The sequence below is a fragment of the Gadus macrocephalus genome, chromosome 9 (assembly GCF_031168955.1).
Source record: "Gadus macrocephalus chromosome 9, ASM3116895v1".
Taxonomy (NCBI): domain Eukaryota; kingdom Metazoa; phylum Chordata; class Actinopteri; order Gadiformes; family Gadidae; genus Gadus; species Gadus macrocephalus.
In genome coordinates, this window is record NC_082390.1 from 4,287,430 (window position 1) to 4,344,422 (window position 56,993).

Sequence of the window (56,993 nt, forward strand, 5' to 3'; positions counted from 1 at the left end):
TGAACCAAGGTCTTTGCTTTTTTAACCTTTACAAACATATCTGCCCTGTACAATTTTGATGCAGCAGCTTGTTTAGTCGATTTTACTCCATACATGGTATTTGACACTAAAAGGCTTCATATTTAACTGAACCAGATGAAGCCTGTTAAGATTTTTCATTTTCTGCAATTTAAAAGGCTGACTCAAACGATTGTTTTATTGAAAGTGACCATATGTCTAGTCTAAATGTAATCTAAATATAGATTTCTGATATTGCAGTGATACAGACCACACAATTGAAGATTCTCTCCACGTTGGAGAGCAATAAAACCGATATATTTTGAGCTGCATTACACATTGAATGCCATAAAAAACATCCAGTGACCTTTTGCAAGACAAGAATATCTAGCCAGTCTTTCCTAATTGAAATATCAACTTGAGCCTTTTTAAAATGACATTTTGAGAAGCCATATAAAAACACAATGCTGGGAGGTCAATGAAAACATTCATGAAGTTGTGTAATAATACACGAAACAAAATAAACGGATGCCTATTAAATGGCTATCATTATAGTGAAAACGTTGTGATTGTGTTTCCTCAGTATTCTTAATTCAAGAGGACAAGAACACACACACACGCATATATACTCTCTCTCTCTCTCTCTCTCTCTCTCTCTCTCTCTCTCTCTCTCTCTGTAGTCTTTACATTATCCCCCCTTGTATCTCCACGGGCGACCGTCGCGTAAGACAGCACCGCTCGATTAACATCACACGAGGCTTTGTAGCCCTGTGGTGGCCCGGGCTCAGCGTATCGCCATCAAGTGTAGAAGTTCCACTGCAGGGGTGTGACTTCTGCAGTCAGGGGAGCTGCGTCTCTCATGGAAATGCTACAAACAGCGTTTTCCACAGCCCACTAACGCAGGCGGACACATATTCTGGTTCACGTATAGAAGCCCTCACCGTTTATCCCCGTTTTGCCGTGTATCGCGCATGCACGCCGCGGGATAAGAACAGCACGGCTCGCCGTGGACGCGTCCCGCCGGATCGAGCAACATCAGCACCAGCATCAGCATCAGCACAAGCAGCACCTGTGCGTCCGTTGATGGGGACGAGAGACGCGTGAAGAAGGGAAGAGCGGTGGAGTGGGTTCCCCCCCTTCCCCATTGCACCAAAAGAAAACTCTGGGGTAAGGATGGCTTGTTCACTTTTGCTGTTGAATGAAAATACATTGGGAGTCCCAAGTCCCGTTTTGAATGCCGTTGGCCTAAATATGCCTTCACTGTGTAATTCCAGCACTACTATAAATGCATTAGGAGCGAGACAATTGGTGGACTTCACCTCTCACGGCCGTTGGCTTTTAGATGGACGTAAAAAAGAACACAGTTCAGCACAGAGCCATTCGCCTGGCCAGTAAAAGCCATGCATATTCTGGGGATAGAGATTTCGACGTAATGTCCTCTCTCACAGACCGTTAAGAAATAGAAGTGGATTTAAAGTAAGAATTTGGTTTTCCTAATCGGTGTGATGCGCGTCACTACTACGGTTAGACCATCCTATCGGAGGCGCTTTAGTTTTGAATGTGGGACATTGGGGAATAGTAGGCTATACGGTAACAAGTCAAGTGGTAGGAGCCGCTCCACCGTCGGCGTTGAGTGGCGACCCAAGCGTCCGAGGACCAGTGTTGCCAGATTGGGCGGGATATCTGGCCCAATCTAGCAACACTGCCGAAGACCTGTGGCCTTGCTACCGAGCATCTGGTTCCCCGGACGTAGGCACGGTGGGTTTATCATCATCCTATATACCTTTACCGCAAAAGAACCTCTTCATATGCCCAGACCCTTCAGAATAGCTCGTTGGCTGTGAAGAAGGCATAGGGTTGGGGTTCGGGGCTAACCCTTTTAATTATTACATTTGCATCACACTACTTTCTCGTTGAATGGGATAGAGCAGCCACATGGAGGATTATGCAACAGCCAGAGCACGTGTTGTTCCCGTCTGCTCCGGACGGTCACACTACACAACTAGGTCTGAGGGTCCCACTGCGTTCTGTCTGGAGACACCGCGTTTAGTTGCATCGTTGTTAAAATAAGATTTTTCCGATTTAGATGCAGTTATTTCTTCTGAGTTAATCTACTTGGCGGGTCACGACTCTGCTGATTTTAACGCTCTATTGACTGAACCCATCACACGCACAGACGGTCCAAGGGAAGCCCAGAGCAACGACAACACGAAAGTCCGTCGTTTCAAATGAATTACAATGCCAACGTATAGGCAATGAGGCCTCTCCCTGATACATTACACTCTGCTGCCTTTCCATTTTTGCGCCAGCTAAGTAGTAGCCTACTCCTCCATCTAGTCTACACTCTGGGTGTTATGTGGTATTATCTTGGTGATATAACTGATATATCTAGACGTATGCTTGTTTTGTCCAAGACCCTAACAGAATGAACTCTATATGTTGAAATATGATCTGCTTTGCGATTCAATTTCAACACGCGCAATCATCGAAGTCATCCCTCTCTCTCTCTCTCTCTCTCGCGCGCGCTCTCGCTCTCTCGCTCTCTGGGAATGCCCCCAGCTTCCCTGCAACCATATTATGTTGCAATGTAACTTCCAACACCAACGTAATTTGATAGTTTGGTAAAAGCCATGGGATTCTGGCCTATAAGTGTGTGATTACTGTAATGCTGCATGGACGTGTATAGACACTATACCGTTGTATTTATTGCAACAGTTTGCACTTCCACATCCTAATTTCTGTGTCGTTAGGTTAGAGACCAAAGAAAGATGGTCAGTCACTGTAAAAAGAGATGCAAGGCAACTGGGCTCCAGTGTAAAACCTACTTCAATAAGTGACAGTTGTAATAGATGATGCTTTCCTCCATCCGGCCCACATGGTGGAAACTTAAGTCCAGGGCGCGTCATGTTGCTTCAGCCCCTGAATGATGAAGATGGTTGGACTGCAAAGGGCTGGGTTCTCCACTCTGTGTTCGACCCACACGCAGCTCTCCGATGGCACATGCTCATCGACATCAATAGCCCTGACATGTTGCTTGATGAGTCGTCCCCCCCCCCCGTTCGACCAATGAGCCGAATCATAACCTGCTGCTTCAGCGGAAACATAGGAAATGGATGGTGCATGGACGGATAGTTGGATGGTTGGGCGAATGAACGTATGGAGAGTGGAGTGGACCGGTAGATGGATGAATTGTGAGTTGGATTGATGGATGAATGAATAGGTGGATGGATAGGTAAATCGATCAGAGAGAGAGAGAGAGAGAGAGAGAGAGAGAGGGGGAGGGGGAGAGAGAGGGAGGGAGGGACCTGTGCCATAGTGTGTCCCTGTGTTTTACAATCCGTGACAGCGTTGCAGTTTAATTTAATTGTGAGTCATTGGGTGGGATTAAAAGCGAACTTGATTTATCAGTCAGTCCAACATTTGAAGCCAAAGAGAGAGAGAGAGAAGGGCTGTCTGTGATCACACATCACCCCCCCCACCCCCTAACCCCTCGCTCCCTCCCACTCCCTGCCTGCCTGTCTGTCTCCTCTGCTCTTTCCTCCATTCCAATCTCCTTATTCTCCCGCTGTTTCTCCATCCACCCGCTCTGCCTCCAGCTCGGTTCAGCCCCTATACTCCATCCCCCCAGCCATCGGGGCTGTGGTCATAAATTCTGGTGGCCATTACTATTGATCAGAGCTGCTTGGGTGTACCGGAGCCATAAAGGAGCATCTCGTATGATCCTCGTTTTGATCTCACTGGCTAGCAGCCTTCCAAGAAATTGGTCTACTTTTCACTTCTTGGACTCTTTTTCTCACTTGTGCACACACACACACACACACACACACACACACACACACACACACACACACTATGTTTATACATCAAAATACTTTTACCAGAATTTATAGACATTTTTATGCATGAAAGTACAGCGCTCCTTTCACTAACACAACCATTGGGCCTATACATAGTTAATCTATTCTACAAAATAACGATAACATATTAATATTAATCGAATCAAATAGATTTTTCATGTAAACCAAGTAATCTAAGTAACATCTCCTTCACAATGTCAGCAAAGTAGGTTTAGTTCACGGACATGCTAGGCTAGCCTTATGCTGGATAAACCATAGACGATTAATCAAATTTAGAAAATGTGAGGGACCACTCACCTTGCGATAGATTTAGATACATTCAGTGTTGACACACACGCCACACTAACCATTCCCCAATAAACCAGTACAGATTCTCAACACCGGAAGTCTTTACAATCTCTCACGATCACTCTACAAGCCTTTCCTCCATATTGGAAGACCACCTCACTAAAGCTTTTACCGCCATGGCTTTTATTATGATCACTTGATGAATTCATGGTATTTCGTTAAGTCAGCATGGCTCCTGATTGGCTATCGTCTTTCCCAGGTGACAATCAATTGCCTGTGTACTTGGCTGTCGTCAGGGTTCCCCCCACACTAAAGGACATCGTCGTATTTAACTTGTTAAATATTTAATCTAACCACACCCCACACTACAGCACTTTGCTGACCAGAGTCGGAAGGGGAAAATCGGGCACAAACTCGGGCTAATTACCCCGCACGTTGTGTCGATACTCTCCCTGGTGGTTTTAAAGGATGTCAATGAAAAATAATCAATGTTTCCAGGCATGCATCGTTCAAGAGCCAAATACACTCCTGGAGAAGATCTCTGCCTCTACACTGCCAGCTATGAGCTGTTCTCTACATTCATCTGTCTTTCTACCAGAAAAGATTTTTTTTGAACAAAATTCTTAACAAATAGCAGTTGCAGTAATGGGGTTGCTAGAAAGATTAATAAATGTCGGTCTTGTATCTCTCTTTCGGTCTCTCGCTCTCGCCGTCTCTCTTTCTCTCTCTCTTTCTGGTTGTGGCCCGAGCTCTTTCTCTCTCTCTTTCTGGTTGTGGCCCGAGCTCTTTCTCTCTCTCTTTCTCTCGCTCGCTCGCTCTCCTCTCAAAGCTGGGCTCTCTTAATCGATATCTCTCCCTCTAACACATGAACTTGTTTTCTGTTGTCTTCTCCTATCGAAAGAAACACAGGCAGACACAATCTTTATCCTCCATCTTACACACTCACACGTACACACACTCCAGCTGTCGCTCCCCCCTCCACAGGCAGTGTGTAGACTGAGGCTGTGTCTCTGCAGGTGGTCTGGACCTAAGCAGACATATCCACAGTACCTCTCTGTGTCACCATGGAGAACGGGCGTGCTGCTAATTCCTTGGGAGGAAATTGAGGAAGAGGGAGGGAGAGAGAGAGAATGAGAGCGAGGATAGGTGACTGTTTGCCAACAGTTCAGTGCCAACCCAATACTTCTAAAATGCTGAATAAAGATCTTTAAATTGAGAAAGGCAAGTGGTCCCAGCAAGCTAAAATACATTTTCACTCATTTATTTTCACTCAATTTTTGCTTTTCATTAGCCTACAAGCATAAAAGTAGAAACAATGAGAGTTGAGATCTGAAATCTTACTTCATCTCCCATGGATTTGCTGGATAGGGGTAGGATAGTTGAGTTGTTACGTTGCCTATCTGCCTTCAATGGAAGTTATGGGTTTCAGTTCAACGAGAATGTAACACAGGAGTTGTACAGGCAAGAGAATAGAACCACACCATGGTGGTAAGAATAGGATAAAGTAAAACAATGAGGAGCTGACCCTAGACTTCTTCACTGGATCTCATGAATATACATTTGTAAACATTGTTTATATTTTCAAAATGTGAAAATAATTAATTATGCCAAAATGCGTCTCATAACAGTACTGCCTTGGCTCAATCAACATCAGTGTTTTTAGCTCTGCTTAAACCACTCTCTTAGTAAGTGTGTGTGCGTGATAACTGTTGGTTGTGTTGTGATGGCAAAGTCATCCCGGGATTATTGTCTGTAAATAGGATCTTTATTATGGCATCTCCTCCTCGGTTTTGCCTTCATGACTCAAACCATCTGGAAAATGAATAAATAAATGATAAACTGAGATGAACAAACATTTGGCTTGTCGATCTTTGTTCATCCCCACAGGCTTTCCTGGTTTTAAGGCTGTGGATATGAAGTGAGTGGACAACAGTATAACTCTTTAATGACGTGGTTAACAGTATACTTGTTAAGCCTTGTATAAGTACTGCTATTACCTTATATTAGTAGTGCGTCATCGTCCATGGCGGTGTATTACTGCATTTCGCTGTGCAGTGAGTCATATTTCAAACATGAGTCAGGCTGAGAGAACTTGTTGCATAACAATAACGCCAGAACGCCACTTGTGTTTGAATTTGCGTCTGTAGTGGGCACGGTTGACTTTATTGATCTAAAATGAGATGAGACGTACTTTATTCCTCCCAGATTAAATCTGAGTGACACGGCAGCATCATTAGTGCTGCTGCTCGCTGCCACCGTCTCCTACTCTACAATCACAAAAGGAATATTAAAACTTCTTTCAAACTATACTGAACCCTTAACCTTTCTATTATGTAGTAGGTTCACTCGTTACCCAATTATATCCAATGACGTTTCATCTTTTTGGGCCCCATAAATTCGACACAGCCATCAGAACGCAAAGATGTATGTGCTGTATCTTCTGTGCCGATATTGAGGTTAAAATATATAAAGATGAGTCCTGTGTTGATAGTTATTATAGTACACCTGTGAATTATTGTTTGTTTTGTGTTGTAGTTATATTCGGACAGTGTTAGTGTTTACTCATTCAGATCTTAACAACTATATGCATGAAGGGCCAAACTAGTCTTCTGGGTCCAGCAACCTTTCAAGTGTTCCTTGAGGTACCATGATGCACTTGTCATCAGTGCTACACTTTGCAGCAAAGTGATGTTATTTACTGTTCTTTTGCGATACATTCATTGCAGGCATACTTTATATAATTAAGGGGTACGCCTACATTCCACAGCCATGACGCAGATCGCTGGGTTTGAGATGATCGGAGGTGTTGTTTTTAATGCTTTGCAGTACTTTTCAGTGCCTCACGATGATGGCTGGCAGTGCATCGCAGAGCCTCTATTTCTACTCTATTTTCATCGAATCACTGGAAATGTGATGTCCATCTCAACTTTTTCCCTCTGTATTTTTGTGATATTTTGCAACATGTGCAAGAAAATGAAGCTCATGGGAACTTTCCATTAGTGGTAAGATCTGCACCTGACAACGCTGCGAAATCGATGCGCAGCTTCCAGAAGATTCACAGAAGGCGGTGGTTGGCCTGTTTTGCAAATCCGGACGATGTAATGGGGCCAAGCCCTGAGGAGGGGGAAAACGTTTCTTGAGTACATTTCCTGACGGAAGTGAGTTCTGCTGATCAAAACAAAAGTGTTATTGGCTGGGAGCTTTAGGGGAAGGGGGCTGGGGCTGAGCTGGACGTAGGTGAGGAGGTGAGGAATGCCCACCTTCCCTCCCTTCTCTTCCTCCCTCACTATCTCTCTCCCTTACCTCCTCCCTCCCTTCTCAACCCTCACTCCCTCTCTCCCTACCTCCTCCCTCCCTTCTCCTCTTCCCTCCCTCCCTCCCTCCCTCCCTTCTCCTCTTCCCTCCCTCCCTCCCTTCTCCTCTTCCCTCCCTCCCTCCCTCCCTCCCTTCTCCTCTTCCCTCCCTCCCTCCCTTCTCCTCTTCCCTCACTCCCTCTCTCCCTACCTCCTCCCTCTCCCTCCCTCCCTTCTCAACCCTCACTCCCTCTCTCCCTACCTCCTCCCTCCCTTCTCCTCTTCCCTCCCTCCCTCCCTCCCTCCCTTCTCCTCTTCCCTCCCTCCCTCCCTTCTCCTCTTCCCTCTCTCCCTACCTCCTCCCTCTCCCTCTCCCTCCCTCCCTTCTCAACCCTCACTCCCTCTCTCCCTACCTCCTCCCTCTCCCTCCCTCCCTTCTCCTCTTCCCTCACTCCCTCTCTCCCTACCTCCTCCCTCCCTTCTCCTCTTCCCTCCCTCCCTCTCTCCCTACCTCCTCCCTCTCCCTCCCTCCCTCCCTCCCTTCTCCTCTTCCCTCACTCCCTCTCTCCCTACCTCCTCCCTCCCCTCCCTCCCCCTCCTTCCCCCCCCCCCCCCCTTCTCCTCCTCCCTCAATCTCTCTGGGGAACCGGCATGCTCTCCTAACAGCACATCAGCAGCAGACCCTCCCCCACCACCACCCCCCCCCCCCCTCACCACCGCCACCATCACCCCCCCCCCCCTCACCCCCACCATCACCCCCTGCACTGCACCAGCTCTTTTAATTGGTCTAGGTCTCTGCAAAAGGGCTCAGCAGGATTGCAATACCCCCCCATCCACTCACCCCCCCCCCCCCAACCCCCCAGCCTCCACCACAGACCCCCCCCCCCCTCCTCCCCCCCTCCTCCCACCACCACCACCACCACCGCCGCCGCCACATCCATGGAGCCGTCCTCCTTCAGATCCATGGATGTGGCGAGGGAAAGGGGTGAACGTTACGCTCACGGCGAGGCCAGAACCTCTCGCCTCACCACATCCAAGCGCCACGGAAAGATTCCCGTCAGAACAAAGAGGGTTCGACTGGGGCGGTAGCGGGAGAGGAGGGGTTTGTGGGGAAGGTGGAGGGAAATGAGTCGCAGAAACTAATGCGGCGACGCTTCTCCGGAGGAGGGAGAAAGGGACGTCAGAAAGTGTTGTTTTTTCCGAAGCCCGCCGCTGCTATTTTTTAACGGACAGGGGTTTTTTTTTTTCTTCCTCTTCCTTCTCCCGTCTAACGTTGTCAGCCAAACAGACCATCAGTGGCTGTGTGGAGAGATGCTAGGATCACAGCGTCAGCCCTGGCTCCTCTGGCTCCTCTGGCTCGTGTGCGGCGGTGGACACCCCGCTGTTCGACCCCCGTAGAGCCGCTCTCTCCACCCACGGCCTCGTCTGATTTCTCTGTCCCGTCCATAAACAATAGCAAAAAAATACTTTTTTTTATTGTGCGGAAACAACTCCAGTGTTCAGGGTACATTCAGGCTGTGTGCGTGATCTGGAACATTATTGTATCAAGTGACTTCTACTAGTCAAAATAAAATAGGCTATTTATGGACGATTCGTGTAAAGTAAGTGTGAAAGGGATTGTGGTTTAATAACCACTGACTATATTTGGATTCATTGTGAAGAGGACGGCTTAATACTTCACACACAAGGCTGTTCTTACTAGAACTGCCCTCGTTGTGTTTTGTTCTGTGCGATTCACACTGCAGTCTTGGCCAGACAGATGCATATTTTGAATTTTGCCTCTCCGTTGCAACCCAATAATAAGCTGTAAATCTTTTAATTATCTCATGGAAATGTCCGTTTTTGATGAAACTCACCTTGATCTTGTCACCCTGTTACAACAACAACATTAAGCTATTAAAAAATATTTCTGCATACTTATACCTATACCTATTCAGACATTAAACGTGTGTGTGTGTGTGTGTGTGTGTGTGTGTGTGTGTGTGTGTGTGTGTGTGTGTGCGCTTCACAGGCCTGCTGCTGAACCATGTCCTCTGCTCAGAGTGAGAATTCTTCAGGGTACCGTCTGAGTGGTGAGTGAGGCTGACGTTGTCATGACGATGCCTGTCACTGGCTTTTGCTATACCTCATCACTGAACACGCATCTCAGCTGAACGCCCCAGTGCTGCAGCCTGTGTGTGTGTGTATTGAAAAGTGGAGTATCAAAGGGACAACATATATACCTTCCGGCATATATGTATACCAAAAAAGAAAACTAGCCCCCAAGATGGCTTTCCCTCAGGTCAAGGATGGGGCAGATGAACTCGCTCATTTATTACCCATGGCTTTAAGAAATACTTTAGGTACAGTATTACATTCCATCCTTGTAGCAAACTAATTGGAAGCATCTTTGTTTAATTCAAAAAGGGAATGAGGTTCCTGCTGAGACTGTGGTCTTTATGGCCATTAGGGAAAAATATGCATAATCATGATAATATGCCGTGACATGTTCCAGTATTTTCCATTTGATGTGACACTTCTATGTTGAATAACTGTAACTACATACCTCTTTGTTAATCTATCTCTATAGAACTATGCAATCAAAAAATAATGAATAACCCAGTGTGCTATGGTGTCCGTCATGGACTTCTGTTCCTCAAGCTTCAATGAACCCTCTTCTGCACGGACCCACTGCGTTGACCTCTTGGTCTGTGTGTGTGTTTGACCTCCAGTGGTGCGGAACCCCCCGGGATGGGAGGTGGGGCTTTACCTGGTGGGATTCCTGATCCTACTGGCCGTGGCGGGCCTGAACATCTGGAAGCTCTGGAAGTCGGGAACGTTTCCCACCCCTTCTCCCTTCCCCAACTTTGACTACCGGTACCTCCAGGAGAAATATGGAAACTCCTTCTCGGAAGTGCGGCAGAAGGTACCGTGAAGCGATCTCTTGATGATCCTTTTGCGATCGTCTCCGTCCAAAGCCCAAAGTGATTGGTCCAAAGGGCAACTGCTTTAGCAGCAGGTGTGATGCTGGTGGCTCATTAGAAGCTGTTTCAGAATCAATCCACTGGTCGATCCTATATCTGGGTGGGCAGGCAGTGCCACTTGCGATGTCACATGTGGATGGATTTTGAAACCGCTTGTACTAATGGCGGGGAAATAGGGCCCCTTTAAAATCATTCACTTACCTCGCCATGGGAAAATGCATCCCTCTAGTAATGCATTAGCTTGGCTCTCATTTCATCATTGATTACTATTGTTGAATGATTTCATAGGACACGGTTACAGCTTTGAAACTCTGATCCGTTTCGAGGGACTAATCACAGATTTTTTCCTTGTGTTGAATATAAAAATGTACCAAAGGTCAATATGATAGTTGGTAGGAAGGGGCTCAAAACCTATACGTTTTAAAATAATTTGGTTATTATTGTCGCTAAATTGAGGACTTAGACCTATGTTTATCTCGGATGCAGCAGTTTTTAAATGTTATAGCAAAACTTCTGGGAAGAGACGGCACAGAGCCTGGTACTAAACCAACAACTGTGAGGGCCGGAGTGAGGCCTTGTGAAGAAAACCAATTTGCGCAAGTGGATAAAGGGTTCAAAAGTGATTTTAAGAAGTGTATTTTCTACAGTGCCCAGTCCACACTGTTGGTTTGATTCCTATACAGACCCTTTCTTTACAGTTTACTTCTGCTAGCCAAGTATGCGTTTGCCAATAACGCACTTATAGATCCCCTCCTACAGCGACATGATTGGTCGACAGAAGTATGAAGCGAAATTAAGTGAAACAACCCATTAAATCAGAACCGAGCCATCAGGCTTTGATATGAATCTAAAGCCTGTTTTGCGAGACTAGGCCCATGTTAATCAATTAATTAATGTGTGGATTAAATATTGGGAAACTTTCAGTGGAGTGTTTACCTCCAAGATGACCGCTAGTCTCAGAGGGGGGATGCAGTCAAACAGATGAAATACTACAATTGGTCAGGATTCAGTCAATTCGTCTGTGAGGTAATTAGCTAATTAAATTGCAGCAAGTCTTGTTCCGGGCTGTCTGCACTCAGATGGGGAAAACAAGTCAATATCATTAATCATAACAACGGCTCTCCCTGCAGAGAGTGGCGGCCAACAACCACCGCCGCACCTCCACCGCCTCCAGCCGCAAGCCCAGCCTGGCCGCGGGCGAGGCCCTGGACGTCCTGCGGGAGCTTGGCCCCCTGGAGCTGGTGAGCCGGGAGCTGGACCCGGCGGGCGCGGCGGCCCCCCTCAACCGCTCGGCGTCCACCGACTCGCTGAGCTCCATCTCGTCCGTCGCCAACAACTTCGGCCACGACTACACGGTGGGGCAGCTGGAGGTGACGCTGGAGTTCGAGCCGTCGCGCCACCCCCACACCCACCTGGGCCACGGCACGGGGCTGCTGCACGTGGCCCTGCACCAGGGCAAGGACCTGCTGGAGCGGGAGGAGGGCGACTTCCCCGGCTGCTTCGTCAGGGTGTCCCTGGGAGCCGAGGAGTTCCACGTGGGCGTCACCAAGGTGATGGACTGTGTGTGTGTGTGTGTGTGTGTGTGCTTGACAAAGTGTGTGCGTGTGGGTGTTTGACAATGTGTGTGTGTCTGCTTGTCAAAGTGTGTGTGTGGGTGTTTGTCAAAGTGTGTGCGTGTGGGTGTTTGTCAAAGTGTGTGCGTGTGGGTGTGTGTTTGTCAAAGTGTGTGTGAGTGTGTGTGTGTGTGAGTGTGTGTGTGTTGGTCAAAGTTTGTGTGAGTGTGTTTGTCAAAGTGTGTGTGTCTGCTTGTCAAAGTGTGTGTGTGGGTGTTTGTCAAAGTGTGTGTGTGTGTTTGTCAAAGTGTGTGTGTGTGTGTTTGTGTGTATGTGTGTATTCAAAGAATGTATGCCTTGAAGAACTGAAAATACTAATATAATCAACTTGACCCACGTTGATCGTCTGCTAAAAGCCATGACGTTTAGTCGGATGTGTTTGTTATCTCACAACAGTTTGTAAGTGTGTTTGTGGACATTGAACACGATCGCATCCAGTCACTGCACCAATACCGCCCCAGTCCAAATGCAGTCTAAATGAGCTGTCGCACGGAGTGTTTAAACCATCACAGTGATGGCTGTCATTGTGGACCCAGGCCAGCTCAGCTCGATTTCATTGCAATTAAGGTATTAGTTGGGCACAAACACAAGGCCTTAGGACGCCTAGCTCGGTTACAGTGTGTGTGTGTGTGTGTGTGTGTGTGTGTGTGTGTGTGTGTGTGTGTGTGTGTGTGTGTCGGGGGGTGGAATCATTTAAGTTGTTCTAAGGCCACGTTCACATCTAGCGTTTTTTGTAATAGGGAAAAGTTGAGCCTACCGTTTTTTCAACAAAAAGAAAAGCTGGCAGCGTTTTTGGCCCTAAAAGCGCCGAGAGCGTTTTTTTCTATCGCCTAGCAACTAATCCATTCTAGACCCGACGTTACTCGCCTACTACCTATCCAGGCTAGAGCCCATTAGACATGTTGTAGATCTCGACATATTCTGTAATTAAAACTATTAATCGCTCCACCGGCACTTTCCCGAGTGATTCGTCTGCCATTGTTTCTTGTTTTGACAGTTGAGAGTTTCCTTCGTGACGAAGTGTCAATGTTCCGCTTGTGATTGGTCAGTTGCCCAAAAGACGCCTGACGTTGGCCGCTTTCTTCCTGAAAGTTGAACTTTTTTCAACTCTCCGTATGGCAGAAAAAAACGCTGGGAGAGGCGTTTAAAAAAGCGGCCGTGACTTTTCCCAGAAACGCTCTGCTCCAAAGGAATATAATGTAAAACAAGCGCTGGCAGATTAAAAAAAACGCTAGATGTGAACGCGGCCTTAAGTGATAGGGGCACTTAACTTGTTCCCATGCAGTGATAAATCACACCGATGAGGGCGTTGATCCTGTAGCTCCAGATGCTACCTCTCTGCTCCATTATATTCCAAAGGCTGAGTCGGCTTCTTCTACTTTCCTTCATTGTTTCCTCTCCGTTCAGCAGAACGGGGACGACCTCACATCCCCGAGCAGTAGTCAGCGAGCAGATTGGCTCACACAGTGTATAGCTATGCATGTTTTTGTAACCGATCGCTTGACGAAGGAGTACGCCATGAGCCTATATAGCGACTCAGGCTAGATTGCAAGCTACAGTATGCTCCATCTCATTCCTATTCTCTCTTTCAACTCCACTTCCCATGTGCGTCTCCACATTGTCCTGTCCAGCAAGGCACAAGGCCTATAAAAGCCCGTTCACCACACGCTAACCAGATTAGGGACTACAATTGGAGAGGGGGCCCAGGGACGAGACGAAGGGACACTGCGGTATCGGCTCCATCTGCCACGCTGGCTCCGTCCTCACCGCCTGCTGGACGCACTCAACCCCATGATCAGGCTTCGGGCTCACGCTCTCATTCCACTCACGCCCCGTGCGTGCCGCTCTCAGCCGGCCTTGCGCGGGGGCCTGCGCCACACCACACCACACCTCCGTGCTGTCCGGGTGTCAGGAGTGGAGTGTGTTCACGTTGTGTTGCTATTCCCGTTGTTGTGGTTATCGCGGCGCTGAAGCGGTGTGGTGTTAATAAAGGCGGGAGGCACCGCAGCGCAGGCGAGATTGGTTTTCCCGTGTGACGTGCAAACGGGGGGAGGGGGGGGGGGGGGGGGTTTGAGGGCGTGGAAGGCGGGAGGAATGGCTGACATCAGCTCCCCTGCGCAACACGCAACCAACAGGGAGCCAGCCGACGCACTGGCCCACGCTCGGGCCCTGCTTTCCCTGCGAGGGGCTCATCTTTTTCTCACTTTCTATCTCTCTCTCTCTCTCGTTCTCTCTCTGTGGCGTTCTCATTCTCTCGCTCATTCTCTCTCTCGTTCTCTCTCTGTGGCGTTCTCTCTCTCTCATTCTCTCTCGCTCATTCTCTCTCTCGTTCTGTCTCTCTGTCGTTCTCTCTCATTCTCTCTGTGTCGTTCTCTCTCCCTCATTCTCTCTCGCTCGTTTTCTCTCTTGTTCTGTCTCTCTGTGTCGTTTGCTCTCTGTGTCGTTCTCTCTCTCATTCTCTCTCTCTCATTTTCTCTCTCCTTCTGACTCTGTGTCGTTCTCTTTCTCATTCTCTCTATGTGTCGTTCTCTCTCTCATTCTCTCTCGTTCTGTCTGTGTGTGTCGTTCTCTCTCTCATTCTCTCTATGTGTCGTTCTCTCTCTCATTCTCTCTCGTTCTGTCTGTGTGTGTCGTTCTCTCTCTCATTCTCTCTATGTGTCGTTCTCTCTCTCATTCTCTCTCGTTCTGTCTGTGTGTGTCGTTCTCTCTCTCATTCTCTCTCGTTTTGTCTGTGTGTGTCGTTCTCTCTCTCATTCTCTCTATGTGTCGTTCTCTCTCGCTCATTCTCCCTCGCTCATTTTCTCTCTCGTTTTGTCTCTCTGTGTCGTTCTATGCCTCTCGTTCTCTCTCTGGTATTATATCTCCCTCTTGTTCTGTGTTTCTGTCTCTCTTTCTTGTTCGCTTTCGCTTTCTCTCTCTCTTACTCTCTTACTCTCACGCACTCTCTTGATTTATTAGTCTTATTGTCTTTCTTGCTCGATCCGTTTTGCCTTCTTTCTCTACCCATTTCTCTCTTGCTCTCTTGCTCCATCTCTTGGTCTCTATCTTTCTATCCCTCTTTCTTTCTCCCCCCCATATTTATCTTGCTCTCTCTCGCCCGCGCTCTCTCTCTCGCTCGCTCGCTGTACGTCAGCTTTCTATCCCTCTTTTCCCCAGTGATGAACTTTGAGATCATGGCTCCTCAGTGCTAACCATCTCTTTGAGCGTCTTGTGACTCAGAAACTTCTCTGTTTTCTGATGCTGTTTGGCCCGCTAAAATCCTTCCAAGGTTATGGACAAGGCCGCTGTGCTGCCGAATCCAAATTCACTCTGAGAAACAACATGCTCTCTTTGCATTTCCCACACAACATAACGTGTAATTATCCCACGGCAAAGTCAAATATGTTTTGCATTAGAGTGGATGATACCAAAAAGCCTGGGTGACTCAAGTTTGTAGGTTGATTTATCAAATGAAACTAAAGATTAACCACTAGCAGGGATTGCTCAGCCCAGTAGCGTGCTGGCCACACAGGCCTTATCTCCGGTCGTGACTCGTGACCCAGGTGTCCTTGCCGTTCACTGTTGCACTGTGTAGCTAAATGTTGCTGTCTCTACTCAGACATTTAATACAGACCGCTTTCACATTTCACAGGCTGAAGGATCGGCTGTGGCGAACCTGTCTAATTATAATCGAGTCGCAGTGTGTTTTTCCGTCCGATTCCTTGTGAAATCCATTGGAAACCATATCTTCTTCAAAGTGTGAACATTTAATCACCACTATAAAAAGGTTTCTCTTTGTCATTCATTTTGAAGAGCAGAAGGCCAGCGCTGGCTGTTGCCTTGGACCCTACCTATTCTTAAATCTGCCTCGCCTGCCAAGAATCGAGATGATCGGCTAGGAGTCTACCCTCTGACTGCTTGATTAAGAGGATGCATTATGCAGGTTCTACAGTGCATGTATTACACTCACTAGCACAGACAGACAGACAGACAGACAGACAGACAGACAGACAGACAGACAGACAGACCTTTTCGCGACTACACCACCAGACCAAGTCGTTTTGAACTAGGAGAGCAAAAAATATCTACCACAATATCTTCTGAAATCTCTTCCACGTCTTTATATTCACTTTTAGTATCTTCAACTCATCATTTCATTTTGCTGGCAAGGGGTCGTGGGTTCAATCCCCAATGGACACAGAGTGCTCACCGGTATCTTCTGTGCAAGATGCTTAACCCCTTCAAGACCTGACCTCAATTCACCAGAGGTTGCTTCTGATGTTCAAGCACCTGCTTAAAAGACTGAATGGGAATCAGAATCACTGCCTCATTGTTGTGTATCTTAATTGATTTTTCAGGTCCAGGCCAATGCCTTCACTGTGCTGTTTGACGAGCGCTTCTCCATCCCCCTGGACGTGGCCACCCTGGAGGAGATCAGTCTGCGCTTTGCATGCTTCGGTATCGACACCGAGGAACGCAACATCAGCGCCGGGCTCGCCGAGCTAAAGCTCTCGGACCTGGACCTGACCGTCAGACCCTTCAACGCCTGGCTCTACCTCCAGGACGTCAATAAGGTGCCCCACAATCACCTAGCTTAGCTTAGTTTAGCTTAGCCTAGCGCATGCAATGCCAGTTGGTCCTGGCCTTCAGACCCTTCAACGCCTGGCTCTACCTCCAGGACGTCAATAAGGTGCCCCACAATCACCTGGCTTAGCTTAGCTTAGCCTAGCGCATGCAATGCCAGTTGGTCCTGGCCTTCAGACCCCTTCAACGCCTGGCTCTACCTCCAGGACGTCAATAAGGTGCCCCCACAATCACCTAGCTTAGCTTAGCTTAGCCTAGCGCATGCAATGCCAGTTGGTCCTGGCCTTCAGACCCTTCAACGCCTGGCTCAACCTCCGAGGACATCAGTAAAGTGCTACACAATCACTTAGCTTAGCCTAGCCTAGCTCTTGGACCTGGACCTGGGTCGATGTCCAGGATGTCAATAACTTGCCACACAATCACCTAATGTGGCCTAGCGTAGCATAGTATCAAATGCAATTTAATACTGACCATCTGACTCGATAACTCCTGACTCGACCTCCAGAATTTCAATGAAGTGCCACATAGTCACTTAGTTTACCATGGCATGCGCTACCAGTTTGACCTGACAGCCAGACTTTCAGCACTGGGCTCTACCTTAAGGGTTTTAACAAGGTGACCCACAATAACCTGAATAAATGAATGTGCCTCTTTTGTTTTTTTATTCCATTGCATAGCATGCTCTACCAGTTCCATAGAATAGCAGTACGTGTCAAAGCATAACAGTAGCAAGTCTAACACCGTTTTTAAACAAGGCTAATGTTATGCAACTGATATTTAGTAATCCGATAAGCTGCCTATGATCTTTCAACCCTTCTCAATGAAACAGTGTTTATGTTGGAAATATTTGCACTGAAAAAAACACTTGCACAATCATTTAAAATGTAAACTTTTTTTCAAAGACCCTTTCTCACAAACTTAACATACAATACTGCAACTCAGTGCTTTGGGCTTGAAGACCAGGTTGATTTTGTGTCTTTTGCATGGTTTCTTCCCCCCCTTTAGGCTGTGGACGCAGTGGGAGAGATCCTTCTGTCTCTCAGCTATCTGCCCACCGCAGAGCGTCTCACCGTGGTAGTAGCCAAGGCTAAAAACTTGGTGTGGACCAACGGCAGGACCACTGCAGGTAGGACAGCTATTCGTGCTAGCGTACTTTGGCTTTCCAGTCAAGTCTGTTCACGTTTGAGAGTTCGGAAACCAGTCAAAACACATGTTTGTCCGTCTGGCAGTCTGGCTGTTTTTCTCTGTCTGATTGGCCATTTTTTATCTCTGTTTTTGCTTGGCCACTTTGAACTTTAGTTTTTTCCAACTCTCTCACTCAGTGTCGCTTGATTTCTTGTTTTTCTACCGCTAAATGTTTTTGAGGTCATCCTCTTTGTTTTGCTTGCAATGCTTATTTTTCTCTTCAAACTCCTGTGCCCTACCCCTGCGCTAAACCACACACTCACCAAAAATAAATGTACAAGACAACAAGGTCTCTTCGTGAATAGACTCAGAATAATTGAACTACCTAGCGCCTTAAGACCTCTCCACTCACTCCCTGAGCCACTGAGTAAACCTCTGAGATTATTTGTGTGGAGCTGTGTTTGTCTAAATTATTACTGTGTGTGTGTGTACATACGCATGCCCGTGGATGTGTGTCCAGGCACACAAATGTATGTGCACGCCTTTGTGTGTGTGTGTGTGTGTGTGTGTGTGTGTGTGTGTGTGTGTGTGTGTGTGTGTGCAGGCCTTCATGCATGAGTGTTGTGTGTGTGTGTGTGTGTGTGTGTGTGTGTGTGTGTGCACACCCAGCCAAAGACGAGCTCACCTGTGTGGATGTTCCAGAGCTAATCCTGTTCCACCTATCTCCGTGTGCCTGCCTCCGGTCCTCAGACCCCTTTGTCAAGGTGTACCTCCTGCAGGACGGCCGGAAGATCAGCAAGAAGAAGACGTCCACCAAGCGGGATGACAACAACCCCATCTTCAACGAAGCCATGATCTTCTCCGTGCCCTCCCTGGTCCTACAGGTGCCTCCACCCCAGTTCCTTGATCTTGGGTCCATAGGTTCGACAATGCTGTAGCCAACCTACAGGGGGCAGACTGCACAGAGCCTGCGCCCTGTGCAGTGGGAATGGCTACGCATGGTTTCCTGTTTTGTCACGGAGATATTCGTTCGGAATATGCGAGAGAATCTCATTCAAGTGTTGTCGTCAGTGTGTACAGTGGTCAGTGTCTAAGGAGGTCTATGGTGTCCGGAACTGGACATTTTAGCGTTAGCTTGTCTGCCCACCGGCTACAGGAAAGGTTTTGTTAGTTTGTGTGCTTTGGATGCCACATTTGAATTAGAACTCCAATACTATCAGTTCGGCAGCACTCTGGTGATAGCACTGCAATCGTTGCATACCACATTTGCAATCGTAGCCTGTGCCAACAGGTCCCGTTAACTCTTCTAAAGTTCCCAGGCTTTGCCAAGTATTAATATGTAACCTTTTTGACTGAGTTTATTTTTTACTTTCCAGACGATGTTCAGTTGTTTCCAGTTGAGACCCATTAGGTGTATTGCTTGCCTGCGGTTCCCCGCCCCCAGGAACATGATTGGTCAAAACCCATTTGAATCAAAAGATTGTGAAATACCGGTCACGCAGGTTTGAGCTTGTCTGCCATCAGGCCGTAGATGTTGATCTAAAGTCTGATTTCATGAGACTGTTGTTAAAGACTTGTAGATTTATTATACATAATAATAAATTATGTATAATTTATTATTATAAATAATAATAAATTATACAGAGCAGAGGGTCGCAGGTTCATGTGTGTTCTGTGGCTATCGAAGCGCCTCTGCTGTGCAGCTAAAGATGATATCGGGGTTAGAAATGGGTGAGAGGTCGGATAAGGTCCTAAAGCATGACCCGGATCATCCCTAGTGTATATTTATGTCGATTATTAAAAGGAATATTTTGTCTAAAGCGCTTTGCAGGCAAGAATGCCAAGTACAAGATCAAAGCCTACACAGAAAGAAAAACTACAATGTTCTGTAGTACTCGGTTACATATTCACAATCTGAACCAGAATTGTAGCTTCACACATGCAAAGGACTTGACCACAGCATGCTAATGATTTAAGTACAGCTGGGTTTCGATTGACAAAGATGTGGATGCCCAGTACCTTGAAGTGCACAAACGTCACCCAGGTGTTTCCTCTATACAGGAGCTGTCCTTGAGGGTGACGGTAGCAGAGAACACAGAAGACGGCAGGGGAGAAAATGTCGGCCACGTCATCATTGGCCCAGAGGCCAGTGGCATGGGCATCACCCACTGGAACCAGATGCTGGCCACGCTGAGGAAGCCTGTGTCCATGTGGCACCCAATACGCAGGATCTAAGCAAACTCCGGCCTTCAAAAGACCCAATTCATCGCCAGTCCTAAGTCCTCATAAACCCTATGCTGTTGAGGCCCCAGGCCCTATGTCCTCCCAAGTCTCTCAGTCTTCACAAACATTAGGTCTTCAGAAGCCCAAAGGACTCACATGCTCCAAGCCCTTACTTGTTCTAAGTATTCACATGCCCTGGGTCCTTGCAATCCCAAAGTCCTCACAAGCCATCCCAAGTTCTAAGTCATTTCAAGCCCCCAATCCTACAAACCTCAAATGACCTGAAGTGTTTTCAGTCCTTTTTGAAACAAACCATTTTGATTCCTCTCCTTCATTCTGTTACTTGGCTTGGTGCTTTTTTATCCCTCAAAAAAGAGTTTACTTTTTTGAGGGATATTGTGAAATTGTAATAGGACAACAAAAAACCAACAGCAACACATAAAGGTAAACAGCGCCTTCCCTTTTCCAGATACAAAGGACGTATATAACAAAATAGTGTGTTATTGAATTGATTACACTCATCGGTCCATTATATACCTACAATCTTTCAATAACTTGTCAGGATCTGCAGAGTGTTGTGTGTATGTGGCTTGATGTTTCTAAAGGTCAGCCCTGGGCTTGTTGTTCACACCAGGACATTGTTTCTTGCTTAAGAAGATTATTGATTATGTTTAAGTTAGCAATGTGACCCATCCAGGTCTATTTCTCCTCCCTACCTCCGTACCTAGGTCTCGGTATCTTTGATTCCTCTCCTCCTACTCCTCACTTCAAAGGGGTTGTGGATCGATACCCTTTCGGGGATTTGAGACTACTCTTTCAAAGAACTCAAAAGAAACATTGATAGTTGAATGTGTTTATTTTTCCTTCCTCTTTCCCAAAGTCAAAATAGCTATGACCTTGAAGTGACTTTCGATTAAAGGAACCCAATGTGCTGTTATAACTTTCCGTGAGTTTGATCTATGTTTTTATTAAGCTGTATAGAGAATGAACCGAAAGATTGAACAAAAGGATTGAACTGACTTATTTTCAGGAAACCAAGTGTCTCATTGGACTGGTCCAGTTGATTGCTCAAGTTAGATTCATTAAGACTTTTAAAATCAAGGTGGGGATAGCGCTGTTGGATTGCTTGGTCATTCCTTGATTGTAAGAGCGACAAATTATGTGCGTTTTGATATGTTCCATATATTGTGCTTTTAAAAAAAAATCCAGGTAGTTTTATCCAGGTAAGAATAAATTGTAATTTGTAGCACTTGTTACAGGGTGGCCAAATCAACATATTCAGCATATATATATATATATCACAATTCATTTGTTTATTTGTAGCATAACTTATGCAATACAGGCAGCAGCGTGTATTTACATATGATTTGTACGTAACAATGTAAATAGGGTTTTATAATTTGTATTTTTTATTATAATTGATTGTACTGACTACTTCATTTGCTATAATTTCATTGTATTTTTGTCATATTGAGCTATTTTGTTGTGACATCAAATATATTCATATACATTTTAAAGGAATTATAACATCAGTGAAAATAAAATGTGTTATTTAGCAAATAACAAGCATTACCTTTGGAACCCTGTAAAATATGCTTGAGGTGTCTTTTTACCACATGCTATTTTGGCAGACGCTTTTATCCAATCCATCTGACAGTACCTTGGCACATACATGCTTATCACAGTGGTGCCAGTGGGAATCTGATCCAGAACCTGCAGTGTTGAGTGTTGGTGCATGTTGTTCAGTTGAGCTTGACTGCACCATTGTTTTGGAGGAATTATATTTAAGAAAAATACATACCACTTTTTTTTTACCCTTCTATTCTACAAATACTATGATAGTAAGACACTCTGGTCTCCTTCAAATAGCTCAATGTCATCGTTTTTTTGAAATAGCATTGTGCAGAAGTACCGTTTTGTTTTATGTTTTATACAATACAATGTATTACAATGTACAACTACAATGAACAGCGTATAGTGACTGCGGCTTCCACTGGCCTAAGCCTTCAGTGGAGCCTTCGTCACTTCACCTATATCCACTTTCAAATTATAACCAACATCATTGTGGTCCCGATGCCCATATTTGCCACTGTGCCAAATACTGAAGCAATATGTTAATTTACATTCAGCATTTGCAATTGATGAACAAAACGGTACTCTATATTTGATCGTGCATGAAGCTATTTAGCACTGGATGTGAATGTGCCTCAAAAGTTAAATAATTGTATTGTGTGAACGCTGTTTGAAATAAAAGCAATGCAACAGTAACAGCCGACTGTTTCATAATCGATACTAAAAACCAAAAAATAAATACTTTCCTCAGACGTTTTATAAAACTATTTCGTAGCTGGAGGAGCGGAACTCTTTTACCAGTCAGAGCCATGGGTCTTCTGATACTGGCCACCACTACCACCATGTGGGCTTTAGACAAACTTAGACTCTTATATCCAGCTATGTCTGAATTGTGTCAAATAAGACACACAGCTGAAAGTCCAACTCCTTTTCGGATTCAGAACTTCAGTCAAATTCACACTTAATGATGTGTTAGGCTTTCGGCATCTTTATCTAGGCTAAGTTATTGCGGCATATCAGAGGCTAAATCATGTTGAGCTACCCACATGCAAGCTGGTCCATGAAGATAACTCGTCCATGGCCAAGTATTGACTCATGTAATTTTCAGCCTGGCCCCAAGCGAAAGTACTTCATAAAATTGGTGACAGATTATGCGGCAAACGCTAATTCAGGACATTTCACAGTTTAGTAGACTCGGGGATGCATACAAGTATTAAACCAATACTGGTCCTTGAAGGATTTATCTGAGACCAGCTTGCATTCTGTGGGCACAGCATGATTTATGCCTCAATGAAATTGATAAAGTTTCTGAAATCCGAAATCATTCTGAAGAGTGAATTTGACAAAGTCCTGAATCCAAATATGGAGCTGTGTATTACTTTTTCTTACTTCAGACATTAAATCTACTTTAGGCCAGTCTCAAATATTTTTAATATCAGCCTCAACTCCGGTGCATATTGAATGCCTACTGTATGATAATTGGCTGCTATGACCCGAGGTCATAGTTGAGAGATTGTTTTTAAAAGACCTCCATGTGTTCACGATAAGCGAATGCTAGCTTGTTGATTTGTTTGTGTTTGAGTTGATTGGGTGACCGGTTAATTGATGTGTGTGTTTAATTGGCGGGAGTGATCCCTTCTGATTGGCTTGCAAGGTGGCAGCGAAACAAGCAGCAGGTTAAAAAGAAAGCTAGTGGACCATTGGCAAAATTTTCCTGTTCATCTGCAATGGTTGTGTGTTCATGTGAGTGTGTCTTACTTCGGCTTTGCTGCGTTAAATAAATGCAAAATAATTACATGTAGGCTATTAGGATTTATTTTTGGGAATCGGAGTAGCCAAGGGACGCCTTCCACGTATCTTGCCTTTTCTCCTAGTCCGACAGTAACAGTGGAAATAGTTATTTAACCACTGAAGATCTGCTCTACGTTGCATTATTAGCCACTGTTTTTAAATTAACAACCATTTTGGGGTAGGCTTGAAATCAATTGGTTTTACCCTATTTTCATACGACAGACATAGTCGTCATATTACTGACCCTAAAGGATCCGTCCTTTTAAAAACCGGTCTGAAAAATACCTGTTCAAATAGGCTACAGTTTTAGGAATAATAGGCCTATTGACGGTTAAAAGAAAGAAAAGTTTTGTTGTGAGGTAGGCTACGTAGACCGGGCCGATGTAATTGGCAAGTTATCATGGTTTATTAGGCCATAGGCTACCTCATGTGTTAGGCTAGTATGATTTAATAATCGGTGCAAGGAAGTTGTATCTTTGTCTGCCAGGATGCTGTTGTCTATTGTTTTGGGAAAGCATATAAAATACCGTAATACAAATGTAGCGGCAACTTTTCTTTTCTTTCTCGAATCAAGCCACAAGATTGGTCAAAGATTAACAAATATCCAGCGAAGGAAAGTTGAACGCCCTTTTCACCAAGAATTCCACCGTGTCTATCAGATTTCAGTTTATTAATAAAACTAAAGTCTGATTTGAGACCGTAGCAATCCCCCGACAGCCAATAGGAGTGGGAGTGGGCGGGGCTGATCTTTATAAAGCCAGGAAGACGACGTCCAGCGCCCTATGCCTTTAACAACAAGAAGCTGTTGTTGCTTTCCTCGTCTCGCTATCGAATCTGCAAGCACCGTTTAAACCTGCCAAGATGGCTGGGAATCGGGATAAATCTACGGATCAGATGAAGCTATGGAAGGAGAGCAGAGGGTCGCAGGTTCGTGTGTGTTCTGTGGCTATCGAAGCGTCTCTGCTGTGCAGCTAAAGATGATATCGGGGGTAGAAATGGGTGAGAGGTCGGATAAGGTCCTAAAGCATGACCCGGATCAACCCTAGTGTATATTGCTGAAATGCATTGTAAACATGTAATATAATATGTCATGGTTAAAACGTAAGCTAACGAACAGTTACGAATTGTATGACTGCATATGGCATATTTACCACTTCATGTAGAATAGTAGTGTAAATAGTTAAATGCATGACTCTTTTTTTCAGTTATTCTATGCAGAAGTGGAGATTAAGTAATTGTTCAAATGCACGCGGTTCCAGTTGTGATTACATAAGCAGTAATCTCATAACTAAACAACAATCCCAAGTCCATTATCAGCAATGCTTTTAACTAACCATTGACGTTCTTGCACAACACTGTTCACGAAGGAACGTTCAAAGCTCAAATATTACGGAGTGAAGGGCCACTTGCGGTCATTGTATCCTTAGTCGTTGCAGGCTTGAGCATAGGAGACTAAATCAATAGATTCAAACCGAAATATGCAAAACATTGTTGATCAACAATGCTTCACACAAACATAACACACAAACAAACAACTGTTCGAACAGGGGGGTGTGTGTGTGTGTGTGTGTGTGTGTGTGTGTGTGTGTGTGTGTGTGTGTGTGTGTGGTGACTCGTTATCATTAAGCAGGATCCCTTGTTTTCAGAACCTGCATGAACTTTTGGGCTCCACAGCGGCCTTCTGTCTTGAGTAACGAAATGTGTTTTTATAAACCCGTCCGTTTGCAGCGTGCGGACTGCCTGACTACAGGGGGCGGGGCGCCAGTCGGGGACAAGCTCAACTCAATGACGGCCGGGCTGAGGGGCCCCATGCTGGTCCAGGATGTGGTCTTCACCGACGAGATGGCCCACTTCGATCGGGAGCGGATCCCCGAGAGGGTGGTGCACGCCAAGGGGGCTGGTGGGTGGGGTCTTCCCTAATTCTCGTATTGAAAGAAAATACATGGACGACTGCATCTGATTGGTGGACATCTGGGTCAGTCCCCGGTCATGGCTGGTGACTGTGATACCCATATCAGATAAGGGCTATAATTGCTGAGTCACTGCCTCACCGTGACCAGCGGTGAGGCAGTGACTCAGACTCAACTTCACCGTTAGTCAAGGTGAAAAGAGACAATCAGGGCACACTGAATCAAAGTATGTAAATAATTCAACGCTTGTCTCCTTCGGACAGATGATAGTCCAGTGAGGTTTAGGATTTGGATTTTATGTTTATATATTTGGAGTATTGAGCATGGCTGTGTTCTCTTTACTAAATTGACTGTTGCAGAAAACAGGTCATGTAACACAACCCGTTGTGTTTATCGCATGTTTTCTCGGAATTGTCTTCCCCTTTGCAAATTCTGTTTAGAGTCAACTCACCTTGTTTGTTCATGGGGAGCAATGCCAGTGACGAGGTCAAAGTTCGTCAACGTTTTTTGGCATATGGAATTGCAAACATACAAACAACAATTTGCTAATCTGAGACCTGAAAAAACAAGTGTTTGGCGTCGAATGATGTGCAGTATAACATTAGTTAGTATGACTAGGCAAGGGTCATCTACGTCGTAAAAAATAAAACACACATAGCAGGGATGATCAATTATTAAACAAAAATTCAGGTAGCAAGGTTTTACACGGTGTTCAATAAACTGTAGACCTAGATTGGTGCTCCTTCCTTAGTTGACTAGCTTCCTCTTTGGTGTCATTCTCTGAAGTTAAAGGTTTGCTTCATAACCAAACTTCCCATGCTCAGATGAGTTTCCTATTAGAAACATTGGACCAGACGGTAGACCAAGTGTTTAGTTGCTTTAAATCTTGTTTTTTTTCCACTCCACAGGGGCGTTTGGCTACTTGGAGGTGACCCATGACATCACACGCTACTGCAAAGCCAAGTTGTTTGAGCACGTTGGCAAAAAGACACCGATCGCTATTCGCTTCTCCACCGTGGGTAAGACACATTGGAGACGGCTTTATCTTTCTACTACAGAGGGCCACTCCCATTTGGGTTGGTAGGAGGGGAAATACCTTTTTATTAAATGTTTAACCAAAAAAAGAAAAGATGGATAAATGTTTTTCCGGGTAGGAGGGCGCATCATTCAGTCATTCAAATTTGGCCAGCGATCAACACCATTATAAATATCTGAAAATAATTTAACGTTATTTTCACGTTAAAAAAAAGCAGGTTCAATTCCCAAGGTTAAAGGCACCCAGTGCAACTTTATGTAAACATTCAATGAAAAATAAACATTCAATTTCTAGTCTTTTTTACACGTAGTAAGTTTCAATAACTCCATACCATTACATATCGACATTCAAGGAGCAAAGATGAGACGTCGTTGTGTGGTGAGAACTGATAGAAAATCGTAAACAACAACAATCGCCGGTGGGGAGAAGCCATTTTTCCATTGACTGGAAGCCTGCTTTATTTATTGTAGGTTACAAAAAATAAAGAAAATGGCGGCATTGTTGTTGTTATCGATTTTGTATCAGTTCTCACCACACAACGACGTCTCATCTTTGCTGCTTAAATGTCGGTATGTAATGGTATGGAGTTACTGAAACTTACTACGTGTAAAAAAAGACTAGAAATTGAATGTTTATTTTTAAGCCTCGAAAGTTGCACTGGGTGCCTTTAAGGAGGTTGATAAAGTAAGGTTCAACACATGCTGTGTAAAGAGAAACGTACCGCCGGCTACATTTAAATGGGTAAACAGAATTCACGTGAATAGTTTCTAAACTGATTAAAAAAAATCTATTGCATAGTAGTGCTGTAATTATGTATTAATCTATACCAACTACATGTCTGGTATCATCACCGATATTCACCACTAGTTAATGGTTATATAATATTTATTAACTTTGCTATTTAACCTGTTAAAATAACCTGTTTTCCTATGTACATATGCTAAACAACCCTTCGGATGTTCAGAAATGTTGATGAATTTATTTAAAGATATCTGTACTGGTATCAGCTGGAACATTTCCTATCTGAAATCTTCCAGGAAATTGTCTTGTCGGTTCCCTAACACGGACCCTTTTGTTTATGTAAACCCAAGCCGGGGAGTCTGGCTCTGCCGATACGGTGCGTGATCCCAGGGGGTTTGCAGTGAAGTTCTACACCGAGGAGGGCAACTGGGACCTGACGGGAAACAACACCCCCATCTTCTTCATAAGAGACGCCCTCTTGGTTAGTCCTGTAGCGCATTACCTTTGTTTATGCTGCAGGTGGCGCCAAAGACGATGTTATCCAACGACCACACGTCCTCTAATTTGGCAAAAACTACATCCAATGTACCGATGGACCTGGAATACAAACACCACTGACAAAAGCATGGATCAGGGATTGCTCCCTTTAGGTCTTTGTGCTGAACTGCAGCTCTCTGATGTAACGCTCTGTCTTTCTCTGTAGTTCCCGTCGTTTATCCACTCCCAGAAGCGTAACCCGCAGACCCACATGAAAGACCCCGACATGGTGTGGGACTTCTGGAGCCTCCGGCCTGAGGCTCTGCATCAGGTGAGGCTCTGTGGTGGATCCACATCTCCGTCCCCTGAGCTCTGCTTCTCCCCACCACAACGATGGTTGCGCAAACATTACGAGCGCCTGTGTCCTTCAACTTGCTCAGGCTTGGATACCATTCACTATTGTTGTACCAGGGGTTCTCAAAGTTTTGACAGCTGAGGGCCAATTTAGGAACCCAAAATTTGACTGAGGGCCACCAGGATTTTTTTTTTGGCGGGAAACGCCATCAGCATCCCAGTGGTGAAAAAAAACTCCCAGAGTCCTCACTCTGGGAGTGAGGTCAAGTGAGGACTTAATCACGAAACTGAGGTTCATCCTTTCAAAGTAATGTACAGTCGGATTAAAACTAACAAATGTAACAGGATTTAATTGAAAGCTAGAGTCTACTTTTCTCTTTATATTTATTTATTTTTGTTTAAATTAATATTGATATAATAATACAAAAAAATAAATAAAGGGTTAGGCTTTTTTTTTTTTACTTACATCTATGTCAATGCGGGCCGCCAGGAATGTTTATGCGGGCCGCCATTGGCCCGCGGGCCGCACTTTGAGAACCTTGATTTAGTCATATAGCTGATGTTTTATCTCGCAGTGAGTTACTTTGGATGTTAAGGGAGAAATCAATTTGAGTATTTTCTTTTTTTTTTGCATCTGCAATGCTAAAAACACAATCACATTTATAATAATGTTGGACACCAATGGCCCTTTAGAACCTAAACCCCAACTTAAACCCACCAAAACTATAAAATAGCACAAGAAATTGTAATATATTTTGGGCGATCATATGAAGGCTCAAAAAGTATTCACATACAAACTAATATTTTCAGGTCCCCCATAGGCCTATTTCTTTTTATTTATTTTATTGATGCTAAATTGCTAAGTGGTTCCCTGCATGCAAACTCTTTCTCATTGGCTGTTCTTCCAAAGGTGTCCTTCCTGTTCAGCGACCGTGGCCTGCCGGACGGCCACCGCCACATGAACGGCTACGGCTCACACACCTTCAAGCTGCTCAACGCCGAGGGCCATCCCGTCTATTGCAAGTTCCACTTCAAGGTCAGAGTCGTAACCCTGTTGTGTCGGTGCTCTTTAAAGCCGCTGAAGCTAACATTTTTGAAGCTAACAGAGTTTTGTGCCAACAGCCAATGAAAACTCTTTTGTCGTGTCAGATGATCATCACACATTCTGACATGATATATCCATATAAATCAAGCTATAGTTTTAACACTGATGGCACAAGGTGGCACCAAAGAGCTTAATTCATTTATTTTCCTTGAATCAAATGGAGAACGGACTCACCAAAGGCTCATTGGATCAAGAATAGCATTGGATTTTGAATAGAGTGTGACATGATCTATGGATCATTACCTTCACTTGCCAAACTTTTCCCTCAAGCTTATCAATAATCAGGTACACACTGATGGCTCTTTCTTTTCTCCGGGACAACCATTATGATATAAAGAAGCCTGCCAGCATCGTTAAAGAAATCCACAAAACACTTCTGAATTTTTCTATTGAGGGAAAAGTGATACGAAATTTGATGCAAAGGTTGTTGCAATGACACTTACCACTTGATTTGATCTACCGCGAAAACTAGCAAGCAATTTTTTCGGAAGCGAACTACTTGATTGCCTTAGATGAGTCCGATTTTTTTGGGGGATTGCTTCATGTTACTGTCAAGTTGCGTTTGGCTTGTGGCATGCAACCTGCAACTAGCTGCGGCAAAGTTTAACTTTAAATCCTGAATCCTCTCTCAGCCCACCTCTGCGGCTCTGGCAACCTCACCACACTCAGAACACACACACAAACGAGTCGATACTTGTATCCATTTGCTCATACTTTACTACTTCCCTGCCATTTCACCGGGGTAAAAGAAAACAACGTAAAAGATGAGCTGTTGTTCAGGCTTTTGTTTAGGGCTGCTGGGTACTTTGTAATATTGCTATTGTGTAGAAGCATTAACCAAATGATGGCTCTGTAAAGAGGAGTGCTGATCCCTGACCCGCTTTACTCTGATAGAAACATGTGACTCGTACCGGTGACCACATCTTTTGTTCCCTGCATCACATCGCTGTAGCCTATTTCACAGCATGAATACCTGTTGAATATCCACCATCTTCAAACTAAATAATTTGCTTGAGTTGTTGGATTATTTGTAGAGACCACCACGGGAGAGCTATGCTGCTATAAATGTCACTTTTCATTGTAAAAAAGGGGGAAGATCCCCACCTACCCATGCCAGACTTTAGAACGATCCTATTTCAGTCTCCACAACTATGCAACTGACTTTTTTTGGACTCCTTAATTATTCATCCTCCTACTTTAATAAAAATGAATTCATAAGATGTTGGAATAACGTTGAATGGATAGAGCAACGTCTGTATTTTGAACCGTGTTGAATCATACCGTCTGTATTTCAAAATACCCTGCCGCCCAAGCTTACTCAAGACCAACCTGCCACACACTGGCCTCACCAATTGACTTACTGCATTTAATATTGATTCAATTAATTTATTTTGTACTAACCTTTTACTCAGTGTGCCTACATGTAAAGTGTCCTTGAATCTGAGAAAATTGATATTGTTATAATTTTTTAGCTGGAAAGACATTTGAAATGACGATACGCTAAGCGTATTGTCATTTCTTGAAACATCTTGAAACTCGCACAGAGAAGGTTTCGCAAGAGGCTTGCGAATCCTTTTCTGTGGGTGTTTCAATATGTAGTCACCTTTTAGTTTTCGGTCTAGCTTTTGCATTTTGAACCACAGGGGCTTTAGGGGAAAGATGTGGTCAGGATAGCAAAGCAATCACTGAATTAAAAAAAGAGAAAGATCTTAAAATTAACTTTATTCATCCCAGGTGGGTGTCAAAGCAGAAGTAGAGGATGGCTATAAAAAGTACACATTTAAAATGAGGTCTGCAATTAAAAAAAAAAAAAAAAAAACATTTCTGCAGAAAACGATAACGGTGGTGTGGTTAACTGTATGTGCAACAGGATGGGCTGCGTGTCTAAAGTCTCCTCACTGTCCATCCAGACGGACCAGGGTATCAAGAACTTGACAGTGGAAGAGGCCGACCGCCTGGCCGCCTCCAACCCCGACTACGCCATCGGAGACCTCTTCAACGCCATCGCCAACGGAAACTTCCCTTCCTGGAGCTTCTTCATCCAGGTCATGACCTTTGAGCAGGCCGAGAAGTTCAGGTTCAACCCCTTCGATCTGACCAAGGTAAAAGGTTGTTTCTATATTCAGGAATGTTTTTAAATGATCGTCACCAAACATCATCCGTCATCAAGGACGACGATAAAAGTAGGGTTTCCCAACGTGTGTGTGTGTGTGTGTGTGTGTGTGTGTGTGTGTGTGTGTGTGTGTGTGTGTGTGTGTGTGTGTGTGTGTGTGTGTGTGTCACCATTTCAAAAAAATAGAAGGGTTGGGGAACCCCTTTGTTGAAGAGGAGGAGGTCACTTCCCAATCTGTCTGCCTCCCACAGGTGTGGTCCCATACAGAATACCCACTGATCCCGGTGGGCAAACTGGTGCTGAACAGGAACCCCACCAACTACTTTGCCGAGGTGGAGCAGCTGGCCTTTGACCCCAGCAACATGCCCCCAGGGGTGGAGCCCAGCCCGGACAAGATGCTGCAGGTAAACCACCTGGTTGTCTCACACACGCATGCGTCACGCACAACGTTGGCAGGGGGGGGGGGGGTTCGACTCCCCGCCGAAAGCCACTGGGTTCAATCCCCAATGTCCACAGCCTAACCTGCAAGTGTCCTACCTTAGTGTCCAGCCGTAACCTGTGTTCCACAGGGGGGTCCGGATAAAAGGCATCTGGGAGATGACCGAGTAGAAATGGTCATTTATTGTGCCAACGCGTGACATGACCTGTCCCCCGGCCTGTGTCCCTAGGGCCGCCTGTTCTCGTACCCGGACACCCACCGGCACCGCCTGGGGGCCAACTACCTTCAGATCCCCGTCAACTGTCCCTACAAGACCCGCGTGTCCAACTACCAAAGGGACGGCCCCATGTGCATGTCCGATAACCAGGGTGGGACTGCGTATTATTATTATTATTATTATTATTATTATGCCTTGTCTATTTTAGCGTCGGTGGTGAAGGGGCCAATGAAATGATGAATACTTATGTTTAATAAATGCTAAATTGTTAAGCAGGTCTACTACACAGTAGACCTGTACCCGAATGCCCATTGGATATTTAAAGGGCTCCATTTGGCTCACAGGGCTATTATACTTTTTTAAAGGGGCCCTCCAACGATTTAATATATTGAGACTCCCTTTGGGGTAATGGGAAAGAGTTGTGTGACAAGATGCCACCAGTGACATGTTTTGCATCTCTTTGCTACATGGTTGGCCTAATGAACCCTGTTGCCTCGTTAATTTGGTGTAGCAAGCAGTGCCCTACATCCACAGTGGTTTTTTGTGTTTGTCGCCAAAAACAGCTTGCAGTCAAAACCCTCAATGACGACATGGCAAAGTGATGTAAACGTGTCATTGGTGGCACGGAGAATAAACAGCATCTATTTACAGATGATAATGGAGGGTTGCCCCAAAATGTTTAAAAACTGTAGATTGAACACATAACAAATATTTGGAGTGCCCTTTTTAATCGGGGCGATGTGTTTTCAAGGCGGAGCTCCAAACTACTTCCCCAACAGCTTCAGTGCCCCTGACTGCCAGCCTTGCTTCCTGGAGTCAAAGTTCAAGGTGTCCCCAGACGTAACACGTTACAACAGTGCCAACGATGACAATTACACGCAGGTGTGTGTGTGTGTGTGTGTGTGTGTGTGTGTGTGTGTGTGTGTGTGTGTGTGTGTGTGTGTGTGTGTGTGTGTGTGTGTGTGTGTGTGTGTGTGTGTGTGTGTGTGTGTGTGTGTGTGTGTGTGTGTGTGTGTACACGTCCTTAGGGGGGGGGGTAAATTAGGATGATTCCAGGGGCGCACTGACGGGGGCGCCCCAGAGGACACTGGTGGTATTATTAATTTATTTTTTTCGGATTAAATCATCAAATTAAGGTGGTTTGTTTCGTTGTTTTGTTGTGGTTTGTTTCTCCATTTTTAAAAAATCTTTAGAAAGTCGCCCTATTATCACCCCTTTCATTTGTCATTATTTGGTACAGCCCAAGTCTTACGCTACTGCAGCCAGGCAGATCGTTGTGAAGCAAGTGTTGTGAAATCGTTGTCAAGCAAGTCTAAAGTCAGTTTGTGTGTATCCCGGTCGGTGAAATGAAGAAGTCAGGTTGTCAGGGGAGGAAAGAGCTCAAAGCGGTCGACAGTTCGTCACCCAGTTTTTTACCAAAAAAGGTATATTCCTTCCTCTACACTTTCCCAACAACCTGATAACAAGCCTAGCCTAGCAGCTAGCGCTACTGTAGCTAAAATGATTACAGCCTGCGCTGGATGATAAAACTGAAAAGATCGTTTGCATTACCATTCACATGATATCCAATAGCATACCTATCTACAAAAAGCCTACATTATTTTTACAACTCGAGCAGACTATTTAATATCTCCCGTACGCAGGCGTTGCCAAGCAACGTGGCCATAGCGTCTTCATAGGGTCAACGTCTTTCCTAGGCGTAAATTAACACTTTTTAACCTACACCCTCCAGCCAATCAGAATCGAGTATTCACCCAGACCATGGTATAATTAAGCAATAGATCACGCCAGGCTGTGGTATGTGCTCATTATACCACTGTTAAGGGGCGTTGTCCGGCCCCGACGCGCAGCGGAGGGCCGGCGACCCCCTTCACAGGGCCGGACAACGCCCCTTAACAGTGGTATAATGAGCACATACCACAGCCTGGCGTGATCTATTGCTTAATTATACAACGGTTACTGTTATGGCGAAACGAAAGTCATAGACACACTACATTTAAAAAGAAACCAAGAAAGTCAAAGTAGCCGTTTTACTGTGAGCTCACAGACTACCAAAAAGTAGTCCCTGCTGGCTGCCGCTATGCATCGACGGTCGCTATGCAACACACTTTAGCGTCCCTCCGAGAGAAGGCTCCGATAGAGCGGTTCGCCGGCAATTTATCCTATGGAGCAGTTCACTCGCCGATTTTAGGCTTCAGTGAACTGTGCTATTTATTTTATACAACTGTTAAAATTATGGCAAAATGACTCCACACACACACACACACACACACTAGTAAAAACACGGTTGTATTATTTGACACTTTCCACTTCAAGGCGCGGAGTGATACTTTCGGCGACATAGCAGTTATGTATACGCTCATTATACAACAGTTAGGAACCAATCAGATCGCTGGATTCAGGCCCCCCGTTGTATAAATGGAGATAATGCAATGATTAACATTCCATACTGCTTGCCAGCATGATAATAACATTTATGTAAACAGATTTTGAATATTTAGATTGGCTGCATTAAAATATTAGCAGACATTAAACCAAGGATACTTACTTTTTAGCTGACGTTAGTTAAGTAGTCTACCCTTAGATTAATAGCTGCTATTTATTGTAGGCTAATGCAGCAAATCAAAACATACAAATACATATTTAGTCATGCCCAGCGCAATCCAATCAAATAGACTGTTGACAACATTGTTTAATATGTTCAGATAATTATGAGACACATTCTGAATTATATGATGTATCTTAGAGTCAGGGCCCTCTTGAACCCACAGAAGAAACCAGTAAGGTTGAAATAAAAGAAGGGGAGAAGGAGGACAGTCTAAGTAGAAGCAGCACTGTCAGTCTATTAGCTTATTTCTGTCTATAGTAACTACAAAAGGCTCCATATCTGAATTCTGTCAGGGGGCTCAGAATTCCTAGGGACGTCCCTGTGTGTGTCCCTGTGTGTGTCCCTGTGTGTGTGTGTGTGTGTGTGTGTGTGTGTGTGTGTGTGTGTGTGTGTGTGTGTGTGTGTGTGTGTGTGTGTGTGTGTGTGTGTGTGTGTGTGTGTGTGTGTGTGTGTGTGTGTGATATACACCGTGTGTGGTTGTGCGATACCTGTGTGTGCGTGAGGTACCTAAGTGCTGTGTGCTTGGGTGTGGCAGGCGGGGACCTTCTACAGCGAGGTTCTGCGTGAGGAGGAGCGACAGAGACTTTGTCAGAACCTGGCCGGAGCCCTGAAGGGAGCCCAGGTCTTCATCCAGGAACGCATGGTGGGGCCACACATACTTTAGTTCCACTTCACCTTCCTGTTTCAGGACAGATTTCAACCCCAAGGTTCACCTTGCAGTCCCATTTCTTGCAATGCTAAAACGATCAATCAATGGGGTGCATCTCCATCAGTCCATTGAGGTAGTTTAAAAATATTTTAGTGCCATGCCTACCTATTGATCAAGAACACTAGTGAGTTGGGTCCCATCTTCCTCTGAACAGGTACTGCACCTGATGGCTATCCATCCCGACTACGGAAAGCAGGTCCAGAGCCTGCTCACCAAGCACAATGCCGAGGCTCAGAAGGTAGGCAGTATTTTTATTAATTCATTTTTTTTTTATATTTATATCTATATATTTTTTTTCTTTTGTCCATGACATCTTGTTTCTTGGTCTTGTCCTTCCAGAACTCCAATGTGCACGTCTACACCCGCCCTACAGCCATTAACGCCTCCGCAAAAATGTGAGGTCATATATCTTGACCAGGTAGCACGCCCAAGATGGCTTCCGCAGTAACTGATTTCCACCAGTTTAAAGAAATATATCTTGTACTAATAATAATGTAACCAATCTGGGCTTAATAACTATTCTATTCTAGCATTTCAATGAAAAGGAATAGCTTCTTAACAGATATTCCAAATCGAAAAACAATGATTATATGAAGACTTTCTGCATTTTGTCCAGTCAAACTATATCCAATCCCTGGTAAGCAGCCAGTCTTCGTGTATTACTACAGAGATATCAGTCTAAAGTTATATATTTTAAATGTCTAAACACAATTGTATCACTTACCCAAATACTATGTATAATACGTTTGCTATTATGTATTTCAATGGCTTGGTTTATACACTGGATGCATTGTTAAACCTGTACTAAAATGAATTGATTAGTCTATATGATGGGGTTAAGCTCTTGAAACCTGATCAATACTGTTAAAGAAAAACTTTGAAGAATATTTCGTAATCATTTTCTACTTGTATGCCCTTATTATTGCCTGTTTGTTTTACATTATTTTGCTCTGTGCAAGGAAAATCTGACGTTAAAGCAGCGCCTTACATTTTGAAGAGCTGATGAGGGGCTTTTGCTAGTCCGGGTGTGTTTTGTTTTGGTCTCATGCATTCCTTTGACTGCTGGCTATTGCTATAGATCACAATGAAGGAGAACTATGAGGCTCAATCACAACACTATTTTATAAGAAAGTGGGGTGAGCCAAAATAGCTGATAACCGCTTTGAAAATATATGATGGCAAACAAACATTGTGACAATTCTCATATTCTTCTCTCTAATGGTTGGTATAACTTGTTATACTGTCGATGGAAAGTTACAATAAACCGTCTGAAGGGAAGCAGAAGGGATGTCAGTTTTTGTAGCCTTGTGGTTTTTTGTTAGGTTTCTTTTGAATTATGTCTGGGTTAAAAAATAGGTCAGAACGGCAGACCAACAAGGGGATTCAATTGTACAGCCAAAGTCGCAATAACTTTTTGTACTGTAAAACTCTTCGTCGATGTTATTTATGGTAATCAAACAAACTTATCAAACCAAAATGACCCATCATTTCATGATTACTGAATCCATTACCTAACATTTCATACTTCTATGTTTCAATAATGGATATTATTTTTTTCTGTTTATTTTATAAAATGTAGGAAAATAAAATATTGGTGCAAAACCACAACAAGAACAGTTGGAGAGCCAGGAATGACCAATCAATTGCACTTAATTATTTTGAGGTTCATGATGTGTGACGTGGACATGGGTAGGTGTTTTTCTTCTCCAAACGGACATGATAAAAGCACGCTTCTTGCGCTGGCCTACTTTACTTCATAAAGAGGAGATACTGTCAGCACGTCTATCAGCCCCGCAACTACAAGAAATGCAATATAACAGGTATATCATCGTTTTGAATGTATTTATTTTTATATATATGTATGTATATATATATATATATGTGTGTGTATATATATATATATGTGTATATGTATATGTATATATGTATATGTATATATATATATGTGTATATATATATATGTATATATATATGTATATATATATATATATATATATATATATATATGTGTGTATATATATATATATATATATATGTATATATATATATGTGTATATATATATATACATATATATATGTAATTGTTTATACATGTTTTTTATTTTTTACAATCAGCTATTGTTGATTGCAGTTATCCCTGTAAAAATGTGGTCAAAAACGTATACTTATTAAATTAAAATGTAAAAGTCTGCACAGATGTTTTGTGAAAATCCTATTTGTGGGCTGTGAATTCTTTATTCATCTTTCAATTCATTAGGATACAATAGAGATTACTTTCCAATATAAGACACTTCCATTGTTCTGTGTTGGTCCAGGGACCAAGACACTGTTGTGACCATCGTCAACCCTGTGGAGCATCCCACAGACTATGTGGTATGGTCCATCTGCAGCTTCTTCCACGCAAACCCCTTTTGCCTCGGACTGTTGGCGCTGATCTTCTCATTCAAGGTAGTCCTTTGCTTTGTTACGCTTTAAATATGCGGTAGATACGATTGAAGCGCTATACTTTGAGTGCAATTGGTTGGAAATATTATGTTTAAAATGTTTGCGAGCGAAATGCTCAGTGACAAAGTCTGTTCTGGTTACGCGCCTGGCTCTGTCATTTAGATTTGAGGCCGCTCCCAGTGCACTTCCAACCATTCGGGAAACACGTCTTGCTTGTCAACCTCAAACACTTTCTCAATTGTGGACATAGGAAGGGAGCATGTAGGGTGTTTTTAGGGGTTGATTCTTTTCAGAATCTTGCGCTTTTCTGCTCTTTTCTTTGCAACACTGGAATCTTACATGCAGCAACTTTATTGAAAAATCTAATGGCTGTAAATTCACATCACATTTTCGACGACATGGCCGTAGACCTCTATTTGAACATAGCATTCACTCGTTCATCTTTTTTTTCTTTTCTCTTTGTCGCAGGCAAGAGACATGAAGGTGATCGGAGACCTGCAGAGAGCCAAGAAATATAGCAAGTGGGCTCTGGGCTTCAACGTGGCCGCGCTGATCATTCTTTTTGTGACTATCTTGAGTCTTGTAATTGTTTTGATAATTAGAACTGCCAATATGTATCGTTATTACCACTACTAGGGCCAAGAAACCAGTTAATTGCCCCTGTACCAAAAATAATAATGAAGCTGTATTGATTTAATTACCCCGTAATGCGCTTTGTAACCATCAGCACAGCACAGTGAATATCCGTCATTATTTTACGCTACCCTTCAGAATTTAATTGATTTGAAAATAGTTTTAGCAGCCGCCCCAGCGAGAACTCCAAGTTAATGATGCATAATGTCCATAAAATAACCCTATAGTCCACCAAAGCACTTGGTGACAAGACAGCAGTCCAGATGCAACGGAAGACCATTAGAGGCGTCGTCAGCCCCTTTTTACTGGGGCACGTGCCCCAGTTAAAGTCTCCAGTGCCCCAGTAAAATTCCATTGATCATTATTAAATTCATCTGCAGAAGCGCCGCTCTCGCTATGGAATCGGCAGGATTCATCAAGTGCATCTCCTGCTGCCTCGGGAGTCTTCAGTCGAGCCTGCCTCTTACCAGCCAATCAAAAAACGAAAGGGGCTACATAAAAGCCAATCAGAAAATAGCCCTATTGTATCTGGGTAAGATTTAACGCAACAACCAATGAAAAAAATCAGTTATTTACGGATTCGTCCACGTGACTCTTCTGAAAGTGTGTAAAGTATGACCAAGTGTTTCTTTCTGTTCAATAGTCTAGATAGAACTTTATCAATCCCCTGTAGGAGAAATTTGTTAATAAAACAATAACAATATTCCGTGCTTCATGGAACCCATGAAAGGAAAAGAAAAACCAGAGCAACTAGGTTTCCATTAGGTCCGCTACCACCGGGGGCGGAGCTACGGAATTCGGCTCTCCAATAATGGGACTCTCGGCCGTTTCTTATTTGAAGAAAACGGCGGGAGTGCCATACTGGTAAACAAAACCACCAGACAATTGGCGAGCCAATAGAAAACCCCCTAGCCTGTTTTTCATTTGAAAAAAGGTGGGAGAGTAAGACTGGTAATCAAGTCCAACTCGCCAGCCGGCGAGAGGAAATCCAACCACGACGCTTTAAAGAACATGTCTATATTCTTAAGCCGTAAAAGGGGTCCCGGACTCTAGCACAGAGTTGCCGAGTGAGCCCCTGGACATGTCTAACATGTAAAAACGGACAAAGGGGCCGGGGGAAGACCAAGACGCAGCCGCGCAGATGTCTTCCACCGAAACGCCCTTGAGTAGAGCCGTTGAAGCGGCCACGCTCCGTGTGGAGTGAGCTTTAACGCCCAACGGTGGCGCCAAGCCCTGCCGAGAGTAGGCTAGGCAAACACCCTCACATACCCAGCGAGAAAACCGCTGCTTAGAGAGAGCGCGGCCCCTGCTAGCGTCGCTATAACACACAAACAACTGTTGTGTGGAGCGGAACGCTGCCGAGCGATTCACGTACATAGCCAACGCCCGAACCGGGCACAGGAGATGCAACTCCGCCTCACTAGAATGAGGCGGGGGGTGAAAAGCCTTAAGCACAATATCCCTCGACCGAAAAGAACTATTAATGTTCTTCGGGAGGAACGCAGGATTAGGTCTGAGCAACGCGAAGGAGCTGTCCTCGTTTAGCAACAAGCAACTCGGGCTGACAGACAGAGCGGTTAGCTCACCGGCCCGCTTGGCAGAAACCAAGGCCAACAAGAGCGCCGTCTTAAATGACAGGGCATCCAAAGGGGCCTGAGAGAGAGGCTCGAAAGGATCCCTGGACAATCTGCGCAACACGGTGGGGAGATCCCAGCGTGGTGTAAGCACGCGTGAAACAGGCCTAACCCGTCTAGCCCCACGCAAGAATCTCTTGACCAGTGGATGGCTGAAGATCGGTCCACCATCACAGCCTGCATGGCCAGCCGAAACGGCTGCCGCATAGACCTTGATAGTGGAGAAGGCCAAACCTTTTTCCAATAAGTTTTGCAGAAACGAAAGCACGCTTCCCACCTCGCATTGAGATGGGACAGCGTGGTTCGTCTCACACCAATTAGAGAAGGCGCACCACTTCGCCGCATAGAGGGAAGAAGTAGAAGGCGCACGAGCACTCTGAATAGTGTTGATAACCGTCTCAGGCAAACCTTTGCCCTGCAGGATCAACCTCTCAGGAGCCAAACCAACAGCCGTCCCGAGACATCGGGCGGGTGGTGCACCGTCCCGTGGGCCTGTGAAAGCGCATCCGGCCTGAATGGTACTGGCCAAGGCGCCGACCGCGAGAGCACGGCCAGCTCTGGAAAACCACAGAGCTGAACGGTTCTCCGGGGCCACTAATATCAGGGACAGTCTCTCCTGTCTGACCCGTTCCAGAAGAGGAAGGATCAGCTGGAGCGGGGGAAACGCATACAAGAGAGCCCGCGGCCAAGGTGTGTGTGCCAACGCATCTACCCCCAACGGGGGAAGATCCCGAGGGCTGAGGGAGAACCACCACCTGCAGTGCGTGTTCTCCCGGGACGCGAAGAGGTCCACCTGCGCTGTCCCGAACCTCTGCCAGATCAGTCTGACAATGTCGGGATGTAACCGCCACTCGTCTCGGCGGGGACCGCCTCGAGACATGAGGTCCGCCCCAAAGTTCTGGGCGCCCGCGATATGCAGGGCTCTCAGACTGCGGAGATACTGATGAGCCCAAAGCCAGAGCTCGACCGCCTTTCGGTGGAGAACGGGGGAGCGGACTCCCCCCTGTCTGTTGATGTACGCCGCCGCCGACACGCTGTCTGTCCTGATCAGAACGTGACGGCCGCGCACCAGGTGAAAGAAATGCAACAGCACTTTCCTCACAGCGTCGAGCTCCAACACATTTATGTGTGCTGTAGAGTGTGTGAGAGAGGCACGTTCCTCCCCAACCCGTCAACGAGGCGTCCGTGAAGACCACTACGTAGGACGCCACCCTGCCCAGGGGAACACCCTTGACAAGGGCGGAGGGTCCTTTCCAATATTCCAGGTCTGGCGACACCGAACGGGGGACGAGGAGCACCCTGAGCTTGTGTCGCCTGGGGTCCAACCGTTGGCGAGCAAACCACCGCTGGAGTCTGCGCATAAAAAGCAGACCCAGGGGGACCACGGGGTGGGCAGCTGCCATCAGCCCCAACAGGCGCATGGTGGACAGTGCGGTCACATTTCTGCGAACGTGAAAACGGGAGAGCGCCGACAGGATGGCGTCTCGCCGAGGAGGCGAAAGCATCGCAATCATGGTGGCTGAGTCTAGGCAAAGCCCCAAGTAGACTGTCTGCCGGCTGGGGAGCGGGGAGCTCTTCTCCCAGTTGATGGCAAAACCCAGGAAGGAGAGATGGTTTATCACCAACATGGTGTCCCTTCTCGCGGTCTCTTCTGAGTTGCTCAGAATAAGCAGATCGTCTAGGTAGAAGAGAATCCTCTTTCCCTGACGTCTGAGCGGTTCCAACGCCGTCTCCACACACTTCGAGAAGGTGCGCGGAGCCAGGGAATAGCCGAACGGCAGACACTGGTACTCGTACGCCATCCCCATAAAGGCAAAGCGGAGAAACTTCCTGTGCGCCTGCCGAACAGGGACGTGGAAGTAAGCATCCTTGAGATCCAGGGATGTGAACCAATCGCCCTCTCTCACACACCGGAACAATGCTCCGACCGTGAGCATTCTGAACTTCCTCGTGGCAACGAATCTGTTGAACACGCGAAGATCCAGAATAGGTCTCATTTCCCCTGACTTCTTGGAAACCAGGAAGTAGCGGGAATAAAAACCTAGGTGAGACTCGTGGGGGGGAACGACAGTGATGGCCCCCTTTACCAAGAGACGTGCCACCTCTGCTGCCAGAGCCGTGCTCGCAGCCGGGTCCCGTAGCGTGGTCTCCACCAACCCCATAAAGGGTGGGGGACGACGCTTGAACTGTATGGGATGGCCCCATCTCAACGTGGTGTCCAACCACGATGGCAGAACGCACCGCTCTTGCCAACACGCATAGCGGTTGGAGAGAGGGCAAGCCGACAGCTGAGGAAGACCGTCCAGGAATAACCCGTATTCCTCTGCCCCTACCGCCTCCACACTGCGTGTGAACCAAGGGGGGCTTCCCACGAAAGGGAGGAGGCTCAGCGAGCGTAGGAGACGTACCAGAACTAGCAGCTGTAAAAACAACAAGCTGTCTAGACGTCGCGCTCGTGCCCGCTGAACAGGGAGCGAGCCGTCCGGCCGCAGCACCTGTGCGCATGCGCTGTCCACAGGCTGTAGCCACAGCGCGCGGACCCATCTCCTCACCTATAATGTGGGGAACCAGGAGACCGGTACAAGCGGCCGTATCCACGGGCTCGTGCAACGAGTCTCTGATCCGTCCATGAGGCTCCAAGGGACGCCGCTTCTTAGAAGCAGGTGAACCAGAGGCCATGTGAACACGCCGTCCGACCGTCACCCTACAGCCACCGGGCTGAGAGGGGGAAATAGGCAACATGGAGGAGCGCACCACAAGCGTAGGACGCAGGTGGCCTGGGGAATATCGCTCTTTAGGTACCATGTACTGCCGTTCGGCCGAACGGTCTTTACTCTTTTCTTAATAGGGAAAGAAAAAGTAGGAGCAAGCGTCCGGAACTTCCCGGTCCGTGGCGCTGCTGCTCTCCCCGTGCGCGGCGGCTGCGGCTGCTGCACCGGGGCTGGAGTCGGAGGCGGTCCCATGGAACGCTGGGACCGGCCTAGACCGCGCTTCCTCTCAGCCTGCTGGCGGGAGGAGCCCGTGAGAATCGTCCCGAACCGGGAACGATTCTCACGGACTGACTGCTGGTGCGCGAGCACCTCGGAGAACCTGGGACCAAATAGGCCATCCGGCGCTAGTGGACCCTGGACGAACTACCCCTTTAATAGTGAAAAAATAATCATTTAAAAAGGCTCTATGCAGTAGTGTATGGCCTTATTTAGTTTAATTTAAAGGGGTAGTTCGGAATTTTGGACATAGGGCCTGATTCCCAAGTGAGCATTGGTATTCTATATCACTGGAGACAGTTTTCAACACATTTCATACAGTCCTTCTAGTTGCAGAGTTCGCTCGTGCTAGGCTAGCGCAAGTCAACGGGCAATGCTAGCCTGCTATTAAAAACAGTCTTACCCACTCCACAGTACACCCGAGGTAAATCAATTATAACGCCAGACTATAGATTTAAATGTCTGTGTTGATAGAATAATGTTAGAAATAAAACTAACCTTGCATCGCATGAATCATCGAGGGACTACTCTCTCAGCAGAAGCGGAATTTTACTATGCGCTGGTTAGGTTTGTAACCGAATCACGACAGAAGAACGTAAACAGAGAAGCGTGGGACAGAAGCGCAATTGAACGACTAGGCAACATGATGGTTCAGTGTGCTTTTAGAAATTGTAGAAATAAACGGTACAGATGGGCACCACAAAGTTTCCACCAATTTCCAGTGCGAGATCCAGAAAGGACTCAACTGTGGCTTGTTGCTGCTGGCTTGGACATCAAAACACCGGCTCGTACATGTACGGTTCGTTGGATACAACAAATTCCTCATAATCGTCTTCAAAAGCAGATGCATCGCTAACTCCTCCAAACGTGGGCATATCTTGTTAATTGAATACGCTTATAGAATTCCTTCGTTCACTGTACTCTGCGTTTGTAGCAATGACAGCGGCAGGTAACCTAGGTATCAGTCCGCCGCTGCCGTAGCCTACGTACAGGAATATAAACACTGCTGCTGAGACCCCGCAATTCCCTCAAAATGCAATGCAATGCAAGGTTGGTTTTATTTCTAACATTATTCTATAAACAGACATTTAGATTTATAGTCTGTCGTTATAATTGATTTACCTCGGGTGTACTGTGGAGTGGGTAAGACTGTTTTTAATAGCAGGCTAGCATTGCCCGTTGACTTGCGCTAGCCTAGCACGAGCGAACTCTGCAACTAGAAGGACTGTATGAAATGTGTTGAAAACTGTCTCCAGTGATATAGAATACCAATGCTCACTTGGGAATCAGGCCCTATGTTCAAAATTCCGAACTACCCCTTTAAGAGCTTTGATGGTTCTATAACATTTTCCAGGTTGATTGGTGGCAATGAGCCACCTCACCTTAAGTCAGAAATTCTATTAGTTTTAAACCTTGTTTCTTGCCTTTTTAGTACATGTCGTTCTGGCAAAATTATGCTGTTTCCACACAGCTTCTAAATAAATATAGATGTGTAGACTTCTCCTGATAAAGAGGTGAAGGTCATAAAGAGACTTTTTGTTTATTTGTCAGTTACCTTATTTGTAAATCTTTGAGATGTGTATGTGTTTAAATAAATATAATTGTACGGTACTCATGAATCCATCTTTGCGTCTTTACCTTTACCAGTGCTTTAATATAGCCTACAGTATGACAGTGACAACAATTTTGAAGCTCGTACATACCCTTCTGTATCCATATATTTCATATTGTGCACACGTAAAAAAAAAAATGTTGGCAGTTAGGGGCCTGTGCCCCAGTAAAACTCTAGGTCTAGCAACGCCCCTTACGGTTTTTAATTTAATGTAGGCCTATATTATCATTAAGAAACGGATGGGGGCTAGATATGCCAAAAATAGCCTCATACTTTTTCTAGCTCTTGTAATGTTAAGGCACTTAATTTGAATGAGGGTCTTTGGCTGAATGTAGGCTACTGAATGTTACTACACTTTGCATAAAAGCTTCAGCTAAAATAAATGTTTTACAATGTAACGTGGTTTTAAATAATACATGCGCTATTTGTGGTCCAATGCAATGGTCTTGTACATAACAGCTTCAGCTGAGTCAGAGAATGAGACTGAGAGGGAGATGGAGGCTGGTTCGACGGCGGTCGTGGCAGGGCCCCATGCAGGGGCTAGGGCAGGTCTAACAATGCCACTGCAAAGGTCTTTATGAGTTATTATATGCAAATTAGTTATTTCACCTGTGGACATGCAGCATTACAATGACAAGCTGCCAGCAGGGACTACGCTTACATTAAAGTAACATCATGACAATGTGTCCGCATTAGAGCCTCAGACCGAAAATGATGTGAAAATACAGAAGTTATCCTTTAACAAAGACGCATTCTGAATGGAAATACATCAGAGGAACCATCAGGCGTCTTTCCTGAGCAAAAGACATAGAGTGTTGCCCTCCAAAAGATAGGTTTCCACCAACGGCAGGGAAGGGACAGACAGAGGAGAGGAGGCTACAGAAGCAGAGACTGGAACAGACAGGAGCAAGGACGAGACAGAGTGAACATTTGTGAACAAAAACGACAGGTGTCCCATTAATTTTTTTTATACACAAAATACTTTATTCTTATAATACAATTTCCAGTTACCTGTTTGATTCTAACTGAATTATTTCTGCCTCACAGTACCTTAAGAAATCCATTGTTAAAATGTAAAGCATCAACAAAAACTCATGCATTCGCTCCTATAAGTGATTATTAACCAATATGCATGATTATAATAATCTATGCTTAACGTGTGCATACGTATACACCTTTCAGTTTTCGGTCTAGCTTTTGCATTTTGAACCACAGGGGCTTTAGGGGAAAGATGTGGTCAGGATAGCAAAGCAATCACTGAATTAAAAAAAGAGAAAGATCTTAAAATGTACTTCATTCATCCCAGGTGGGTGTCAAAGCAGAAGTAGAGGACGGCTATACAAAGTACACATTTAAAATAAGGTCTGCAATTTTTTTTGAATAAAAAAAACATTTCGGCAGAGAAACGACAACGGTGGTATGGTTAACTGTATGTGCAACAGGATGGGCTGCGTGTCTAAAGTCTCCTCACTGTCCATCCAGACGGACCAGGGTATCAAGAACTTGACCGTGGAAGAGGCCGACCGCCTCCAACCCTGACTACGGCATCGGAGACCTCTTCAACGCCATCGCAAACGGAAACTTCCCTTCCTGGAGCTTCTTCATCCAGGTCATGACCTTTGAGCAGGCCGAGAAGTTCAGGTTCAACCCCTTCGATCTGACCAAGGTAAAAGGTTGTTTCTATATTCAGGAATGTTTTTAAATGATCGTCACCAAACATCATCCGTCATCAAGGACGACGATAAAAGTAGGGTTTCCCAACGTGTGTGTGTGTGTGTGTGTGTGTGTGTGTGTGTGTGTGTGTGTGTGTGTGTGTGTGTGTGTGTGTGTGTGTGTGTGTGTGTGTGTGTGTGTGTGTGTGTGTGTGTGTGTGTGTGTGTGTGTATGTGTGGACGTCCTTGGGGGGGGGGGGGGGGGGGGTATATTAGGATGATTCCAGGGGTGCAGCACTGATGGGGGCGCCCCAGAGGACACTGGTGGTATTATTATAGCTAGAGCAAAGTAGCAGCCAGGCAGATCGTTGTGAAGCAAGTGTTGTAAAATCGTTGTGAAGCAAGCAAGTCTAAAGTCAGTTTGTGTGTATCCCGGTCGGTGAAATGAAGAAGTCAGGTTGTCAGGGGAGGAAAGAGAGAGGAAAGAGCTCAAAGCGGTCGACATTTCGTCACCCAGTTTTTTACCAAAAACGGTATATTCCTTCCTCTACACTTTCCCAACAACCTGATAACAAGCCTAGCCTAGCAGCTAGCGCTACTGTAGCTAAAATAATTACAGCCTGCACTGGATGATAAACCTGAAAAGATCGTTTGCATTACCATTCACATGATATCCAATAGCATACCTATCTACAAAAAGCCTACATTATTTTTACAACTCGAGCAGACTATTTAATATCTCCCGTACGCAGGCGTTGCCAAGCAAAGTGGCCATAGCGTCTTCATAGGGTCAACGTCTTTCCTAGGTGTAAATTAACACTTTTTAACCTACACCCTCCACCCAATCAGAATCGAGTATTCACCCAGACCATGGTATGAATGGAGATAATGCTATGATTAACATTCCATACTGCTTGCCAGCATGATAATAACATTTATGTAAACAGATTTTGAATATTTAGATTGGCTGCATTAAAATATCAGCAGACATTAAACCAAGGATACTTACTTTTAGCTGACTTTAGTTAAGTAGTCTACCCTTAGATTAATAGCTGCTATTTATTGTAGGCTAATGCAGCAAATCAAAACATACAAATACATATTTGGTCATGCCCAGCTCAATCCAATCAAATAGACTGTTGACAACATTGTTTAATATGTTCAGATAATTATGAGACATATTCTGAATTATATGATGTATCTTAGAGTCAGGGCCCTCTTCAAGCCATGATGAACCCACAGAAGAAACCAGTAAGGTTGCAATAAAAGAAGGGGAGAAGGAGGACAGTCTAAGTAGAAGCAGCACTGTCACAGTCTATTAGCTTATTTCTGTCTATAGTAACTACAAAAGGCTCCATAACTGAATTCTGTCAGGGGGCTCAGAATTCCTTGGGACGTCCCTGTGTGTGTGTGTGTGTGTGTGTGTGTGTGTGTGTGTGTGTGTGTGTGTGTGTGTGTGTGTGTGTGTGTGTGTGTGTGTGTGGTTGTGCGATACCTGTGTGTGCGTGAGGTACCTAAGTGCTGTGTGCTTGGGTGTGGCAGGCGGGGACCTTCTACAGCGAGGTTCTGAGTGAGGAGGAGCGACGGAGACTTTGTCAGAACCTGGCCGGAGCCCTGAAGGGAGCCCAGGTCTTCATCCAGGAACGCATGGTGGGGCCACACATACTTTAGTCCCACTTCACCTTCCTGTTTCAGGACAGATTTCAACCCCAAGGTTCACCTTGCAGTCCCATTTCTTGCAATGCTAAAACGATTAATCAATGGGGTGCATCAGTCCATTGAGGTAGTTTAAAAATATTTTGGTGCCATGCCTACCCACATGGAACAATTGATCAAGAACACTAGTGAGTTGGGTCCCATCTTCCTCTGAACAGGTACAGCACCTGATGGCTATCCATCCCGACTACGGAAAGCAGGTCCAGAGCCTGCTCACCAAGCACAATGCCGAGGCTCAGAAGGTAGGCAGTATTTTTATTAATTAATTTTCATATATATATACTGCATATATCTATTTTTTTTTTTCTTTTGTCCATTACATTTTGTTCCTTGGTCTTGTTCTTCCAGAACTCCAATGTGCACGTCTACACCCGTCCTACAGCCATTAATGCCTCCGCAAAAATGTGAGGTCATATATCTTGACCAGGTAGCACGCCCAAGATGGCTTCCGCAGTAACTGATTTCCACCAGTTTAAATATATCTTGTACTAATAATAATGTAACCAATCTGGGCTTAATAACAATGTCAAAGAAAAAAATGGAAGAATATTTTGTAATCATTTTCTACTTGTATGCCCTCATTATTGCCTGTTTGTTTTACATTATTTTGCTCTGTGCAAGGAAAATCTGACATTAAAGCAGTGCCTTTTACTATAGCTCTACATTTTGAAGAGCTGATGAGGGGCTTTTGCTAGTCCGGGTGTGTTTTGTTTTGGTCTCATGCATTCCTTTGACTGCTGGCTATTGCTATAGATCACAATGAAGGAGAACTATGAGGCTCAATCACAACACTATTTTATGAGAAAGTGGGGTGAGCCAAAATAGCTGATAACCGCTTGGAAAATATATGATTGCAAACAAACATAATTGAGACAATTCTCATATTCTTCTCTCTAATGGTTGGTATAACTTGTACTGTGGATGGAAAGTTACAATAAAACGTTTGAAGGGAAGTAGAAGGGACGTCAGTTTTTGTAGCTTTGTGGTTTTTGGTTAGGTTTCTTTCGTTTTATCTGGGCTTAAAAATAAGTCAGAACGGCAGACCAACAAGGGGATTCAATTGTACAGCCAAAGTCGCGATAACTTTTAGTACTGTAAAACTCTTAGTCAATGTTATTTACGGCAATCAAACAAACTTATCAAACCAAAATGACAAATTATTTCATGATTACTGAATCCATTACTAACATTAAACCTAACATTTCATACTTCTGTGCTTCAATAATGGATATGCTTTTTTTCTGTTTATTTTATAAAATGCAGGAAAATACAATATTGGGGCAAAACCACAACAAGAACAGTTTGAAAGCCAGGAATGACCAATCTATTGCACTTAATTCTTTTGGGTTTAATGATGCGTGACGTGGACATGGGTGGGTGTTTTTCTTCTCCAAAAGGACATGATAAAAGCACACTGCTTCTTGCGCTGGCCTACTTTACTTCATGAAGAGGAGATACTGTCAGCACGTCCATCAGCCCCGCAACTACAAGAAATGCAATATAACAGGTATATCATTGTATTGAATGTATTTATTTATATATATATATATATATATATATATATATATGTGTAATTGTTTATACATTTTTTTTTTTTTTTACAACCATCTGTTGTTGTTTGTAGTTATCCCTGTAAAAATGTGGTCAAAAACGTATACTTTTTAAATTAAAATGTAAAAGTCTATACAGATGTTTTGTGAAAATCCTATTTGTGGGCTGTGAATTCTTTATTCATCTTTCAATTCATCAAGAATACAATAGAGATTACTTTCCAATATAAGACACTTCCATTGTTCTGTGTTGGTCCAGGGACCAAGACACTGTTGTGACCATCGTCAACCCTGTGGAGCATCCCAGAGACTATGTGGTATGGTCCATCTGCAGCTTCTTCCACGCAAACCCCTTTTGCCTCGGACTGTTGGCGCTGATCTTCTCATTCAAGGTAGGCCTTTACTTTGTTACGCTTTAAAGATGCTGTAGATACGATTTAAGAACTATACTTTGAATGCAATACGTTAGAAATGTTATGTTTCAAAGGTTAATGTTTACGTTCGAAATGCTCAGTGACAAAGTCTGTTCTGGCTGACTACGCGCCTTGCTCTGTCATTTAGTTTTGAGGACGCTCCCAGTGCATTTCAAACCATTCAAGAAATATGTCATGCCTGTCAACCTCAAACACTTTCTCAATGGTGGAGCAACATAGGAAGGGAGCATATAGGGCGTTTTGAGGGGTTGATTATTTTTTTTAAATCTTGCGCTTTTCTGCTCTTTTCTTGGCAACACTGGAATCTTACATACAGCAGCTTTAATGAAAAATCAAATGTCTGTAAATTCACATCACATGTCCGACGACATGGCCGTAGACCTCTATTTGAACATAGCATTCGCTCGTTCATCTATCTTTCTGTCTTTTCTCTTTGTCGCAGGCAAGAGACATGAAGGTGATGGGAGACCTGCAGAGAGCCAGGGGATACAGCAAGTGGGCACTGGGCCTCAACGTGGCCGCGCTCATCAGTCTTTTTTTGATTGCCCTTTGTCTTATTATTTATTTAAGCGTTACAGCCTATTGGATTGGGAAATCTCACCTTGAGCACAACAACCGCAATAGATATCCTTATGGGCGTGGCTAGGAACATGACCCTACCAATGTCAAGAAACCAGTTAATTGCCCCTATGCCAAAAACAATAATGAAGTTGAATTTAATTAAATTACCCAGTAATGCGCTTTGTAACCATCAGCACAGCAAAATAAATATTTGTCGTTATTTTAAGCCACCTTTCAGAAATAAGTGGATTCGAAAATAGTTTCAGCAGCCGCCCAAGCGAGCTCTCCAAGTTAATGATGCATAATGTCCTTAAAATAACCCATGGGCAGGCACGGCATTATGGGTGGGCCTGACGGACCCAGGCCCACCCACTGTTCAACAGGCCCACCCAAAACTTTTCTTAGAAAAAATTAAAAATAAAATAATATATATTATATATTTAATTTATTGCACGGCTCTTTTCAATGCTGCAGAACGAAAGCGTCAAGGGAAGTGTTTTTGCCTCTGAATCACGTCTTTGATATCACTCCGCATGTCAGGTATTCATCAACCCCAGCGTATTCGGTTGCTAAGCAACGTAAACGTCTTATGCGGACTATTCTCTGCTAATCAACGCTACGAATAGTAATTATAAAAAGACAGACCTTGTGAAGTTATTTCGCATTACCAATATAGCCTTTGACTTCACGTCTGGGGGTTCTACTGTTCTGGGGGTGCCTCCAGTCCATCACCGCATCAGTGAGAGACACGATTGATTTGATCGAGAACCTCAAACAAGAACTGACAGACATTCGCTCAGGTAGGCTACTGTGCGTTCTTAAACATGTTGGCAACAACAAATACGATGATGGAGGATCATGATGTAAAAAAAAGTATCTTCACATGCACGTTGGGGAAATCGACAAGAGTGAGGAGTGACAGTGACCTGCGCAACATTTCCAACGCGCTAATAGACTGCCAGCTTAATGAACTGAACAACCGATTCCACAGTAACACACCTATGGGCTCACGGCATCTGCAGCAATCCTGATGTCCCCTAGCCTCGATATAAATGACACAACTTTGGCTAAAGCGAACTCTCTCAATGATACAGGAAAGCGCTTCCAGATAACCATATCAGAGTCGGAGCTCGCAGTGTTTGTGCAACTCATAGAGAGAAGGAAAAACCGAGGAGAACATCTCAAAAGTATTCTTGAAGTGATGGACATATGCAATGAGGACGTTTTCCCGAATATCCATGCTTTCAAGCTCTGATTACACTACCAAGTACCAACCCACATCCTGTTCAGTTGAACGCGTCTTTTCCAGTGTCAACCGAATTAAAACAGCAAATAGGAGCACCAATGCTTACAACTCGCCTTATGTCCCTCTGTCTGTTGACATTTGAGAGAGAGCTAACAGTAACTCTCGACTTCGATGAAATCATTGATATTTTCAAGAGCAAACCCCGCCGATTACTCCTGTAAATTAATTAATACATTTTCTTCTCATGCTCTCTCTTCTTCCCATGCCTATATCTATTTTCATGTTTGGCAATCTTTTAAGCCTGCCTGTTGGCGAAAAACGACCCAGTTGTTATTTTGATGTTCTGCCCTTAAGGATATTGTTAGTTTGCCTGATAAGTTAAAGGGTTCTGAAATGCTTTGTTTTTGAAATGCTGCGAAATAAATGATGCTTGCTCTGATTTAATACAGTTTAATAGTGAGGTCCCCCCTTCACTTTAGGCGTCTTTGAGTGTTATTAATTATTATTATTCTTCATGTTTAACCTCTGTTTTCCTTTTATTCCTAGTCTGTTTTACATAGTTTTGAATGATGACTATATGCTCTGTAAGGTGACCTTGGGTGTCTTGAAAGGCGCCTCTAAATTAAATGTATTATTATTATTATTATTATTATTATTTGCGTTAAAGGGCTGTTAACCTTCTGACTTCGGATGACCGTGAATTGGCGGTAGACTATTTTATTAGTTATTATCTCGTAGTAGGCCTACCCTAAATTTGAATGCATGTTCTTGTATAATAAGCCAAGCTCAGTCAGTCTGTTGCGATTTCGAAATATTGTTGAAAACTTAAACAATTCAACAGAATTATGAAATAGTCGGCCTCATGTTACACGAGCAGAACGAAATATTCGATTCCTGACCACTTTTACAGTCTATCTATAGGCCTTAGGTCTATAAAGTGACGCGCTAAAGCATGATGCGTAATTGAGATTCCAAAAGCGCTCTTCTTTGTTCAGATCCAAGGAGAGCGATCGCGGATGGGTCCGTCCTATGCAACGAAACTTTTTACAATGCAACAGAATATTAAAGAGCATCAAGCCAGGCGCGGCGCCAGGATTTCAATTTCGGATGGGCCAGAGTAATTTAGGATGGGCCACTATTTGTATCAAGTATCAACGTTATTCACGATCAAATATAAACAGCAACAACATCCGGAACGTCTAGTTTTTCAGTTCACAAGATCATAATCATGAAACGTGTTCGCACTTTGGTTAAATAATTTATAATTTAACTTAAACTACATGTAAATCCTGATGGCATGCTTACACTGTATTCTAAAAATCTGTACCAGTGTGATGAGAAGCTCCTGTCCTTGTGCCCAAAAACTGTGATGGGGTAGGCCTACTTCTTTAGTTTCGGCTGCGCAGCCGGTTCGTCTATTGCCGACAGGTCCACTGGAGCCAATGAACCAGCGGAGCTTGACTGGCTGGCTGCTCCTTCTTGCCCGCCAATAGGCCCCTCTTCCCACGCTAATCCCACAGCTTGCCTAGCTGGTGCAGGTGCTGTCGCCGGTCCGGCAGCATCTGGTGACTCCGTTCTAACTCTCTTGATATAGTTGGAAAGTGATGTCTGTCGAGCCATGCTGTAGGCCTATGCTAATAATCTGTATCTGTATGCTAATAATTACGGATGAGCTCCATTGTGGATTTCGATAATGCCAAACGTAAACTGTACAGGACGTAAAAAGGCGGCAAGTTTACTATGACAACCACAAACAATACTGGCGCAGACTTCACACATGTTAATAACATAATAAATATGATCTTTCCTTTTTAGCTGGATGTTTTTTTAGTCTTTATTATTAATGTAGATGTTAATTAGAATTATGAAAAATAATTAAATAATCACGCTGTCATTTAGGGCGGGCCAGTTGTACAAGTGGGTGGGCCCAGGCCCGTCAGGCCCGACGCCGCGCCTGCATCAAGCTATTGAAATTCCTACTATGCACAGATAATATAACAGCATATTAGTCAGTCATTTTTATTAGGTAAACAGGGATTTGATAACGTTTTTAATTTAAGGACCACCTACAATAGAGTGGCGAAGTCACGCCCCTTCCGGTAGGGCTCATGGGACCTATGAGATCAAAAAATATGAATGGGTGTCAATGGAGAGAAAATAATTATTTTCTGGTCCCGGTCTTTATATGCCCTGGATTACACATATGTTGTTTGTGGATTTAAAGGATAATTTTTCATGCAAAGAGTTCGACCGTTTATTGTGCAATTGTTCAGATAAAGGCTGTAGAGAAAACACAACGAGAAAGACTACACGGCTCGTATGTGACGTCACGCTCCCTGCGACTGGCGTGGAGAAGACCGACAATCTTCCCATCGGCATAACTGAAACTCTGCACGTGCCCCGATTTATAATGGTTTTCACCTCTTTCGATGCTTTTATCCTCCCCTTGGAAAAAGCGGTGAAGTGGGGCAGAGAGATCGCCATCTCTGTGCCGAGTTCCAAGGGCGGGTGTGGTGACGTATATCATATGCGTCGAGAGCAGCGAAGAGCTGTAGTTCACAAAGCGGCCTCACATAAAACCTAAAATTATCAAACTTCTTCACAAACATTTTTAGTTTTCTTTGCATGAAAAATTATCCTTTAAATCCACAAACAACATATGTGTAATCCAGGGCATATAAAGACTGGGACCAGAAAATAATTATTTTCTCTCCATTGACACCCATTCATATTTTTCGATCTCATAGGTCCCATGAGCCCTACCGGAAGGGGCGTGACTTCGCCACTCTATTGGTCTGGCCCACCCACAACTGGAATCCTGACGCCGTGCCTGCCCGCATGGGTAGACCACCAAAGCACTTGATGACAGTAGTCCAGATGCAGCGGAAGACCATTATGGTTACGGTTTTCAATTTAATGTAGGTCTATTGTACTGAAGAAAGTACCGGAGCCTATAAAGGACTGTATAATTACCCAAGGGATGTAATCTGACCCAAGGAATCTATAACCAAAATAATATAATAAACCTGTACGTATTTAGTTAAGAGTGAGAGGAGACCAAAGCTACGTTTAACAATTTAATACAGACAATAAACTGACCTAGAGATACACATTAAACACATTGCCATCTAAACACTTCAATACACACTCACTATATACCTCCCCAATGCTGTACCCTCCCTTTAACCCAATCACACAGCCCGCACACACGCAGACAATCCGACCTGAGGCCCCTCGGTGGGCCTAACGAATGTCCTCGTGCTCGTAGTGCGGCGCCGCTGGGTCGTTGGTGCACTTGGAGTGGGGAGGGGGAAGGGGGTGAGTCGAAACTGCCGGATACAAAGGGGGGTGTTGGAGAGGGGGGACACCTCCCTTGGTGTTGGGGTGAAGATCGGCGGTGCTGCCTGGTAGGGGGCTTGAACCCGCCTCACGAACCTCGTCTGGAACGAGGGAAACCAGCCTCTTCCTGGTTCCCATCTGGCGACTAGGCCGCGAGCACGTGCTCCTGGATAGCGCTCCTCCACGGGAAACGCTAGCGGGCGAACGGACGGCAAACGCACCTCTGTCTGCCGATACACCGTGCTGCTGACAGCACGAAACTCACGAATATTCTAATTCGTTATATTTCTCGACTTACGTCCGCACCGTGCGGTTTCCAACGGCCGGTTGTAATACGAAACCCTTCGCTAGTGGCCGACTACGCGAGACTGAATTAATTAACTGCGCGAGTGACCGTATCCCCAGTGGACCAAATCACTCCGCGCAGATAGGTCTCATTACAAACTAATAACACCAAACTGACATAATAAAAGGGCAAACAAATAAATGAGTAATACAATACCCCATTAACATGAACTATAAGTATGAACTATAATTGTCCTTATATGCAATTAAAGGGACAACAATATGAAAATATGCAAACCTTCAGAACAGCCGCCCCCTGATTTACAGGAAGGAAATCAGTAATATTAAAATGAAGGTTGCTACATAAACTAATCAGGGGGGCTCAGGTCAGGGTGAGGGGGGAGCTCGATAAGACGAGCCACGGGTCGATGGTAGGTTCTTCGGCCTGTGTCCACTATCGCCGAGCGGACCCTTCCATCCTTCCCTTTGACGACAGTCTTCACCCGCCCCAGGAGCCAATGCGCTCTGGGTAACGCCGGATCTACAAGCATGACGGGAGTGCCAACTTCCAAGTTACTGCGCTCTCTGTGCCACTTGCGACGGCCTTGCATATTGGGAAGATATTCTGAAGTGTACCTCCTCCAGAACTGGTCAGCTACAGCCTGACTGTACTTCCAGGTACGATCACTGACGTCATCGGTTGAGGCATAGGCGGCGAGTGGGAGAGCTGTGTCTGGCCGCCCCATGAGGAGAGAGTTGGGCGTGATGGGATCGAGGTCAGCCAGGTCGCTACTCGTGTATCCCAACGGCTTAGAGTTGAGGATGGCCTCCACTTCAACCAACACTGTGGCGAAGACCTCTGCTTTGGGGACCTGTCCTCCAAGGGCGAAGTTGAGAGCCGCTTTCACTGACCTAACTTCCCTCTCCCACACTCCTTCGAAATGAGGGGCGCTAGGTGGGTTGTACTGGAAGTCGACTTGGAGGGGGGCTAGTTCTTTCTTCAACTCCTCTGTCATGTCTTTGTAGTTCTTCTTCAGCTCAGCTTCCCCACCGTGGAAGTTGGTCCCATTGTCGGAGAGGAGGACACCGGGACGCCCTCTCCTCCCGGTGAAACGACGGAAGGACATGAGGAAGCTGGCTGCTGACAGGTCTCCCAAAACCTCTAGATGGATGGCGTTTGAGGTTAGGCATTTAAAGACGATGCCCCATCGCTTGGCTGTTGTTCGTCCGACCTCGGCCCGGACAGAGAAGGGCCCAAAGCAATCCATCGCAGTATGATGGAAGGGCGCCTTGTTGATCTGGAGACGGGCTGCCGGGAGGTCAGACATCATCGGTATGACTGGCCTGGCTCTTAACTTGCGGCACTCTGTGCACCTGCTCTGGTAGCGGCGCACCGCCTCCCGGCCGCGGAGTATCCAGTACCGCCTTCTCAGTTCAGCGAAGAGTCTCTCCGATCCAGGGTGATGCAATCTGGTGTCATGCTGACGGATGACCAGGTCAGTCACTGCGTGTTTCTGCGGCAGCAAGATGGGGTGCTTAGTATCCTCGGTTAGACCCTGGGCCCTTCTCAGACGACCTCCGACCCGTAGAATGCCTTTGTCGTCCAATTCAGGGGCCAGCTGTCTCAACCGGCTGTCATTGGATAGCTCCACCTTCCGCTCCAGACATGCCATCTCTGTGGGAAAGACCTCTCGCTGCACCCTTTGCAGTACCATAACCTCTGCGGCAGCGTAGTCACCCGCAGTAAGGGGAGTCTTATCTTTCTTGTGGGGACTCTGATGGCAGAATGTCTGCTCTTGGAGCTCCTCAATTGTTTTGCAGTCCTCAACGACTGGCCCATCAGTAACTGCTGGGTCTTGGAGGCCCGTGAGGCGACAGAAGATGGACTTTCTGAGTTCCGCCCCC

General features: G+C 45.1%; 4 protein-coding genes and 1 long non-coding RNA gene across 6 annotated transcripts; 4 read left to right on the forward strand and 1 right to left on the reverse strand.

Moving 5' to 3' along the window:
- The first annotated feature begins 675 nt into the window (after positions 1 to 675).
- Positions 676 to 22,190, forward strand: syt12 (synaptotagmin XII). Its single transcript, XM_060060314.1, has 8 exons — positions 676 to 1,164; positions 9,447 to 9,507; positions 10,147 to 10,340; positions 11,529 to 11,948; positions 16,349 to 16,564; positions 17,580 to 17,700; positions 18,450 to 18,583; positions 19,761 to 22,190. Exons 2-8 carry the CDS (start codon positions 9,462 to 9,464, stop codon positions 19,932 to 19,934), a joined length of 1,305 nt encoding a protein of 434 aa, XP_059916297.1. The 5' UTR covers positions 676 to 1,164; positions 9,447 to 9,461; the 3' UTR covers positions 19,935 to 22,190.
- A 1,847-nt stretch (positions 22,191 to 24,037) lies between these two features.
- Positions 24,038 to 48,626, forward strand: cat (catalase). 2 transcript variants are annotated; one of them, XM_060060313.1, is made up of 13 exons: positions 24,038 to 24,212; positions 25,014 to 25,185; positions 26,104 to 26,214; positions 27,323 to 27,453; positions 27,676 to 27,780; positions 28,714 to 28,839; positions 30,819 to 31,010; positions 31,273 to 31,425; positions 31,690 to 31,828; positions 32,429 to 32,559; positions 34,821 to 34,928; positions 35,149 to 35,232; positions 35,334 to 35,980. In XM_060060313.1, exons 1-13 carry the CDS (start codon positions 24,147 to 24,149, stop codon positions 35,391 to 35,393), a joined length of 1,578 nt encoding a protein of 525 aa, XP_059916296.1. In that variant the 5' UTR covers positions 24,038 to 24,146; the 3' UTR covers positions 35,394 to 35,980. The 2 variants fall into 2 exon arrangements, with proteins under 2 accessions (XP_059916296.1, XP_059916295.1); XM_060060312.1 differs by lacking the exons at positions 34,821 to 34,928; positions 35,149 to 35,232; positions 35,334 to 35,980 and adding exons at positions 47,500 to 47,607; positions 47,832 to 47,915; positions 48,022 to 48,626 and having other exon boundaries at positions 24,051 to 24,212.
- On the reverse strand, positions 34,656 to 47,869 carry LOC132464123 (uncharacterized). The gene is made up of 2 exons (XR_009527188.1): positions 47,773 to 47,869; positions 34,656 to 35,099 (listed from the first exon to the last, which is right to left on the reverse strand). It is a non-coding gene; the product is annotated as an uncharacterized LOC132464123 (long non-coding RNA).
- Positions 36,495 to 38,764, forward strand: LOC132464122 (dispanin subfamily A member 2b-like). Its single transcript, XM_060060318.1, has 3 exons — positions 36,495 to 36,814; positions 37,310 to 37,442; positions 37,908 to 38,764. Exons 1-3 carry the CDS (start codon positions 36,711 to 36,713, stop codon positions 38,073 to 38,075), a joined length of 405 nt encoding a protein of 134 aa, XP_059916301.1. The 5' UTR covers positions 36,495 to 36,710; the 3' UTR covers positions 38,076 to 38,764.
- A 168-nt stretch (positions 48,627 to 48,794) lies between the features above and the next one.
- LOC132464121 (interferon-induced transmembrane protein 5-like) lies at positions 48,795 to 50,411 on the forward strand. Its single transcript, XM_060060317.1, has 3 exons — positions 48,795 to 49,180; positions 49,483 to 49,615; positions 50,100 to 50,411. Exons 1-3 carry the CDS (start codon positions 49,074 to 49,076, stop codon positions 50,301 to 50,303), a joined length of 444 nt encoding a protein of 147 aa, XP_059916300.1. The 5' UTR covers positions 48,795 to 49,073; the 3' UTR covers positions 50,304 to 50,411.
- The last annotated feature ends 6,582 nt before the right edge of the window (positions 50,412 to 56,993 follow it).

Coding starts and splice junctions, on each gene's coding strand:
- LOC132464121 (XM_060060317.1), top strand. CDS start 49,074: ATGATAAAAGCACACTGCTTCTTGCGCTGGCCTACTTTACTTCATGAA. Junction 49,181..49,482: donor CAAGAAATGCAATATAACAG/GTATATCATTGT, acceptor GTGTTGGTCCAG/GGACCAAGACACTGTTGTGA. Junction 49,616..50,099: donor CGCTGATCTTCTCATTCAAG/GTAGGCCTTTAC, acceptor TCTTTGTCGCAG/GCAAGAGACATGAAGGTGAT.
- cat (XM_060060313.1), top strand. CDS start 24,147: ATGGCTGGGAATCGGGATAAATCTACGGATCAGATGAAGCTATGGAAG. Junction 24,213..25,013: donor AGGAGAGCAGAGGGTCGCAG/GTTCGTGTGTGT, acceptor GTCCGTTTGCAG/CGTGCGGACTGCCTGACTAC. Junction 28,840..30,818: donor ATTGCAAGTTCCACTTCAAG/GTCAGAGTCGTA, acceptor CTGTCCATCCAG/ACGGACCAGGGTATCAAGAA.
- syt12 (XM_060060314.1), top strand. CDS start 9,462: ATGTCCTCTGCTCAGAGTGAGAATTCTTCAGGGTACCGTCTGAGTG. Junction 9,508..10,146: donor TTCAGGGTACCGTCTGAGTG/GTGAGTGAGGCT, acceptor TTTGACCTCCAG/TGGTGCGGAACCCCCCGGGA. Junction 17,701..18,449: donor CAACGGCAGGACCACTGCAG/GTAGGACAGCTA, acceptor TCCGGTCCTCAG/ACCCCTTTGTCAAGGTGTAC.
- LOC132464122 (XM_060060318.1), top strand. CDS start 36,711: ATGATAAAAGCACGCTTCTTGCGCTGGCCTACTTTACTTCATAAAGAG. Junction 36,815..37,309: donor CAAGAAATGCAATATAACAG/GTATATCATCGT, acceptor GTGTTGGTCCAG/GGACCAAGACACTGTTGTGA. Junction 37,443..37,907: donor CGCTGATCTTCTCATTCAAG/GTAGTCCTTTGC, acceptor TCTTTGTCGCAG/GCAAGAGACATGAAGGTGAT.